The sequence below is a fragment of the Poromitra crassiceps genome (genome assembly GCF_964638095.1).
Source record: "Poromitra crassiceps genome assembly, chromosome: 19".
Taxonomy (NCBI): Eukaryota; Metazoa; Chordata; class Actinopteri; order Beryciformes; family Melamphaidae; genus Poromitra; species Poromitra crassiceps.
This window is the reverse complement of record NC_139646.1, coordinates 9165943-9237615: the sequence shown is the minus strand read 5'-3', so window position 1 is coordinate 9237615 and position 71673 is coordinate 9165943. Positions and strand designations below refer to the sequence as shown.

The window sequence follows — 71673 nt, the reverse complement described above, 5'->3', positions numbered from 1 at the left end:
AATGTCCGCTCTCAATGTCCGCTCTCAAAATCGCTGTCCGTTCTCAAGAGCTATTCAGTTGGTTCATGAAATCGCTGGGCTGCGTGCCCTCCAGTGTTGCTCCTGGCCAATCCCGGCGCCACAGGGCGTGGTTATTGCTTATCCTATGTGGGGTTAGAAATCACGCCTCTTCACCCCCTCCCCATCCTCCCCATGCTTGCACCCCTCCCCCTCGCCTGATCACTGTTTCTGTGTCTCTGTGTGTTTAGTCAAAGTTTATTAATATTGAGTGTGTCTCGTCTCCAAATTACACCAAATTCGACACTGCACTTCCTCAGGTCCCCAGCAACATGCCCGCCGAGTGTGAAGTCAATCGGACGAGCAGTTCTCGAGATGTGTGAAGGACAGATGATGATGATGATTCAGTGGCAACAGTTGTATTTGAACTATGTAGAAATAAAATAATTAAACAAATGATGACTGCATGAAGTCTAATCACTTCCATTAAACAAAATACAAAAGCAAACTGAAACAACAACAACAGCAACCAAACAAATCTTGTTCATCAAATGAAAAGGGTGCGGAAAGATGCAGAAGTAGCATACTCACTTTATGTTCCTTTCGAAAAATAGATAATATCTACTCCATCTCATAATCAGTGCAGGAAAAAGATATTTATTTCCCAATTCAAAAGATCAGTACAGAACTTAAAAAGTTTGCTCTCATCTCCCCAACACAAACAGATATTTAAAGGTATACTACGGTATGCAACTATTTCATTAAAAACACTTTATATCCTTATAGAAAAGTTTCCCCTCAAAAACATAAATTCTGACTCTACAATACTGTGTGTTTATGCTAAGCGCTAATTTAAGGCCGTTGCAAACGATAGAGCCCAGTGTCTGTCCACATAAACACACAGTATTGTATGGGTCAGAATTGATGTTTTGGAGGTGAAACTTTTCTATAAGGATGTAAACGTTTTTTTTTTAATGAAATAGTTGCATTATACCTTTAATGTCTGCTATAATAGAAGGATGTGAATCACAGATGTGCTCCTTCTTGAGCTTCATTTATTAACTTTCCTTTAACAAAAAAGAATGTCCCAGTAGCGACTCCCAGAAGTCCCAGACTCAGGCCAAGTCCACAGAAGACATCTGAACCAGAAATGGTCTCATCTACATCATGTACGTCAAGCTCTGGGGAGGACAGGAGAAAATAATCGGGGTTTTTTTACACACCAGTTTTAATTTCTTGTATCAGAGGCTTTCACAGTCAACCTCCACCTCCCACAAATCCAAAAGCTATTTTATCTGGAGTTAAACACTGAAATAATTGTTGAATCGGTTAATTCTGAACCTAAACATTATTAATAATATGTATTTGGTGCCAATAGTGACATTACTTTAATGGTGAAGTAAAGAAATGTCTGTTTTCACACAGCGTTTAGCCCTTGGCTAAGAAATGATTACGGGCAAATTCCCAGCTAGAGCCGGCAGGACGGGTGGGCATTTGGTGGCAATGCCAGTCCAAATGGACTTTTATGACACCCCCCCCCCCCCCCCTCCGTGCCAAAACAACTGAGTCCTTGTTTAACTGTTTATTGTACTGAGATGTAGATCAGTAATATCTTAACACATTCCCCGCCATTGACGTGATATCATGTCAATCCGTGTTTTCACCGTAATGTGATTGATGGCGCTCTTGGCCACTTTATGAAATGCGACTGCACTTCCAGAGTTGTACAGAAGCAACGGTTATTGTCCCACAAAACCAGCAAGCGGAGAAAAGCAAAAAATCTCCCTTCAGGACGAAGCTCCATAAAACACCCCCAGCTAGTGCCTCAAAGCACTGCACAGAGCAACTTTCCCTCAAGCTCGATGCACTGTCACAGGACTATTGACAGTCACTCAAAGCCGAAAGATTTTTTTCACCAGACACTGGTAAACATAGCCTACTCAAATCACTTCTAGATTAGTAATCCGGTTAGGGCATCCATGTTTGTGAAAAAGGTCTATGAGCATATTAATCTGTTAAAATTCAACATCTCATTGTGAATGTGGTGGCTCATCAATGCATAAAGATAGTTATTTTATTTTTACAACATTATGTTTCTGTGTTCTCACCCCAAAACCTGGTTTTAGGATATTCCAGGGCCTCATGTTCCACAGTACAGGTGTAACGGAGTTAATGATTCCACTTGCCATTACCAGCCATATTTGGTTATATTGAATGTGTACTGAATTTAATTTATTATTTGTCAATTGCTTGCTTTGTACTGTTTTATTTTGTTGTTTTAATTGTTACCATGGAGTCCTATTTTCATGAGAATAATTGAACTGATCTCAGGGAGTCTTATTTTATTCGGGGTACCTGAACATCGCATTGATGGCTCCCTGTAAACTTGACGGGTAACCCCGTGTTAAGTCTTCAGTCTGCGTTACCCGTCTCAATGGTAGGTCGATTTGTACTGAGCTTCTGGTAATAACTTTAATTTATTTTCATTTTCGTTGCCTTATATGTGGAGATACGTTTCTTATAATCACAACATGTGGTTTGTAAAGCTGAGAGAGATTGTACTGTGTGTGGCGCAAGCTATTTCAAGTAGTTGGCGATCTTAGAATGTTGTGATTCATCCTTGTGCTTTAGCTACTAGTTAGCTAACTCTAATGTTGTTACGTTTCAGTACACATGACATTGCTGTGTTGATGAGAGCTGACTGTGCAGAACTGACAGACAACTGTCTGTGTGTCTTACCAGGTACATGTTCTATGCTTTTATTTCTTTATATTGTTTAAGTGTTCAATTCCTTCAGTCTGCGTTACCCGTCTCAATGTACACATGACATTGCTGTGTTGATGAGAGCTGACTGTGCAGAACTGACAGACAACTGTCTGTGTGTCTTACCAGAATACACGGAAGTTATCTCCAAAGAGGATCCTTGTCTGAGTGTCATCTGACTTAAACACAACGCAGTATACAGCCGCTACACAGGCATAGACGTCCCCTTCTGTGGGGGTGAAGCGCAGGGTGGATAAAACATGGAAGGTCCCATCATGATTAGGCAAGCTTTGGATAAAAGATTCTTCTGGTTTTATTTCTTCATTATTCTTGGTCCACATGACTTTGATGGAGGGGGGGAAGAAATGGTTGATAAAGCAGATGATAGTATTCTCTACCTCCTTTATTACTTCATCTCTGGGGTAGATCATGCTTTCAGGTGCATCTGGGGGTTAAATTAACATAAATTAACACTGAATGTCGTGCATACAGTTCTAAAATGATGCAGTAGCAATGATTCTTGTGTCAGCAGATAACCTGACGACCTGTTGATTCAGTCATTTCACTTGCCTCTGAACTCTGTTACAGGTGCCTTGTCTCGTTTACAATCTTCCAATTGCAGTATGCAGTTGATTAGGGAACGCTCTGCATAATAATCTGCATATTTTTTGGTTAAGGAATCGAAGGAAGGAAGCCGGCAATCCCAAACAATTCCTCTTTTGTTGAAGCCTGCATAGTAGACTTCATCTTCATTCAACATCATAACTAGTTTAGTATCACCTGAGTCAAAGCATCCATAGACGTGACGAAGTTCGTAATGCCCTAACAAGGAATTATAATATACAAAAATGAATAAAGAATATCATTAAAAGATTATTACAATGACAAAATCCATGGCAAGGATGGAAAGGATGGTAAACTTTCCATGGTCTTTTTTTTATGTCGGGACTTGAAAAAGTTTGAAAATCACACAAAAAATGGAGTAGCAGTAATAGGGGGAAAAATGTATACTTACGTTCTGCCGAGATGCAAACAGCACTGGTGAAAAGGAGAATAATTATGAAGTACATCATAGTTAAAGTGCGCTGTAGTAATAACTGGTTTGAGAAGGAGGAAGTCACATGCACCCAATTTGATTGTTATCAGCCCACTGAATGGGCGTTATCAGCACACATCAGTCCCATAATATGGGACATACTATGTGCTAGACTTACAGAGGAAGCTGTTATCACCCATTTATTTTGGTGGAGCCCAGTCAACATGTGACATAAAACAAAGCTTTTTGTTTGCTTGTTTGTTTTTCATTTTTGGTGACTCATTTTGGTCACTATTTCCCCCAAACAAGCAAGCAAACAAACAAACAAACAAACAAACAAACAAACAAAAGCTTCATTTTGTAATGGGTCTTCAAAGTCCTTTGTGAAACTACAGTAGGCCTAGAAGAGGTATGTAATGTTAATAGTCATCCAAAGCTGACAGAAATAGTAAATTTCACAGAACCGAATGCGAAATAATTAAAACGGATGGCACATTACGCTATCTATCGAATTGTATGAAGGGCGCTTTTGTGTTTTTGTGTTAAATAAATAACAATAAAATAAAGTTTTCTAAACTAGAAAAATGAACATCCGCCCAATAACAGCCTCTGGTCAAATGCACTGCTGTGAAGCGAACCAAGTTGTTTTCACTCCATTTTCATACAAAGTTAGATCTTCCTTCCTCATGCCTAGCCGCCTACACTTTAACAGTTTTATTTCAGGCTCAAGTCATACAAAGTAAAAATCTAAACATGAAGAAATGAGCTATCATGTCAAAAGAACATACAAACAATACATACGTCTTGTAAGAGAATACATATACAACCTGAATGTTGTCAAGGTATATAAAGAGAAAGAAAGATACATGCAAATAAAATAAAACAAAATATAGGGGGTTAACCATAAAAGCATCAGACTGTGTATGTGTGTGTGTGTGTGTGTGTGTGTGTGTGTGTGTGTGTGTGTGTGTGTGTGTGTGTGTGTGTGTGTGTGTGTGTGTGTGTGTACACGGCGTGGTTTGGTTTGTTTGTGTGTGCAAAAATGTGTCAAGTTGTTTGTAGTTCCTCATGCCTTTGTTTTTGTAGGTAAAGCGCATTAACTTCCTCATGCCTCTATATCAAATCATATATCATATATCAAGGACCTCCTACAAGTTCCATGGCCGTACAATACTTTCCTCCAATTTGCGCCAGGAGACAGGTGTATTGGCATCACCCCACGCAAAAAGTGGCCTAAGGCCAAATGAATAAAAATATAACTTAAAATTAGGATACAAGTAAGATACAAGATGTTTATTGTCAATCGATGTACAAGTACACACGTGTGAAATGCTTGAGCTGTGTTGTGTTCCATTACATATCGTTACCGTCATCATCAACATCATCATCATCATCATCATCATCATCAACATCTATGTCATCAGTAAACGTCAGTCATTCTTGTTATGCATATTATTGGTAAATCAACATCAGAACATCCTCATTAACATTACAAATATATTGTCATACATAGTATTGCTGTTGCCCATATATAGTATATCGCATATTGCCCAGGGGTTTGAGTCATTACTGGGTGTGTTTTATTTTGTATTTAGGAATAGTGGCCTGGGGGATGAAACTGTTCCTCAGCCTGCTAGTCTGCTGAGTTTTTGGGGTTCTGTATCTCCTCCCTGATGTTAGCAAGGAGAACAGGTTGTTGAGTAGGTGGGTTTGGTCTTTGATCATTTTCCACCAGACCTAGGAACTGCCTAGGAACTGCCAGACCTCCGTCTCCCCTTCCTCTCTACAAGGTGGCTATTTTTAAGCGTGGGTGCTTTTTATTCCATATGAAGTGGGAAATACTAGAGTGAATCATAGAGGGGATCATAGAGCGGACAAAATTAATTCTAGGTCAAATATTCATCGACTTGGAGAGAATTGGGAAGGCTGGTCATCTGTCTAAGGGTGGTTTCACACTGGGGACCTGGGAGCGGAACCGTCCACACTTGTCCCCAAATTGATCCCAGGTGCGGTTTGTTTCATGCGTGTAAACGTTGCATTCCATGCCTGGGCGTGGAACGGGGAACCACAGGGTCCACTTGAAAAGGTGGTCTGGGGAACGCTTTGGCATGCTCGGGCACGGAACACTTGCGAATGTGAACACCAACCGTATCGATATTATATAATGCACCATGTTATACAATGTGAGTATACTGCCCTCTTTGAAGAAGAGATTTGTCAGACGCACTTTTAAATGATAATTTGCAGTCCAAGACAACATGACTGATCAACATAGCAAATCTACAATCAGTGCTTCATAGGCTAGGTGCTGGCTTTCTGACTGTGTGGGGTCTCTCACTTACATAAACAAACTGTTGTAACTATCAAACTGCTTGATCTGCTGTTTTCGTTGGTATTCTTTTCATTGGCTGCATCTATTTCTGGGAGGGCTAAAAGAGAGTTTGCAACCTACACCAAAATTGTCAACAAAATAATTATAAGATAGTTTTACCACCCAAAGATTATGACAGTAACAATCACGCTTTATGCTATATATGTGAGCTGTCATAACCACACAATCATGAACAGTAGACCTATGCACCAGTTACTCTAATGGTTGTTCAGTTTGCCCTGTCCTTCCAGCTGCAGGGAAGTCTTCCACAGGAAGCAACACCGTCCTGTTGAAATCAGGGTAAGATGGCTATTATTGATCTATAACACTGCCGAAGGTCCCTAGGTCTATACTATATTCTTATTATATTATATTTTCTGTAATGTCGTTACCTTGACAGAGTGAGTTGTGCAGCAGATTTTTTCCTGTAGTAGATCAATCCAGTGCTCACAAAGACAAAACCAAGTAGCAGAGCAGATGCTCCCACAATTATTTTATTTCTCTCTGACGCAGGAAGGCAAGGGTCTAAAATAGTGAGAAAAATATGTTTTCAGAAACACCATACTGACCATTTGCTGACCTTACACAGTGTACACATCAACACACTGGCACACCCACCCCAGACTTGAAGCAGTGGTTCAGAGAGGCTTAGGTGTTCTACTATGCAGGTGATTTTCTCTCCTGGAGTAGCAGTGTACTCTAGGTAGGAGTGAATCTGGTAGTAGAAATCCCCATCAGCCATCACTTCAGAGAAAGTAACATCTGAGGTAATTTCCTGTTTATCGCTCCACCATGTCACGTCGATTTGGCGTGGGTAAAAGTCATACGCACTACACACAAGCATGGATGGGTGTCTACCATTAGACAACTTCACTGAATTCAGCTTGACATTGGGCGTAGCTGTTAAATAATCTGAAAGAAACAAGTTAAGGTTTTCCATTATTATAATAATACGATAGCATTTGATATGTTCATACCTGTAACTAGATTCAAAGTGTCCAAATACACACAAGCAAAACATGCAGACACACATAATACACTTCAGCCCTATTTTAGCCTCCCTACATTGGCTTCCAATAGAATTAGGATTGGATAGGAGTGATTTCAAGATTTTATTCATCACCTACAATGCAATCAATGGAGGTTAGTCTCCGGGTCGGAGATCCACCCCCGCCCCTTACCCTAACCCAAACCCTAAACCTTACCCTAACCTCCCGCTAACCCAAACCCAAAACCTAACCTCTCCCACCCCCCATGCATCCCCCCCTCCAGGAGCGGACTGGGATCATAATTCAGGGTTGCCGGCAAAAAATGTGGGCCGTTTGAAGCCCAATTTGGGCCTTTTGAAGCCCAATTTGGGCCGTTTGAAGCCAGATTTGGGCCGTTTGAAGCCCAAATTTTACAATGAGACTTTACAATGAATTTACAATGAAACTTTAACCCTGAAGTGTAATTATTACTTCAGACTAACTAATAAAGTAATAAAACCACTAGTAAACCAGTAGGTGGCGCCTGGCCTGCTTTTTTCTGTTTGCAGGCCAGGCCAGGCCACTGGGCATTTGCCCGACGTGCCCGATTATGCAGTCCGCGCCTGCCCCCCTCCATTATAACCTCATCGCATCGTCGCTCTCTGATGAGAGCGGGCTACTGTTCTCTTCTCAAAGTGATGACAAGGGCTCTTGACTAAATATCTGTAATTGACGAGTTGTGAGTGAGAATGTGTTCTTAATAACCACTGTTCTTTTGTTTATTGTTGTTACAGTGTCATTAACATTGTTTTCTAGCTGTATCACCTCTTTTGATTTTATGCTGCATCATTTATAAAGCACTTTATAGAATGTTTTTAGAAAAGTGCTCTATATAAATAAAGTTATTATTATTATTATTATTATTATTATTATTATTGTTGTTGTTGTTGTTGTTGTTGTTGTTGTTATTACGGTACCGATCAAAATTCATTTTTTGCTCTGTACATTTTATTTTGCATAAATTCAAGAAAAAATACTTGTACATTTTACCTGCCCATGCTTCCGTTCTGGATATGTTGCACATCATCACCTTCTCAAATGCTAACTGATTTTTATGAGAAGCTCTTTTGTTCCATTTGTTTGCCCTTTGTACTGCAAAGGCTGTGAATCCTGTCCAGTTGCCACTTGTGCTGTTGTATTGTATAATTAATTTCTTGTTAAAATGTCCCATTATGGTATACTCTGTATCTTTTAAACCTGGACCTTTGAAACTACAACCTCTAATGACCTGCATAAAATCTCCATCTGAGAAACCTGGACACAAAAAGGACAAAAAAGTATTGATGACAAATCAATAATCATAAATAACTGACAGCAAACAATAAATAGCACAACTTAGAAATTAATATTATTATTTCACTGCACATTCAAGTAAAAAGTGAACTCACCCAAACTGAAAAGAGAGAAAACAACCCAACTAAGAAAATTCCAAATATGCATGTTTTCACATAAACAACAATCTACAGGAACAAAGCTTCTCTGTCATGAGGCATATGAGTCTACAGGTTCAAGACATCAGCAAAGAAACAGACAAGGAAATAAATGCTAGCTAGCACACTGATATGTCGTGTGCAATGATACATAACAATATGGCACAGAATGGCACCACCCTTTCCCCACAGGAAACTCCCACTGTGTGAAAATGATGATGATGAATGATGATGCTGATAGCTATGAGGTTATGTTTTCACTCCATACTTTCAGTCTGTTATTGCAAAAGGTCATGAATGGATTTACACAAAACCTTATAGAAAGGTTGCTTGCAGGGAAAGGACACTGATTGGCCAAAGAAACAGAGTCACATAACACCAGCAAACTGTATGTGCTAATCAGCAGAATTAATATTATGATGATTATTAATATTAGTATTGTTCAAAAAACTAATGTATGTACAACATTGAACATGCACTCATTTGTTTACTGTTTAAGATACTTTGATGACATTTCTGCATTCACACATTTCTGCATTCACACCCCGATTTCTTATCCCATTTTTATCCCCAATTAGTGCTAATTTAAATTAATTTATCCTGGTTGCTGCTCCACCCTCTGCCGATCTGGGGAGAGCCGAAAACTGGCTCCATGCTTCCTCCGAGACATGGGCAGTTAGCCAGCCGCTTCTTTTCACCTGACAGGGGAAGCTTCACCGGTAGGACATAGCATGTGGGAGGATCACGCTATTCCAACGAGTTCCCCTCCCTCCGAACAGGTGCCCTTAACGAACAGAGGAGGCACCACATCAGCAACCAGGATATTGCATGTTTTGGTGAACCCCCGGGAGGCACGGGGAGAACATGCAAACTCCACACAGAAAGGCCCTTTTGATGACCCCACCCGGGCGGTGGGCACTAGAGGACATGCGGACGGGCACGCATTCCTTCAGCGTTCACAGCTCGCAGGTGGGAATCGAACCTAGGACCTTCGAGCTGTGAGGCTGACAGCGCTTACCACTCTCCTTACAGGAGAGAGTACAGTGGAGAGGAGGATAACATACAACAGGGGCTTTCAAAGTCTGAGACAGTGCCCCCCCCCCCCCCAGACAAAGCTTGGAAAGAAATTCCCCCCTCGCTCAATTTCTGGATGCCTATGGGATCATGATTATGTTATTTGATCCCATAGACACTCAACAATTGAGCCAAAATAGCCTGATATTGCTGTTTGACATAATTTCAGACTACACCAAATACATAGAAAAGTGTGTATAAAGCTTATTTGTTTCTCACTCTGAATGTGGGGAAAAACAGTCAAATTACCCCAAACTACTCTGAACTAACTCTTTAACCAAATCACACACTTCCTCCCACTTTGAAAACCTCTGCCATACAACAAAGCTCCCAGGCTGCATTTGAATGAAGAACATTGCAGTTACATGGTATGTACCTTCGCCAATTGTGTGACCACGCTGAAACAGCTCCATTAAAACAAAGCCCTCCAGCATTTGTTGCTCACACATTTTTTATTGGCCAATAATTCTCATTTATTGACTTTTGGATAAATAAAACATCAACCTACGTGTCCTTGAACTGCATATTTCCATACTACATGTGAATGTGAAGAATGATCTTGGTGGATATTGGCCTGCAGCTCCTCGCCTCTCCTAAGAGTGCAGATAGTGTGGCAGAGCCCCTGATGATTTATAATAAGGATGACTTGTTCAGGTGTCGCTTCACTGACCCCTCTTACCTCCCAACAGATCACAATCACACACCACCACAGTGAGAATGTCACCCGCCTCTAATAGAATGTGGCTCATTTCCACATAGTCTTTGATTTTGTAAATGAAACCACTGAAATACAGCTAAATAATATAGATTCAAATCTTAATGGGAAATGCAAAGCGTGCAGTTGACAGTATATGAGACAGAGAGGTATTTAAATTGTATTATTATAGAATTCCGAGGCCTTGAGATAAGGGCTTATACATGGCTTCATATGAAAATAAGGAAACCTCAAATAAAGGTGGACTGTAATGGATACCCGAACTAAGATGGCTGCCCCCACAGATGTGCATCCAAGTGGTTTTCCGTTTTCCATTTTCTCATTCCCACCTTATTTACCATCCCACCAGTCTCATTTGCATTGTAATGATTAGACTGTATGCATGCAAAGCAGCTTTTTTTTTATAAATGGTTTAATAGTCCTAAATATATTCATGAGATTCCCAGGAGAGTCATGTGGACCTGTCAGAGCGGGAAACCACCGCCAGCAGAAATAAAAAGGACTGAAATCGACTGCTCTCATTCAGTTTGTATAACTGAACACAACTTTCAATCAGTGTTAAAAAAAATGCATATCTGTAGTTAATCTTTCTACACTTTTATGCCATTTTATGCAGAGCCAACATTTGATAGACAAGGACAAAGGGAACATCTATTCTGCACTCTACTAAACTACAAAAACTTAAACACATATCAGACAAGTTTTTCAAGTTTAGTGAAAACTCATTATCTCAGTTTCCATTGTGTGAAGGGTATACTTGAGATTTGAATCATTCAAAATAATCTGCAGGGGGTTAGTACAGTGTAAAATATTTTTTATTCCAATCACCTGGAGGCATGGCAAAACAAAATCTGGATTCTAAAAAGCCATTAAGTCATTTTATTTGCCTTAAAGTTTATTAAGTTATTTGACGTTTCAAAACAAGATATTTATCATTTTTAAAAACTGTTTTTTCAGTGTGTGCTACGTCAGGAACGTTCCTGACGTAAAATAATTGTTGACATATAAGTAAATCTATTAAGACTCTTGGGAGAATAACTGAAAACTGAGCAAAGAATAGATGGTACCAAATTGCTCTCAAAATAGGAAGTTTGCAGTCACTCTGTTGGTCCACAAAAACATTTTGGTCCACACAATAAATGGCAATGGAGTGGATGATGTCACACTCTGACTAGTCTCGCTGGCCAGCCTCCTCTCCCTTCCGTCCGAGGAGTCTGGCGCCGCAGATCTCCATAGTGGGATTGCGATGGGCGCCGCTTAGCGGCACTGCCCTTGGCAAATAGTTTCAAACAATCCAACTTGCCGTTTTCAGCGTGTAGCAACGAGCTAGCGTGTAGGTTTCTGCCGTTAGCTTGCTGGCTAGTTAGCGCCGTTGTTTTCACTGCGGCTGCAGGGCACTATTTACAACGACACACAGGGAGGAGGGAGCGGAAGACGCTCTGATTGACATGGTCGGAGCCAATGACAGAGCTTCTAATAATCCGGGAGCGGACATCCGGCTGCCACCGAAACAGTCGCTCCAATGGGGGAGCAGAGTAGAGCAGAGGAGGGTTTATCCCAGTTATGGAGACCTGTGGCACCAGACTCCTCGGATGGAAGGGAGAGGAGGCTGCCAGCGAGACTACACTCTGACTGGCCGCAGCTATTGCAAATTCACGCTTGTTTTGTGTGTGTGTGTGCGAACAAACTCATGCCAGACCCCTGAATAGTGTTTTGGCAAATTTTAGGGGCGATTGGAGCAACAGTGCACCTTGCAACTTCAGACAGACAGACAGGCCGCCAATTATAGTAGGATGATGAGATGATGGCTGCAGGTGTTTTATTATATGGTGTATGTTTGTGCTGGATCCATGAGGCAGATTCTGCACTCAGAATGCGACTGGCTGATTTTAGAGTTCAGCCAGGATCTTCTCCAGGCTCTCCGTGTCTGCGTGCCCCTTTTCACCCTTGCTGCCACATGCACTGCACTCCAGGAACTCCACCTTCATGCTGCCACGTGCACTGCACTCCAGGAACTCCACCTTCATGGGCAGCTGGCTAAAGTCAAAGTCCTTTCCTTTCTTCCCCAGATGCACGGTGCCACGCACTGAGCCATCCTGAGAGCTTAGGGCTGCTGAGCATGTCACTCTCAATGTGTTCAGTTCCTTCTATCTCCAGCTGCTGCTGAATCAGTTTGGCTGATTTTGCCATGGTGATATCTTGTTTGTTGCATGCCACCAAGAGAGTTGAAACGTTCCTATAGATCGCAGTATCCGTTAACAAAAAGTACAGGAACTCAGCCACATCTCTCAGTTCCTTGTGGAAGTTGGCGCTGTCAACCACAAGCACAATGCCTCTGGCTGCAGACGTGAACTTCTCCATGTACTGAAAACGAATACTGTCATGACCTGGGAGGTCTATCAGAGTCCAGGTGCAGCTCCTGTCATTTTTGGTTTTGTATGGTGCACTGCTGTCAGTGATGGAGGTCTGTGTTCTCTTGAACTTTCCTGACAGAAGCCGACAGCTAGCTGCCTGGCCATATTTTTGGCATATAGCCTGGCATATAGAGAATTCACACTTATTTTTGGTAAAAGTATTTCAGCAAATTTTTGAGGCGATCGGAACAATCAATCATTCAAAATAATCTGCAGTTTTTAGGGGGTTAGTACAGTGTAAAATATATTTTTTATTGCTATCACCTTATTTACTGGAGGTATGGCAAAACAAGATCCGGATTCTAAAAAGCCATTACCGGTAAGTAATTTGCTTTGTCATATTGTGTTTTGGTTTATTAAGTTATTTGACATTTCAAAACAAGATATTTATAATTCTTTTAAACACAGCTTTTCAGTGGTTCCTGACGTAAAATAAATGTTGACATATAAGTAAATCCATTAAGACTTGGGAGAATAACTGAAAAACTGAGCAAATAATAGATGGTACCAAATTGCTCTCAAAATATGAAGAGTTTGGAGTGAAAGCCTTAATTGGTAGGCTAAAACATCCTTAAGCAGCTGTTTGACATTCTCTAAGTGCATTTTTATTAACCTGATCTTCAATCCCTTTGAGATGGGCTGGGAGAGGCAGCTGTTTATGGTGAAATAAAGCTTTAATAATGTCATTGTCCTCCATTATGAAGGCTGTAAAGCTTTCAGAGCCCAGGGAGGAACAGGGTAGTAACCAGATGCCAAGGTCAGACATAGGAGAGCACCGATAGGCTTCTGCAGCCTTAACTCACACCTACATGACATCTTCTATATAAAGCAGAATGGCCTGTAGCTGTAGTACTACTCACATGCACTTTCACTGGTTTGCGCTCCTCTCTCTCTGTCTCTCTCTCCTTTTTTTAAAAAAACAAAAGCTCGATCAAGGGCTGACTTTCAATAGGTGGGGCGCCTGGCTGGTCTATCTCAACGGTTTATTCCCTTGCCTACACCAACACAAGGGCCGTAGGTTCTGCCCCCCGCCCCCCCCCCCCCCCCTCCCTCTTACCACCGGTTTAGCCGGGCGTCCCTACTCCCTACAGACACAATTGGCTGTCTGTGGCTGCAGGAAGCTGGTTAAGGGTACAATTTCCCACCAAATACACAAACATCCCTGTTAAATATACACGTCTTATTACCAAATCTCTATGAGGCCATATACACTTGGCACTAACATTGTAAAATGGTAAATTAACTGCATTTACTGTATATAGCAATTTTATCCAAAGCGCTTTACAATGTGCCTACATTCACCCATCACACACCACTGGCAGGAAGCTACCATGCAGGGTGCCGGCACAGCCATCGGGAGCAATTTGGAGTTCAGTATCTTGCCCATAGGACACTTCGACATGCGGAGCGGAGAAGCTGGGGATCGAACCACCGACCTATTTTATCCAGATTAGTGGTCAACCCACTACCTGAGCCACAGCCGTTAAAGGAGAATTTCGTTTTTTTTTTAACCTGGAGCCCTCTCCTCACATTAATTATTATCTGACGACTCACCCAGTGTTATCCGGTGCGATTTGGAGCATCCTAGGCGTTGTGATCTAAATAGTGTCCAAGCCAGTCCTTGAATGCGCTCCGTCGGGGCCACATGGCAGCGTGCTGTTACTAGATGTAAATAGACAGTTTTCTTCCTGTGTTCTACCCATATCGTCATTATGATCCCTAAAGAAACATCAGACTGCTAATCACCCCTGGGCTATTTCCAGTAGTCTTTGGACGCATTGTGACCACATTGAACACAAATGTAAATGCAATGCATCCTCTTAATGTTAATGGGAGGGGTAAATGGCCTCTATGATAACAGAACGAGTAACTTCATTTCTTGTACCTTTTGCTGTAGATGTTTGCATTTTGCATGCAGGTTCAAATCTGCCACTCGAATTCCAAAGTCCTTCCGAAGTCAGACTCACTAAATATCAACTGCCACAAGTTTAGCATTGTGCTGAACAACTTGAACTAAGATGTAAACGGAGGAATTCAACACAGTGAGCAACTTTAAAAACAGGGCTGAAGAGGTAAGAAGTAGGGAGAGAGGGGTCCAAAAAAATGGTCGTATTTAATTCACCCAACAGTTCTTAATTGGATTTCGCTTTGATGTCTAATACCAAACACCATGGGATGGGGGGGAAATTAAGTGCTCTTCTACTTAAGGGAGATTTATTTCATGGGTGCTTAAATGTTCCATATTTCATTATTAACTAGAGGTTGGAGTTGCAATTCCTCCTTCTAAGAATGTCTTTGATTTTATATAGTAGCCTTGCTCTATATTTTAAGACCATATTCATCTTACAATTACAATTTACAATTCCGGCATTTAGCAGACACTCTTATCCAGAGAGACTTACAATTAGTGTCACAGTGAAATGAGTGAACATTCCTCAAGCGGCAGCAGGGTGAGGAGCCAGATAAGTCATGAAGCGCCATGAAGACCAAAAAAAGGTGCTTTGCTATTAATTAAGAAAAGTAAAGTAAGACCATCACTCCACCAGCAGTTATGTGAGATCGATAAGCATGGTGTATGTACTGTATAATAGCCTAACTGGTGGGAATAGTGTGATCAGCTCCCACGTGCTACGTCCTGCCGGTGAAGCTCTCCGCTGTCAGGTGAAAAGAAGCGGCTGGCAACCGTGCATGTGTCGGAGGAAGCATGGTGCTACGGCTCTCCCCAGATCGGCAGAGGGGGTGGAGCAGCGATTGGGTCAGCAGGGGGAAATTGGCCAAGTACAATTGGGGAGAAAATGGGGGGAAGGGATCAGGGGAAAAAGGCATATATATAATAGCCTAATTATAACAAGAGCCTTTGTGTATATGTAAGAGTGTGTGTGTGTGTGTGTGTGTGTGTGTGTGTGTGTGTGTGTGTGTGTGTGTGTGTGTGTGTGTGTGTGTGTGTGTGTGTGTGTGTGTTAGGAGACACGCAGGATGCGAACCCTGGTTTGGTTAAGGGGTCATGGTTGGGAGAGAGATAATTTAAAGTTGAGCGATACTTCAAAGCCGCGGAGAGTGGAAGTAATGAAATCTGTCAACAGAGAGGACCTCACTGGTGCTTCAGCACATTACAAAAACAGTTTGACTGCTCATTCTCAAATCCCGCTAAGCTGTTCTGGAAGGTTTGGCAGAGAGAAATTCACAAGGCATTCATCGACCTGAATAAGTCGGTATTTCAGTGCTACTTCAATTTAGTCGTCACTGTGTCCTTGCTGATGAAATGATACATTACTAAATTCATCATGGTGTTTATAAAACTCTTTTTTAGTTGTATAAATGACATTGACCTTGCACAAGCATGTTGTAATTAACATATTGACCCCTATCTTCCCACTGGCCTTAGGTGCTAAAACTGGCGTTAAACACAAAAAAAACTGCGCCTTGCGCCTGCCTCGGGAAGATAGCATCATGGTTTTAGGCCCCGAAATGCGCTTTAAGCCGAAGAGGCGTGGCGCAGTGCCAGAATAGGCCAGAATAGGCGTTTTGGCCTTAAATACCGGCCTAACGCTATCTTCCCCCCTGGCGTTAATTTAGCGCTTTAGCGATAGAGCCCATTGGGCTCTATCGTCCCCTGTGTGTGTGTGTGTGTGTGTGTGTGTGTGTGTGTGTGTGTGTGTGTGTGTGTGTGTGCGCATGTGTGTGTGTATGTGTGTGCGTGCGTGTGTGAGACAGTGGCATTGTTAATGTTTTAGTGGGTTTGAACTGGCCGTGTCAACTTTGCTACAAGGGTCAGTAAATCGCCGTGTGCACTTGTCCCTGATGCGTGGCATTTGGCTGGCATATACCAAAATGTCAGGCAATGTCTAAGACAAGCAGTCAGATACTGTATAGAAGACCGAACACTGGAGAGATGATGATGATGTTCTTGCTTGTCTAAAAGCCTTCGTGTGCTCATTAAGGTTGTGATAATTCTGCAGTATGTTTCGTCCCTTCTCTTTTCCTCTGGGGTTGCAGCTCAGCGGTGTGGTTCTGTTAATGCAGTTGGGTTAACTTCTTGTGCAGAACGGTGTGCCTGCAGGGGCCGGTGACATTTCCACTTCCTCCGAATGACACTGCGTGGCAGAAAGCATCGCCATGGTGACGGTTCATGACTTCCAATCAGGATTTCACAGGCTGTTAAGGGCCCAGTGTGGGTCACAGCATGGAGCTGTGAGGGGGCTTCTGATTGGCCACTACTGATGCCTCTAATGGATTCCACATTTATCAGTTCTTGTTCCTTGGTACTTGTGCCTTTCACTATCAAAGTATTACTGCTATGCAAATTGTAGGATGGCTCAGCCTTCTCAAAAGGTGAACCTGCTCTTTTAATACATCCATGGAACACACACATGGAAGGTGGGCACACCTCTCTGACTCATAGTGATGACGCAAGCACGCGTCCACACACACCTAGCGCTTTAGCGCCTAACAGTGGCTCATTTCAATACTGCACCCAGAGTGAACTTATGTACAGGACAGTACAGCATGACACAAGTGTATAGCAACTGAGGGCACACATGTAAACATTGACTCCTAACAATTTGTACATTTTAAGTATTTTTTTGTAATGCTATAATTTTACTCTTGAGTAATTTTAATAATAGATATTCTACTTGCGCACTTTTAAATGTACACTGAATAAATGCGTTAATTTAGATTTTTCTTTTGCACACCGCACTATGAAAACAGCATTGCATAGCCTAGCATTGGGATTGCTCACAGAATCACTTCTGCATTTATTTCCATATGTGCCAAGCATGTGTGGGTCAGGGGAGGCAGGGTAGGCATTGCCTCACCTAGGCTAATAAGGATTTTTTTTTATTAATTATTAATTATTAATTACTAATTATTAATTATTAATTATTAATTATTAATTATTAATTATTAATTATTAATTATTAATTATTAATTATTATTATTGTTTATTGTTTAACTTTAATTTGTTGAGATTGTTGTTCTCCCAGAGTCCCACTGTCTGTCAGTGTCAAGCATGAAGCACTGCGCTTTTCTCAACAGGTACGGCGATTTCTTGCATTAATTTTGACCCCGTGACACCCGTCTTGCTCGCCGTCCTCTGACCTCTGCACTTGTGGCGGGCTGTGAGTGAGTTTCCGCGAGTCGTTTTCGCTAGCTATTTCTGCATTTATTTCGTCTACCAACATGGATATATGGTTGCCTACTTAAAACAATTTACAACATTTACTTTTGAGGGGGAAAAGACCGTGGTCGCAAATGGAAAGCCAACACCTGACCTGACAGAAGTTACTCAAAGAAAGGAACCGAAGACAATGGACTTTTCACGTGCGGCCAGACTAGCAAGCCGTTCTGCTTCCCTCGGCCTCTACTGTTCTCCACCAGCGACAGTGTGTGGGTGAAAGGGGGTTATAAAGGTAAAAAGTGACATACACGCTGCATCGTGTATTGCAATCGAATTGGATGAAATTCAATATAATTAATTATCACAAACAAAGCCCAAATATCTGTGGTTTTGCGATATGTCACGCGACATATCCATAACAAGGCAATGTACATCATGGGCCTATGCTGTGCGCGTGTCATATACTGCCTTGAACAAAGAATTAGCGTGGCGTTCTGTTCTGTGGGATTACGGTTCACAAATGATGTCACCTATACAGTTGCTTAGGTTTCTGAGAGACACGACCTACAGGAGACTGTCTGTACCCGAGGCCACAACGCTAAAGCTGGCCTTAAAGATACCTGTTACAACCGCATCTGTGGAGAGGACCTTTCAGCATTAAAACGTAAGACTTTTACAGCCGTATAGGATGGGACATGACAGACTTTACTCATCTGATTTCCATAGAAAAGGAGAGACTGGTGAAATTGAGGAATACACCTGACAAGGAAGACTTCTACAATAAAGTTTTCTGCATCTTTGTTCAGAGGGATATGCGCATGGACTTCATCAACAAATAAAGTAAGTGCCTTGTGGCCACTCTTACATTATTTCTAATTTTCTTTCCCTTTAACGCTTTCAGCATCGGGGACAGCGCCGTCTGCTCCCTCTTTATCTCCCTATCTTTCGCGTTCTCTCGCTCTTTCAAAGTCACCAGGGACAGCGCCGTCTGCCCTCTCTCCCTCCCCCCTCCCTCTAATCTCTCCCACCCTCAGTGCTGGGACAGCGCCGTCTGATCCCAATCCTATATGGTTGATCTTTGGTCATTCAAACGATTGGATACGTTACATAAGGTTAAGATAGATGTATTTGCGTATTGTCATTTGATGAATGTTTGGTTGTTAGGGTGTGTGTTGCTGATATTAGTGTGTGTACATTGATGTACTTCCGGCTTCTTGTTGTATCTACTGAGTGCACTTTTCTAGTTTGCACTGGGTATGGGTAACTGCACCTTTTTGTCTCTGTGTTATCTATTTTTCTTCATATTCTATTATTTTGTCTTGTCTGCAGAGACCCACTTTCCCCCCATACATCTTTCAAAGTCACCAGGGACAGCGCCGTCTGCCCCCCACCCTCTCTCTCCCTCCCCCCTCCCTCTACTCTCTCTCCCCCTCTCCCTCTCTCAGTGCTGGGACAGCGCCGTCTGATCCGACCTAATCCTATATGGTTGATCTTTGGTCATTCAAACGATTGGATACGTTACATAAGGTTAAGATACATGTATTTGCATATTGTTATTCGATGAATGTTTGGTTGTTAGCAGTGGCCAACAGAATGGGGAAATTTCTGAAGCCCATCCTGGAATTCCATTAACCCGAAAGGCCGTAGGGGGGCGCACGTCAGGTCCAGAAGTGACGACACGTACATTGGCTTCAATTGAAAAATGAGCCGACTTCTCTCTCGGTCTGTATCTTAAAAAAACATTTTCCGAATGAGTTTATGGTCCGAATAAACAATTTCAAGTCTTTTTCATGCTCTCATGGGCTCCGTTTTCTAAATGATGTTCCAATTTCGAGTAAGAGATGATAAAAAAAGACTAACTTTTGGGGCGGGATTTGTCAATCCTTGATTGACACCAGCCACAGGAAACCAGATGATCCCAACTACAGCACAACCAGTTCCCAAGGCAGGCTAGCTAGCTAGCAACGTAGCCATAGATTAAAAGTAAACTACCAGAAACAGCATTACCTTTATGATCTTTTAATGATGTTAGTAGACACACGTATAGGTGCTCTTATACTCGAGCAAAGCTCCGTGGGGGTGGAGCACCGCAAGTCTCCGGGAGTCACCGTGCAGACCTCGCGCTGAGGCAGATGCTATTATACTATCAGAAGTGATCAGCCAAGTGATCAGCATGTATTGTACAATGGTAATAGTGAGAACAGCCCGTGAAAAGTCGCAATGAAACGCTATTATGTGCAGTACTGAGTGCGCTTTCACTCTCAAACGCCCCCGCACATCAGCACATGAAGGAATCACCAAACTTGTTTTTACTGAAAGCCGTTTTACTTCTCAGCCCTGATTGCCTACTCTGTGCTGCTTTTAATCTCTCTCAATAATGCTCTCAACACAACACATTTACTTGGTGAAATGACTAAAAACGAACAGTTGCAAATCAAAGTTTATAGCCTACCACATGGGTCAAGAAATGTGGCGAAAACACAGCTCAGTGTTCAGGGCTCAGTGGCTTGAAAGCGGCAATGTTTGGAGAGAAGCCGTGCGTTGCTCGCGCTGTGAGAAAAAAAATCCGTCACACGGAGAGCGCCCGACGGAGGTAGCGAATAACCACGCCCAACAAATTTACATCATTTGACGCGCCCGGCCCTCGCTCCACCCCGCGCCCTTCACGGCAGGGTGAGCATAATTCAGCCTTAACAGTATAGATCCCCGTTATGAGGTCTGTTGATCAAAATAACACCTAACGCTATATCAAAATCGGGTTTTAGCGGACGGGCAGCGACCATACAAGCTGGGGCTTCAGAGCTGATCACCTGGACACATTTTACAGCAAGATTATCTGATAAACTGGTCTGTGCAGCTCTGTGGTGATCAGCTAATGTCTTTATAGCATTGTGATTATGATTTAATGCATTATGGAAGATAAATGCTGGTTTAACATAATGAAAATAATTCCCTACCAAACATGTAAAGTGACACTTCTGGGCAGTAGACCATTTGGGCATAACGTTATGTAATGTGACATGATCACCACATTTCAATAAATATAACGTTTTTGCACATTTGAATGCTGCTGGTTGTTTGTTTAATGCTGTATATATTGGACATTTAAAGCTGATACACAATTGTGTTGAGGTAATTCCGCAAAGCTCAGTTAAAAATATAACGTGTAACACTTGACACAATCAAATGTAACTTTTTCACAGCAATACTATACAGTCCAGCCCACCATGGCATGGTGAGCTAATTGTTTGAATCGAAATATATTTGCATGGTGTAGCATAATGCAGTCTGTTAAGATACTGTAGCTAGATACTCTGACATGGAAAGGCAGACAAGCTAGCAGCAGGGATCTTGTCACACTGATTCCAGATAAACTATACAATTTTACTGTACCATAATACCACAAGCTAAAGGCAGCATATGCCAATGGTAGGCTGGGTAGCATTAGCTAACGTCATCCAGGCTATACAGTAACGTTAGGCTATTATAAAGTTATGAAACGCTGATTCAGACGTTACAATAATATGACACAATATAAGCCAGTTACCCTAGCTAGAGAGAGTAATTTCAGACCACCAGATATCACCATATTTAATTTCAATAAATATAAAGCATTCATTGATTGAAGCAGACTGCTGGTCGGTTAAGTTTCTCCGTCGTCATGTCCAATCTTCGGTTCGTAGTTTGTGTTCACTCGACATCAACAATCTTATACATCATAATATACAACAAGGCTATCTTTGTTGACAATGTTTATTGACAAAAGCATTAAAACAAGCAAATATAACAATATTCTCCGGTCACTGGCAGATATAGCTACAACTTGTTCAAAGCAAATCTCTCATGTCAGCATTTGGCTTGTGTGTTATTGCAATATCCTATGTTGAATCAACTGATCAGCAGTAACATGTAGTTTAGCGTTAATCTCAGGAGAACAGAATATCCTGAATATCATGATCCTCTGTTGTGTGTCCCATTACTGGTACTGGACGGCGGCTACCCCTGGAAGAAATGAATGACACTGTTAATCACTGTATAACGTTAATGTTTGCTTACCCAACACTACGTGCGATTGGTAAATACTGTAAATGCAGAGGTGGATAAACTATCCAGAGGAGTTTAACCCTCTTGTTCCCCCTCATTGATAGTTGATCTAACGTTAGCTAGATATATAACGCTATAGCTGGTAGATGAGTATGCTCTGAGTCTATGGGGCGCTGCCCCATATGAGTCTGCCTCATCTCAAAGAGGTAACCTAGGTAAACAGAACTGCGTTTGTTTTCTGTCTACGTCCGAATCTGTGCAGCATGCAATACTGTTTAACGTTGTATAACGTTAACTTCTGCTACTCTAGTCTAACCTTAGTCCTCCTGTAATGACAAATGGACATGTAGCTAGCGTTAATGTCATGCTATGCAATTAGCGTTACGTTAGAAAATAAGATTACCTCGATTTTGTGGAAGATAGGAAGATGCAAGCGGCAGGCTGGTGACGCTGCGCGAGGTCTGGAGGAAATAATACTCTGGTTTTTCTTCGGGCTACTGTATTCACTGTGAGAGCAATGGAGCAAGGCTAGCGATAGCAACTAACGTTAGCAACATTTGTTAGCCAAGCTAACGGCTAGCGGGGAAAACAACTTGGACAAGATGGATGTCGTGGCTAGGAGGAAATTTTTCAGAGAGCAATTCGGACCCTCCCCCGAGTCCCGTCCATGCTCACGCCCCTTCCTGTTTTCCCGGCTCCAGGTTTGAACAGATTTCCCACAATGCACCAGGAAAATCCATTCATCCAATCAAACGAAATCAAACAATATCGGGAAGTGAGCTTCATTTTGCCATGTCAAAAACATAGCTCAGGTAGTCCAGATATTACATACAGTCCATGGTTGTTAGGGTGTGTGATGCTGATATTAGTGTGTGTACACTGATGTACTTCCGGCTTCTTGTTGTATCTACTGAGTGCACTTTTCTAGTTTGCACTGGGTATGGGTAACTGCACCTTTTTGTCTCTTTGCTATCTATTTTTCTTCACATGTGGGCTGTGGGCTGCTTCAGACGGAGTGGGCGAGGGGCCTACATGTGGGCGGCTCCAGACAGAGTGGTCGAGGGGCCTACATGTGGGCGGCTTCAGACGGAGTAGGCGAGGGGCCTACATGTGGGCGGCTCCAAACGGAATGGGTGAGGTGCCTAGATGTGGGCGGCTCCAGACGGAATGGGTGAGGGGCCTAGATGTGGGCGGCTCCAGACGGAATGGGTGAGGGGCCTACATGTCGGCTGCCTCAGACAGAATGGGCAAGGGGCCTACATGTAGGCGGCTCCAGACAGAGTGGGTGAGGGGCCTACATGTGGGCGGCTCCAGACAGAGTGGGCGAGGGGCCTACATGTGGGCAGCTCCAGACGGAATGGGTGAGGGGCCTACATGTGGGCGGCTCCAGGCTGAGTGGGCGAGGGGCCTACATGTGAGCGGCCTCAGACGGAATGGGCGAGGGCCCTACATGTGGGCGGCTCCAGACGGAATGGGGGAAGGGCCTAGATGTGGGCGGCTCCAGACGGAATGGGTGAGGGGCCTAGATGTGGGCGGCTCTGGAGTTGGCGAGGGGCCTACATGTGGGCGGCTCCAGACGGAATGGGTGAGGGGCCTACATGTGAGCGGCCTCAGACGGAATGGGCGAGGGCCCTACATGTGGGCGGCTCCAGACGGAATGGGTGAAGGGCCTAGAAGTGGGCGGCTCCAGACGGAATGGGTGAGGGGCCTAGATGTGGGCGGCTCCGGAGTTGGCGAGGGTCTACATGTGGGCGGCTCCAGACAGAGTGGGCGAGGGGCCTACATGTGAGCGGCCTCAGACGGAATGGGCGAGGGCCCTACATGTGGGCGGCTCCAGACGGAATGGGTGAAGGGCCTAGATGTGGGCGGCTCCAGACGGAATGGGTGAGGGGCCTAGATGTGGGCGGCTCCGGAGTTGGCGAGGGTCTACATGTGGGCGGCTCCAGACAGAGTGGGCGAGGGGCCTACATGTGAGCGGCCTCAGACGGAATGGGCGAGGGCCCTACATGTGGGCGGCTCCAGACGGAATGGGTGAAGGGCCTAGATGTGGGCGGCTCCAGACGGAATGGGTGAGGGGCCTAGATGTGGGCGGCTCCAGACGGAATGGGTGAGGGGCCTACATGTCGGCTGCCTCAGACAGAATGGGCAAGGGGCCTACATGTAGGCGGCTCCAGACAGAGTGGGTGAGGGGCCTACATGTGGGCGGCTCCAGACAGAGTGGGCGAGGGGCCTACATGTGGGCAGCTCCAGACGGAATGGGTGAGGGGCCTACATGTGGGCGGCTCCAGGCTGAGTGGGCGAGGGGCCTACATGTGGGCAGCCCTAGACGGAATGGGCGAGGGTCTACATGTGGGCGGCTCCAGACGGAGTGGGCGAGGGGCCTACATGTGAGCGGCCTCAGACGGAATGGGCGAGGGCCCTACATGTGGGCGGCTCCAGACAGAATGGGGGAAGGGCCTAGATGTGGGCGGCTCCAGACGGAATGGGTGAGGGGCCTAGATGTGGGCGGCTCTGGAGTTGGCGAGGGGCCTACATGTGGGCGGCTCCAGACGGAATGGGTGAGGGGCCTACATGTGAGCGGCCTCAGACGGAATGGGCGAGGGCCCTACATGTGGGCGGCTCCAGACGGAATGGGTGAAGGGCCTAGAAGTGGGCGGCTCCGGAGTTGGCGAGGGTCTACATGTGGGCGGCTCCAGACAGAGTAGGCGAGGGGCCTACATGTGAGCGGCCTCAGACGGAATGGGCGAGGGCCCTACATGTGGGCGGCTCCAGACAGAATGGGTGAAGGGCCTAGATGTGGGCGGCTCCAGACGGAATGGGTGAGGGGCCTAGATGTGGGCGGCTCTGGAGTTGGCGAGGGGCCTACATGTGGGCGGCTCCAGACGGAATGGGTGAGGGGCCTACATGTGAGTGGCCTCAGACGGAATGGGCGAGGGCCCTACATGTGGGCGGCTCCAGACGGAATGGGTGAAGGGCCTAGAAGTGGGCGGCTCCAGACGGAATGGGTGAGGGGCCTAGATGTGGGCGGCTCCGGAGTTGGCGAGGGTCTACATGTGGGCGGCTCCAGACAGAGTGGGCGAGGGGCCTACATGTGAGCGGCCTCAGACGGAATGGGCGAGGGCCCTACATGTGGGCGGCTCCAGACGGAATGGGTGAAGGGCCTAGATGTGGGCGGCTCCAGACGGAATGGGTGAGGGGCCTAGATGTGGGCGGCTCCAGAGTTGGCGAGGGGCCTACATGTGGGCGGCTCCAGACGGAATGGGTGAAGGGCCTAGATGTGGGCGGCTCCAGACGGAATGGGTGAGGGGCCTAGATGTGGGCGGCTCCAGAGTTGGCGAGGGGCCTACATGTGGGCGGCTCCAGACAGAATGGGTGAGGGGCCTACATGTCGGCTGCCTCAGACGGAATGGGCGAGGGGCATACATGTGGGCGGCTCCGGAAAGAATGGGCGAGGGGCCTACATGTGGGCGGCTCCAGACGGAATGGGCAAGGGGCCTACATGTAGGCGGCTCCAGACAGAGTGGGCGAGGGGCCTACATGTGGGCGGCTCCAGACAGAGTGGGCGAGGGGCCTACATGTGGGCAGCTCCAGATGGAATGGGCGAGGGGCCTACATGTGGGCAGCCCTAGACGGAATGGGCGAGGGTCTACATGTGGGCGGCTCCAGACGGAGTGGGCGAGGGGCCTACATGTGGGCGGCTTCAGACTGAGTGGGCGAGGGGCCTACATGTGGGCGGCTTCAGACTGAGTGGGCGAGGGGCGTACATGTGGGCGGCTCCAGAGTGGGTGAGGGGTCTACATGTGGAGGGCTCCAGACAGAGTGGGCGAGGGGCCTACATGTGGGCAGCTCCAGACAGAATGGGCAAGGGGCCTACATGTACGCGGCTCCAGACGGAATGGGCGAGGGGCCTACATGTGGGCGGCTCCAGACGGAATGGGCGAGGGGCCTACATGTGGGCGGCTCCAGACGGAATGGGCGAGGGGCCTACATGTGGGCGGCTCCAGACGGAATGGGCGAGTGGCCTACATGTCGGCTGCCTCAGACAGAGTGGGCGAGGGGCCGACATGTGGGCGGCTCCAGACAGAGTGGGCGAGGGGCCTACATGTGGGCAGCTCCAGACGGAATGCGCGCGGGGCCTACATGTGGGCGGCTCCAGACGGAATGGGCGAGGGGCCTACATGTGGACAGCCCTAGACGGAATGGGCGAGGGTCTACATGTGGGCGGCTCCAGACGGAATGGGCGAGGGCCCTACATGTGGGCGGCTCCAGACAGAGTGGGTGAGGGGCCTACATGTGGGCGGCTCCAGACGGAATGGGCGAGGAGCCTACATGTGGGCGGCTCCAGACGGAATGGGCGAGGGGCCCACATGTGGGCTGCTCCAGACGGAATGGGCGAGGGGCCTACATGTGAGCGGCCTCAGACGGAATGGGTGAGGGACCTAGATGTGGGCGGCTCCAGAGTGGGCGAGGGGCCTACATGTGGGCTGCTCCAGACGGAATGGGTGAGGGGCCTAGATGTGGGCGGCTCCAGAGTGGGCGAGGGGCCTACATGTCGGCGGCCTCAGACGGAATGGGCGAGGGGCCTACATGTGGGCGGCTCCGGAGTTGGCGAGGGTCTACATGTGGGCGGCTCCAGACGGAATGGGCGAGGGGCCTACATGTCGGCTGCCTCAGACGGAATGGGCAAGGGGCCTACATGTGGGCGGCTCCAGACGGAATGGGCGAGGGGCCTACATGTGGGTGGCTCCAGACGGAATGGGCGAGGGGCCTACATGTGGGCGGCTCCAGACAGAGTGGGCGAGGGCCGACATGTGGGGGGCTCCAGACAGAGTGAGCGAGGGGCCTACATGTGGGCGGCTCCAGAGTGGGTGACGGGTCTACATGTGGACGGCTCCAGACAGAGTGGGCGAGGGGCCTACATGTGGGCAGCTCCAGACAGAATGGGCAAGGGGCCTACATGTACGCGGCTCCAGACGGAATGGGCGAGGGGCCTACATGTGGGCGGATCCAGACGGAATAGGCGAGGGGCCTACATGTGGGCGGCTCCAGACGGAATGGGCGAGGGGCCTACATGTGGGCGGCTCCAGACGGAATGGGCGAGTGGCCTACATGTCGGCTGCCTCAGACAGAGTGGGCGAGGGGCCGACATGTGGGCGGCTCCAGACAGAGTGGGCGAGGGGCCTACATGTGGGCAGCTCCAGACGGAATGCGCGCGGGCCTACATGTGGGCGGCTCCAGACGGAATGGGCGAGGGGCCTACATGTGGACAGCCCTAGACGGAATGGGCGAGGGTCTACATGTGGGCGGCTCCAGACGGAATGGGCGAGGGGCCGACATGTGGGCGGCTCCAGACAGAGTGAGCGAGGGGCCTACATGTGGGCGGCCCTATCAGCGCACCCCCCGAGTTTGAAGTCGATCCGACCAACGGTTCTGGAGATACGCGAAGGACAGACAGAGAGAGAGACAGACGCTATCGTCATTATAGTATAGATGTGGTAGTAATAGGTAATGAGGTTGCAAAAATCTTTTAATTTTGTGGAGTTTCATTTCATATTGGGGGGGGGGGGGTTAATATGACTCTGAAGTAACACTCTGCAGTCTGAGCTGTGAAGTGATTGAACAAACGTGGGAAGGAAGTAGCTACAGTAATGCTTGCCTTTTTCTGAAAAGCTCTAGTCTACACAGAGAGAGTTGGCTGCCACAGGATTTAAGAAGTTTTAAACTAATACCCTGTCATATATTCCCCACTTCCCACCAGCTTCTTATATACTGTATCCTTGTGTAACACTCCACACAGCATTTAACAGTGAACTGTCTCTTTTCTAAGTATTAGCTTTTGTTTCCTCCTGAATCCCCTCTCTCCTTGCTGACTGTAGGTCACCTCGACCTTCACCTCATTCTGTCAATTTTATAAAGGCCAGAGACTCCCTGTGTAGGGGGTTTTGAGCATTGCCTAGAAACACCTTTATTTGCCTGGTAGCATGCCTTGCCTTGTGTGCATCAAAAAGGGTGACGTGCTTCTGCTGACATTTCATTGGTACTGTGTCCTGTCCACTACATTTATCTCACTTGGTTTCAAAATCAAACCTGTGTCTACAAAGAAAGATAAAGTTTATTGGCATTAACCCTAAAGCTAGAGAAGGGAGAAATATCGAGAACAGAAACTTATTGAAATATGTTTACATACAGTACAAGGCTTTTTAGCTCATTTCTGTCCACACAAAAACATCTCTTTTTAATCTATTTTGTAATTATCAGGCTTGCGTTAAAATCCCCGTCTACGCGCGCAGTGAGCTAAACTCAATAACGAAAAGCCGCTGATAGCATTGAATGGAATGATTAATTTGACTTTCAAAATATCACATAATTAGAAAATAAATGAATGCCACAAACAAATAGGGAGAGAGGCATATTATTTGTGAGACTTTGTTGGAGCGTGAAGCATCCTATTATCAGAACTCTTCTCATCGTACTTGAGTCATTCAGTAACCATAAGCGACTTGGGCTAATCCACTGTTTCAGAGTGACTCTTGTATTAGATGCTCCTTCTCATGGTAAAAGTGCATTCGCCACAGCCGCTTCTTTTCACCTGACAGCGGGGAGCTTCACCAGCAGGACGTATTCCCACCACTTCCCCTCCGCCCTGAACAGACACCCTGACCGACCAGAGGAGGCGCTAGTGCAGCGACCAGGACACATACCCCTAATCCCGGCTTCGCACCCACAGACAATCATGTCTTTATGGATGCCTGACCAAGTCAGAGGTAACACGGGGGTGCGAACCTGTGCCCCACGTACGACCCCTCACAGTACATTGTTGAAATGGTTTTCTTTTGTTGCCCAGTCTAAAATCCCCCTACTCCAGCAGATACTGTATATCTGGGGCCACGCGCGAATTATACTATATTTCTCATACATAAACATGCATTTCACTCTATGTCAGCATCCAATCTCCTTTGAAAGGTTGTGAACAGCAACACGGCCATAATTCTTGAATTTCAGGATCATAGTAGGATGGATCTAATCTTGCGCCTTGTGTTGTAGATTGCGCTGCCTCCCACTCTTCTTTTAACAGATAAAAATGGCCATCACTGTCTACTTCAGCAAGTGGCTCTCCCACCACTTTACCTTGCCTGGAGCCAATTTCCAGAAATACATATAAAAGTGAAATACTCTGTCTAGGGGAGCGCCAGCGGAGACAGGAGCGGTTTGATTGGAGTTTCCAAACAATACAGGCAAATTAATTTTGTGCATTGAGAGTTGATAATTCTCAAGGATTATTAAATCGGTTAAATCGGTTCATGGTATCTTTTGTAGTGATGAAGCATCAGTCATCAACCATGTGATGACATCGTGTTACGAGAGGAATTCTTGTGATGTGTATGTAAGGTGTCAGCAGGCAGACCGTAACCCTAGAAAATGGGGCGAGATGATTCCATTGTGGCTAAACTTTATAGGTTCACTGCCGAGACTTTTTTGTTCTTTTTTTTTCTACTGTTGCTTCTCTTCTCATTATTTATTGTTTGTTATTTCTTTTCTCTTGTTTTTGTTTATATTCTATTCTTTGTCCCGATTATTATGAATGTTGGTTTTCATTTTTGAGGTAGAGACTCAGAATAAGCCCATTTAAGGTTTCCTGTTTTCCTGTCCGGTTTTCCTATTGTACGTTTCTGTGTTTAAATATGTGCAAATAAATAAAATTAAAATTAAACAAAAACTTCTTAACTTCTCCGTGAGTGTTCCATCCCTATGAGTAGGGATCGACATAAATAAAGATGGACGTCACGCCACTTGAGGTCCCGTTTAGTGAAGGCGCTGCATGTCAGATCGCCGCCCTGACGGCTGAATCCAGTATAGGTCACAAGGCCCGCCTCACCGTCCTCATCGTCGTAAAGTCGCCTTCAAAGCATGACGTTAGATTATAACGAACTAGTTGTGTGGCTTAGCCTTCCCAAATGTTGAGGGTCGTTTTTTAGAATTTAATACATAGAATTGGGAACGTTACATTCGTTTCCATTCAGACTGCCTGTCACCTCCGCGGCGGCAGCCATGTTGACGAGTGAAAAGAACTACAAAGACCATGTACCCACTACTTGCCCAGACGAGCCTAAGCCCGCCTAAGGCTGCCACTGATTCGTCGAGCTGGCATGGTTCGGCCAATCATCTTAACTGCCTGTGCATGACAAGATGGATTACGTCGGGAGAATCTCTTTTGATCTCGCGAGGTTATCCATCTTGCAAGCAAGGTTATAAATATCCCCCCTTGCTCTGGACAACTGAGAGATGATGCTCTGTTGATTTATTTCAGACTGGGTTTTTGATTATTAACACACCCAAACAGCTGGATAATGTTTACTACTCTCGTCTTAATCATCCATGTTTAGTCCTACCTGATGAGGTGGGTCCGTTTATCATGGGTAACCACAACCGGGTCATTATTGACAGATGATGAAGTCGTGTGAGCTAGCTTGTCGAAAACTGTGCATTTCTCCGTTTGTACCTATTTGATGCACTTTAGTGTTTAGACAAATTGCTCGTGTTTCCACCGTTGCTAGTGAATGATTTATCGCACTTATGACAACGTGAATTGTCAGCATCAACTCGAGTGAAGTACAACCAGACTTTTGATCTCTCCGTGTTGCGGTCTCTGTTCTCCTCGGCTCAGCTGCCTTCCCTTCAGTGTGTGCATGTGTGTGCGCTGCCAGCCCCGCCCCCTCCTCAGTCAGGGTGTCGGCTACTCGCTGGCAACTACCTGTCTCTCGTTTGATGAGAGACAGAGAAAGCAACGTGGAAAAGAGGATCTGGATGTGCAAAACAACGTTTATGTAGCAAATAAATAGGAAATCTATTTTCTTAATTTCTCCAGTACCGATAAGAGAACCGTTAACGTGAAAGCTTATTGATCCTCCGGTATCTCGAAATCCGGCCCCTGGGCCCGTTTGGTACCGGGTCTCGGTACCCATCCCTACCTATGAGAGCTTTCACAGTGATTGAATTAAGTCATATAAGTCTTGTGCGAGTGTGATCCACGTGCTGTTCTTTTTTTAATGTTCCTGGAAAGGCTGTGGGAAGCTGCTGGCTTAACTCTGCTGACAGTTCAGACGTCTGATGGATGGCTGTAGTGAGGATGAATATATTGCTGTGATCATTCATCTTGCCAAATGTGACACACCGGCCCAATAAGGCATAACTCGAGGTACATCAACTCGCATTGACAGAGCGATTGACATTATTCAAGGGCAAAGTCGGACTAACATTGGCTCTTAGAACTTCAACGTCCACCACTTAAAACATGATGGGCAAAAACAATCAGGAGAGAGTGTATTTAACTATCTTCCCTCTGAAGATCAATATAGAGTTTTAAAATGTCATTCAAATAATCTCTCTACAGTATAGGAGGGACAGTTAAGGACAAACATAGATTTGTGTCAGCCTTGCTGTCAAGCGGCTCAGAGAATGAAGCACTGATTTAGCCTTTAGCAGGTTAGAAAAAGACTTCAGAAACCTGAGTCCTCCAAAAAACTGAAAACACAGTAGCTGCATTGTGTATTCTATCTCTTTAAATGTTTTCTTGTATTCTATCTTCTTATCTAAGCTATTTCGGGGCTGATTCTATTGCAATCCCAGCATGTCAGCCTAATCAATGTCACCACGGCGACGATAATCACCTCATCATTTTGGGTAGAACGCTGCTCTTCTACAGTTTCCGGAACTTGGAAAAGTTCTTTCGAATAAGCTGGTAGCAAATTCTGATTCATATCACACTCTCTATTGCAGAAGATAGTTCCTTGTGTCAGCCTCCAGCATGTAAACACAATATTACTGCATTTCCTTCCTTATCATGCATAACTTATTTCGCAATCAGTGTAATTCAGGTTATATGCAGACTTCTCTCGTAGCTCTGTGTGTGTGTGTGTGTGTGTGTGTGTGTGTGTGTTTGCTGTGTGGTTAGATAACGTTAGACTACTGGGAGTATAAATCTGTGGTGGCTCACTGCTTGTGTGCGCGGCAGCACAGCACAGAGATTAAACTTGTATTATCTGTGTAGAAACCGCCTGCTGCCGCCTCCTCCTCAATCTTAGGGGTTCATCTCTCGGCTGTTATTGCTGCTCTACTGAAGGAACTGCTGCAGTCCCAAAATGTCTCTGAGAACACCTGGCACCTACGAACCACCTGTCACTCACCACCAGGGGTCCACCCGCTATGCCGACCACCCGCAAGCCGCAATGCCGACCTTAGGTTAATGCCGACCTTAGGTTTAGGTGTGGGGGGTGGCAGAGGTTAGGTTTAGGGTTAGGGTCTGGGGGAGGTTAGGTTTAGGCGTGGGAGAGGTTAGGTTTAGGGTTAGGGTCTGGGGGAGGTTAGGTTTAGGCGTGGGGGCTGGGAGAGCTTAGCTCCAGCCGGTCCACCGACACGCTGTGCGCCGCCTCGCTCAGCTGGTTCTGCTTGTGGGCTATCGGCATTGCGGCCTGTCGGCACTGCGGCCTGTCGGCACATAGACGCGGCACCATCAATGCATAGTACACGTTTGGCCTGGTGGGATTATGGACACAAAATACAGTAACTGCTGTAACCTTGCAGCTCCTCCAATGTGCAAAGTCAAAAATAATGAAACAATCAGCTGCTATTTGACAGGCTTTAATATTAACTCACTTGTTTTGGTTGTAACAGTCATCACCATATAAACTTCGGACTTGAACTACTGTGTTGCCATTGCTTACTCATTCCATTATAGTCTGGGCCTGGCTGTGTCCATATCTTTAGCAATCTGAGCAACAACCATGAGTAGCCTAGAGAGAATGGGACAAGCCACACTTGCTATGAGATGAACATTTAGCTGCCCTGGCCTGCACTGCGTGCATAGCCTACCTGCTCTTTCAAGAATCTATTATTATCTATCTAATGCAAGAATCTATTATTTAAAAATCAGAAATGACAAAGATGGATGCCACCCAGTGTCCTTGTTGTACAGATTTGAATAATTATGAGGCTAGCCATGTAATTATGATCATTCTCACTGCTAAAGCCTTTTTTTTAAAGATTCCGTAGGTTGCCACTCCATCCCAAAGACATGAATAAAACTGGTGTTTTTCCTCAACTGTGCATGATTATAAAATGATCGTTCCTTCCTTGGCTGTGACATGCCATCCTGGTGTGTAATTAATTTGCTGCTGGCTACACCCTTGTTCTTATTGTCTCAGCCAGCCTCTGTTCTTACTCTCAAGATTTGTGACGCTTGGATTCATTTTCAGAGGTTATTTAAGTTACTAAACCTACTTTGGTGGTACTGCATGTTGCATAAACTACGGTATACCAAAAAGGAATAAGTCCGTCATAATGCCTGATTAGTCTTCAGCTACATGGCATATTCATTTGATAGATTTATGATGTGATTATGTGTCCACATATTAGGAGAAATTTAAAGTCATTGTGGCAATTGTTGAATTGAATTTGTTTACACGGACAACAAACGTACACAACATACTGCACTACTATAGTATAGCCAGTAGGGGTGTCAAAAATAATCGATTATAAGATGCATCGCGATGCGGACGTGCACGATTCTGCATCGATTCACAAATGTCAAAAATCGATTATTAAAAATGTGTTTTTTTTTTTTAAATAATCAAATAAAATATAATGGAAGTACATGCAGTTGTTTATTTATGGATCATAATACAATGCAATTCCAAATGCACTTTTATTTTAAAAGTAGCCACACAGTGAGAAAAAAGAAAGTGAGAAAAAATAAATCATGTATTGCGGAAAAAAATGATGCATTGATTTAAGATGCATCGAGATGCATCGAGATGCATCGGTAATCGTATCTATCATTTTCAACAACAGCTATTTTGATTAGACATGTCGACGTATCCATGCTCTTGATGAGTATTGAGTCGGTGTGGAGGTGATCTGCCCTCCACTGGTGAAACACACACTGTTGACTAATTCTCCCAGAAGACCAAGACCATGAGACAGAGAGCAGGCAGCCAATGATTGATTAAACCAGCCCCTCGCTGTGGCCATGATGAACTAGAATGAATTAGTTTTACAAAAGGTCCTACATTGACAACAGCCATTTTGTGTCTAAAAGGCAGGGTAAGGTGCAGCCAAAACATTAATGAGGGTTTCCACCAACTTCCAATCCATTTAGGTGTTATAGTGCTGGGGCCCTCGTTAATGTTTTGGTTGCACCTGTGTTTATGTTGCCTTTTAGACACAAAATGGCTGCTGTGAAAAAGGCTCATTGTGATGGAGAAAAGTCACAAGTGAATAAACTAGAGACTAACAATATAGACGGCCCCTCCTTTGACAATTTCTCCATGTGAATGCAATTTCCCAAATAGATTCTCTATTATCCTATCAATTTCTTATCCCTTTGTACCTTGGAATGATCAAAACTCCTGGCACTCCTGGCGCACTTGTGTATGGTAAATTATTCCAAAAGTTGGATGGATACAAAATATGTTTTTCCAAAGAGAAGTCGAATGCAATTCCCTTTAATTCATTTGAAACACCTTCCTGGAAGTCATCCCCTGCACCTTGTATGTTTCAGTGTATAAAGATAGTAATAGCATGCTGTAGAATCCCAGTGGAAAATCAAATTTCAATACAGACAGTCGGGTTCTCTTCATCTGCATTCAAACACCTAACTCTGAAAGGAATATTTTACCATCTAACGACAGGTGTATGAATCTTCAGATTGAGGAACGATTTCCACTGCAGTCGTAATAAAACTGAAATCGAAGAAAACGACTTAAGGCCAGTTTCCCAGTTGCTAATTAAACTTCCCTTACTTCAAAAATGCCTTTGTAGTTAGAATGTGTCATTGGTACAATTTGAAGATGTCCATATAGCATACATAGGATATGGAAGGCAACTTCTGAGAAATACATAATATATTCAGAATATCAAGAGCAATTGCAACAGCAATATTCTCTTCTCTCTTTCTTAATTGCTCCCTCTTGGCCACATCATGCAGCAGCATGTCTCCGTATGGCCTTACTTCTATATCTGCCCATAAAACCCATGTGATCTGAACAGTCACTCAAAAAATGTCTTCTGAAGTGCTTACTGTAAACCTAGTGACAGTACTGCCAGTAAACGGCCCAGAATTACCTCTGAAAATGAGAGAGCCTGAGAAGTGGATCCTAACTTCATATTGTTTTGGTTGGCAAGGCCAAAACACAAGATTACAGTCCCAACTGGTGACGGTGAGGCTACACAAGCCAAGAGTAGGATGTAACTGTGAATAAGCAATATGGGGAAGTGGGGCGGTGGGAGGGTGGTGTTGGGTTTGGAGAACAAACTTACAGAATTCATTCAAAATAGCTAATTTAAGATATAATATGCATATGAATTCACTCAAAAAGTAAAAAATAATAATATGCCAATTACTTTGCACTGCGTGACCTTAATTTGGATCTTAATGTTTACCTTGTGACACTCTGTGCTCCTTTCGTTTTATCCATTTTATGTAAAGCCTCTGTGTATGAAATGAAAATAAACTTGCCTTGCCTCAAAAACAGTTTTGAAATGACCTTGTTCCACTCTCCAAAATCGAACCGTTGGTAGTCTTTAAAATGTTTTATCTGTTTTTAGCTGAGAAACCTTTCTCAGATGAAGCTGTTTGAATTCACTCAGTCTGCTCACACCTCCAGTTTGTACAACATGAGGTGGCATTTAACTAGCGCTAAAAGACACTGCTAAAAGTGATTTAAAGAGCCAGAGAGACTTTTTAAATATGTGAAGAAATCTACACTTCTCTTATTCCTGAAGCAGAAGAAGCCAAGGCTTAATGTTTTATACTGTACTTATTTGAATGATAAACAGATCGACGTGTTCCTTCATTGGTATTTCAGTATGATTTCAATTTTTCATTACAGACAAAGAAGAAGAAAGATACAAAAAACGTATTTCCATATAGTCTACAATTTGTTCTTTAGCTAATTCTCTAATCAGTGTTTCAGACACATTTGAAACTTCAATTAATGAAATTAGGCGGATTCCATCTGTGTTCATTATTCTACAAAATATAATTACAGAGAATCCTGAAATAGCCTAGATGAAATTTGATTAAATGCAAGATAATTAATGATTAGACTACAAGAGAATTAATCAAAACTTCTGCATGTAGGGCGTCCGGGTAGTGCAGCCGTAGATGCCTCCCAATACACAGGTTCGAGCACCCGTTTTAATACCCCCGGCTTCCATACAGGCACAATTTGCCGTGTCTGCGGGTGGGAAGCCGGATTAAGGGTATGTCTCCTGGTCGCTCCACTAGTGCCTCCTCTGGTCCGTCAGGGTGCCTGTTTGGGTGGGAGGGGAATTGGGGGGAATAGCGTGAGCCTCCCACGCGCTACCTGCCAGTGAGTATTGGAAGCATGAGCTAGCAACTTTCCCCAGATTGGCAGAAGGGTTGGAGCAAGGACCGGGACAGCAGGGGTGTTGCTTAGTTATGATACATCTTGCGGCAGGAGGTCACAGTCTGACAAGACTTCCTTAATCTGTAGAATCAAATCTTTCCCCACTTATTTTCAGTATTTATTAGGGTTTTGCTGTATATTGATAAATGCCTGCAGTCAGATCTAATAGGATATACATGTAGATCTAGGTGTAGGGAGTAGGGTGAGACTGACATTTGACATCCGGGGTGAAGAGTTGGCGCTTTTCCATATACACAGCTTCCAGGTCACACCGGCTGTTGAGACACCGCGGCATGTCACATGTGAGCAGCTGTTTGCGAAGCACAGCTGGTCGTGTGTCGACACGGAGACACACGCACCTGAAAAGAGAGGTGGAGCTGATGACACGGCTGTGCTATCAGAGAAAGAGCCAGTCCTAACTAACGGATGGTAATGCGTGGTGTGGCAAGCCACAGGGGAGAGATTCGAGACTTTGATAATAATGGATACAATAACAAGCGACCGGTACTTCAACACACATCGTGATGTCTTAGACTAATTTCAATAATGAATACTACCTCCCAGCCAACGGCCAGCTCAACATTGCTATGCATGCCCCCCTTTCATTCATGCCTCTGCCCTGTCCATTCACAGTCACCCACGCTTTCCCTCTCTGCAATAGCCAATCACCTAAGTGTTTAACTTAGGTGACCATTAGGTTACCATTAGCAAACTTACAGCTAGTCTCTTAATAAATATAGAGCATTAGAGAGCCTGCATCGCTGATTAATATTACCCAAATTACATGCGTAGTCAAGGTTACAGTCTCTGATTCAGGTGCTTTGGTCGTGTGTGAGCAGATAAAACTAGACCTACAGTATGTATCATGTATCCTGTGTTTAGGTACATTGAGAAGAAGCTGTATCAAACAGAGGAACACACCAAAGGACTTCTATAAAGGGATGGACATGATATGGAAATTGATGTAAAGGAAAATGATTCTACTGTTTATAACCTGCACTGTCATATCTATATGTAGGCCAGATTTATTGAATTCTTGATCAACAGTAAGGCCTCCATCACTGGACTGAAAAAAGATCAGTCTTCACTCTCTCAGAGTCTCCAGAGTCTCTGTTGAAATATGAGCATAACTAGAAATATTGTGCCCTTCGTGCGCTCATTTCTAGCATGCCTTGCACATGTCGCATGCTCGCACTGCTCGCAAGTTGAACAATTAGTCTTTCTCTGTTTCTCTGGGCTTTAGTGTAAGTGTTCGGCATGTCATTTCTATAGTGTTTCAAAGTAAAATTTTGAGGGGGGAAAAGGAAGACAACTGATCATAACATAGCCTAACATTTAGTGCAAACAGTGAGCTCAGCTATTAATAATCACAGATAAATAGTACAGTATGCATAGCTGCTTCTTCTCAAACGCCATAGGGACAAAACTGAAAGTAGACCATACTGTATTATTATACAACTTTATCATCAGGTGGTATGGGGCTATTCTATTGTATGTGTATACGACACGTGCATGAACAGATTGCATTGACATTTATATTGATAAGGCCGAGGCATAGTCTATTTATGTGAAATGAATCCATGTATTATATTTAATATAATTATATTTTCATTTACTGAGCGATGCCTACTATAAGGCCCTGTGAGATGATAACTGCCACATAAAATCACTATATTGTCACTTTCACATGGACCAATATTTCATTCATGAATTCATGAATTATTCATGCAGTTTTTAATAGAGACATGAATTGTCTTTTTACTGACAGACAAACATGGACAGATCCATTTCTCAAGCCATACAATAGCTATAACATAACTCATTTACTCTATCTCTTCATTTGTGAGCAGGTTTCCCCTCAATTACATATTCATAAATTCATAGGGGTAGAATGGGCACCTCTGAGAGAGTTTGGTATTGGTTTTTAAATAGATTAATTTAGTATCAAATGAGTGAAATGTGGATTCTGGTGACAGGTGGGCATGCATTCTAATTTTGCCTTTTCTACCGGGCCTGGGGTGCTATTCTATCTCTACAGCCACCCTATTCAAAAGCCATTTAGAGGTATAATTTTGTACCGACTGCAGTCATAAAATCTGCGCTGATGGCTCCTCAGAACATGAGTACCTTTTTGTGCCACTTGACATCCAGAGTGACAGTCAGGTACAGTGGTGACAGGGTGTTCAGCCTGTTGGTTGTCTGAGCCTCTCTTCTCTGACACCTCCATCTTGTATGGTAGTACTGCATGAGCTTCTGTTTATACGGCGCTACACAATTTGGATCTATTTGCACGAGCCAGCTTTCCTCTGTAACAGATTGAGCACTGTAAACAACATCAAAGCCAAGCCGTGGAATCAGGCAGTGCCTTCATCAGTCCTGTTTACGCTTTGATGACACACTAATTGAACACAACATTCAAACAACAATCAGCTGTAAACCTGCCCCCATTAATCATATAAGCTACATCTGTTGTCATTCAGGAAATTGTAGGAAATCATGCGTGAGGCAGCGAGGCTCGATCCGCGGCTCAGATTAGAGCAGCAGAATTTTAAAGTTCATATACTGTAGAGACTCAGAGTTGGAATTGAGTGCAAGCTTCTCTTGGGGTGGTTCAGTGTTTTGCCATCCGTGGAATGAGGTGCAACATCAGCACTAAGCTACCTTACTGTACTGTACACTCACAGATGATTTAACAGGCAGCTCTTAAGCACAGCCATGGATTAACAGAGCTTGACACAAAGCCTTTTTCACTGGCTTTATCTATTTCTCCAAAGCTGGGGGGAATTGAGCACTGGTGCTTTGCCCAGCGTGGCACCGATATCATTTGCACTTCTTCACAGTGTTGTTTTTTTCTTTTACTTTGGAGTTTATGCTGTGTTGGCAACCTCTGCCACCGACTATACTGGCAATCTCTCTCTGCAGAGATTTAGATCAAAGATCTGGTGGCAAGTCTGCACAAAGATTATTCTAAATCAAGTATAACCCCCGATTCCATGCAAAGCTGGTTCACCTAAATTTGTATCCTCTCACACAAGACCAGATAGAAAGATCAGATACAAATCTTAGTGGTGGTTGTTGCTGCATAGGATTATGTGAGGTTATCAAGGCTGACCTCATGATCTACATGTTCAGGATGACTGCACCTGATGCAGGCCATTGCCGAGTGATTCATACCCAACAACAACTGATCATAACATCTTTGATTGCACTTATGAGTCAATGAATTGTACTTGACCTTAATGAAAAGGTTGAATTAAAACACAGATTCGGTGGTGTTGTGTTACGCCTGTTGTTTAATAAAATGCCCCCATGTTGTAACTCCCTTAGGGGTTTTTACCATGGGTTTGAAGCGCTGTACTGACGGATGTAAGTCAACGAGGGTTTACTTCAATAAACAGTGTTGGTCTCAACCTGCCCATGACCTCCTGAAGTCCCTTATCTGGGAAAGAGTACAAAGTCAGTCAAAAACCTCGATCCATACTATGGTTTTGACTAGAAAGCCGGCCAGCAAACGGCTCCACACTGCTCAGAATGTGAATTAAGCAATAGTAAAAGAGAGGACGAGAAATTAAGAAGACAAGAATGAGATTAACTGGATATTCGTCTGAGATGAAACGGAGGATTGTGTTCCTGCTAATGGTCTCCCTCAGGGAAAGAGTCGGCTTTTACTGTGTTAAATTGCAGCATTCATGTGACTTGTTCTGCTCTGAAGTGTGTTCATATTTGGAAGTGAGTGCTTTCACAATGATAGCGTATTGCATTTGCTACATACCAAACAGGAAAGCTTTGCTGCTGCTCCAAGTATAGTTTGACCTGCAGGGGTCAGTCAAAGCACCCGGTTCAACATGAGTAATAATACAATTGGTGTTCATCATTCCACTGCAATTATGTCTAAAGATTACTAGTCCCACATTTTCCCTTTAAGCCATGACCCCATATCCTTTATGTATGTCTATCCTCATAAGACTGCTGCCATCTGGTGTACACACACACCAACGCACACACTCATGCATGCACACGTGCGTACGCGTGCACACTCACACACACACACACACACGCACACGCACACGCACACGCACACACACACACACACACACACACACACACACCTCCCAATTGGATCAGACTGTCACTAATAATTGGTGTTAATGTAAGTAAAATGCGGGTTTAATTGTTGGGAGGTTGTCCATGCAGCATGTAGAAAATGACAACAAATCCACCACTGTAATCCAGATGCCCTGCTAACGTTTAGATGAAAGGATGAAGTGGCAGCCATGTTTGATGTAGTTAGATTTGTCTGGCTGAAGTGGCAGCCATGTTTGATGTACCGTAGTTGGATTTGTCTCGCTGCTGCTGTCTCAGACTACCTGTTCTGGTGATGTTACGCTGCTCTGTCTCCTGCGCTCTCTGGACTGCTGAGGCTTGTATATTCACCAGAAAAATACTGTAGGTGCACTATACTGACTCCGGGAGAGTTGACCCGAACAGAATTCTCCGCCAAACTTGTGTCTATAGAAGACTCGTATGGATTATAAACGCCTGCAGCAAAAGGAGTCAGCCTCAGGGATCATTGACAAGCTGTCACTAAAATACACTGGGACATGAAGGATTTTACACCAATTACTGACTGTGCCATGCTACAACACTGAGTGGACTGTATAGTATAGAATTTGAGATAGAAACGAAGATGAAAGATAAGATCCACAGGCACTTCCACTAATTTATAAACAAACCGTTTCCATTTCTGGAGGGACATCTTTGAATTTTCAAGCTGAGTAGTTTGTCAGCATTGCTTCATCTGTGCTTTTACAACAGGTTACAGAGAGTGTTAACACGTTAACTGCCAGCGACGTATGCATACGTCAAAAAAAATCCAGCGCTTCACTGCCAAGGACGTATGGATACGTCAAAAAAATCGTTTTTTTTTTTTTGACGGTGGGGCGTTGATCAATCCCTTTTACGTCTCCTGTACAATTATTGGAGGTATTGAATGTGTATAATCTATTTTACCGACCCACTAAGTGTTGACAGTGCTCCCCCAGACGAGCGAAATCAAAGAAAAAGGGAGCAAGCCATTCCAAGGAAATGGCGAGGCGATTTTACAGTATTACATTCTCATGAAAATGGTTGGGGGAAAACGCTCTCGTTTTCACGCTGATTGCTGGCGATGCGGGATTGCAAATTTACATAATACATTACAGGTGGAACACACTTTGAAACACGCAGCATAAATATGACCAGAATCGCAAAAGCTTCTCTCAACCAAAACTCCCAAGAAGCGAGCGAGTCCATGCCGACTTCCTCAAACAGCAGCCTGCAGACAGGCACAGGAGAGCAGCAAAAGCACTGAGACTGTGACGGCCGCTGCACCCAAGAAGAGGGAGGAGTTGAACTCTGCCTCTCGCTCTCTCCCTCTCTCTCTCTCTCTCTCTCTCGCTCTCTCTCTCTCCCTCCCTCCCTCTCTCTCTCTCTCTCTCTCTCTCCCTCTCCCCCTCTCACTAGGATTAAACCTAGTGCGTCTCCCTCCCGAGAGGGAGGGAGAGAGAGAGAGAGGGAGGGAGAGCGAGAGGGAGGGAGAGAGAGAGAGAGAGAGAGAGAGAGGGAGGGAGAGCGAGGGGAAGGGAGAGAGAGAGAGAGAGAGAGAGCGAGAGGGGGAGGGAGAGAGAGAGAGAGAGAGAGCCAAAAATGAATGGTTAAAGTGACAGCTCTATCGAATTTCACAAAAAGCCGTTTATCTCTGAATATTTGTTCTGATGCTAAAACCATGCTGTATTCAACTGATAATGCTTACATAACTACTAACTCTACAAACTAACTCTTTTAGACAGAGAAAGTACACATTCTATTAGTACTTTTGAGATATTGTATGTTCACAAACTCCAAGCAGAAAATAATCCTCGGCGCTTGTAAAATGAGCCACAATCCTCAAAAAAACGGCTTGGCAGAAGCTACCTACAGCAAGAAAAAAACGGCTGGCAGTCAATGTGTTAATTGCATTGATTCTTCTTAACCACATTGTCTTGACCAGGAAAACAGGAGCGTGTCTATGTTCCCACAGCCCTATGTTCCCACAGCCCTATATTCCCACAACCCATTGTTCCCACAACCCTATGTTCCTACAACCCATTGTTCCCACAGCCCTATATTCCTACAACCCATTGTTCCCACAGCCCTATATTCCTACAACCCTATGTTCCCACTAGGGATGCAGCGGTATACCGTTTGAAGGTATACCGCGGTTTGAAAACGTCACGGTATCAAAACCACTAAAATTTGCCGTCATACCTTCCCCACAGTATCAGCAAGGACCCCCCTGAACTTTCCCCCATCTAAAAAGACGACGTCGGCTGTATGGGAATATTTCGGCTATTGTAAAAACACAAATGGTCCGCGATACCGTGAAACCGTGGTATTTTTGTCCAAGGTTATCATACCGTCAAAAACTCATACCGTTGCATCCCTAGTTCCCACAGCCCTATATTCCTACAACCCTATGTTCCCACAGCCCTATATTCCTACAACCCGATGTTCGCACAGCCCTATATTCCCCCAGCCCTCTGTTTAATAATAAAATAAAGATTTTCACCTGTTTTTCAAGCATTTTCAGAGATGAGGAAAAAAAGGTTAGAAACATTATCCTACTCCGCCAGCGATAGCCGTGGCCGGAGGAGGGCGGAGGCATTATGTTTTGGGATTGTCCGTACGGTATGTACTGTACAGTATGTCTGTCCTGCCCAGTCTCGTTACATCTCATTAGAATGCACTGTCCCTCAAAAAAGTGTCTAAATTGCACAAAATCACACACTGGACTTCTTCGGGTCTCATGCAAGAAACCCGCCAAGTGTGAAGTCAACTGAACAAGCTGTCCCCAGGATATGAGGACACACAGACGGGCATAGGGCCTAATCTTGCCGGGAGGAACATTTCTTAGAAATGGGGGAACATAGGGCAGTGGGAACATAGGGCTGTGGGAACATAGGGATGACCGCATGCAGGAAAACGACTATTAAATGGTCCACAGTATAGTGACAACCTCATCCATAACTCCAAAAATGTACAAAACCTGGCAATCACAATCTGTCTCTCACAATATATTTTAGTTTGTCAATATGTCCATTTTTGACTTTGCGGTTGATCGTGTAATGGAGGACGGCAAGACTAAAGTGGCACAGTTCTCACAAGATTGCCAATTAGAAAGTCTGCTGACCACATGAGCACACATACAAGTTACAACTATACTACAGAGATGGTGAGAGGGAATGTGTGAGTGTGTGTGTGTGAGAGAGAGAGAGAGAGAGAGAGGAGGGGGAAGAGAGAGAAAGAGGGAGAGAGAGGGGGAGAGAGAGAGCATCAATCTTGCCCAACATGATTTGCTGACTGGATGAAAGCACTCCATCTGTCTTTCTTCTGCTGTTTATTGAGGAAGAATTGGTTGAATTCAGCACAGTTGGTCCACAAACAGAGTCAAAAGATTAGCCGGTGTCCTTGTCCACATTTGTGGGGGATCAAGATATTACATACGTACCTATAAAATTGTGATTACCTGAAATCATAAACGTCATACCACCTCACTCACTGTATTGCACCCTTGTATGTGAAACCAACAACAATAAAACCTAATTTTTGGAAGAATACTATTGAATGATAGGAAGTTAAAATAGCAGTGCCAACATTATCAATCTCCTGCATTATAATTACATATTATAATATTCTCTGTATGCAATTTGATAAGTCAGTGTTTGAGTAAGGTCATAGGCAGCGAGTGTCTAAATCACTCTCTCTGGACTCATTGGACTATGCTGTGTCAGCGTTCTTGGCCAGATTAACAAGACAAAGGTTGTGACCCTCCCTGCCCTCTGCTCTGTGGGCCAGTCCAGGACTACTAAACAGCTCGCTGATACGTGCGTTCACCTAATGGGGATTAGGGAAGCTTCTTCCAACTTTTCCTCCTAAGAAGTCTACAGCCGAAGATGCTGGTGCCGCTGATAATGATGGTTTTGAAGCTGATGTTACATTTTGACAATGTTTGAAATGCACGCCATACTCATCTGCCATCTGTCAGTGCGTCAGTGGGACCAGTGGTGGATGAAGTACCTGAAAGCCACACTTGAGTGAAAGTGCAGATATCTTGCCAGAAAAATATCTTTGGCACAATTTAAAGGGGAACTAAGCCCCCAGATTTCTGGCAGACCTGCCTCTACTTGAGATTAAAGAAAGAAAGCAAAACAACGTCTCAATTTGGGCGTCAGCTGGGGAGTGGGGATTAGAATCACTCTGGGTGGGAAAGGGCTTTTCTTGTTGGTGATTTTGTCTCACTTCGTGACACAAAACGTGACTAACACCGCCCGCCCACCGCCTCGCGACCGGCCACGCTCGATTTCTAGGGTGGAGACTGGAGAAGATGCGCCATGGGCACAACATTGTTGCACACTGATGATGTCACTGATAATGTCTCGATATGCATCACAAATCACTGATGATGTCACCCAGATTATACTATATAGTATAATTATTAGTATGATTATAATCTGCTCTGAGAGCTGCATTGTTTCTGGACCCTCTGGGAGCAGGAAAAGTGCCCTGGGAACAGCAAATTACTGTTGTTGCATGTAGTAATCTGCTCTGAGAGCAGCATTGTTTCTCGACCCTCTGGGTGGTTGGAAAAGTGCCCTGGGAACAGCAAATTACTGTTGTTGCATGCAGTAATCTGCTCTGAGAGCAACATTGTTTCTCGACCCTCTGGGTGGTTGGAAAAGTGCCCTGGGAACAGCAAATTACTGTTGTTGCATGTATATAGTATAATCTGCTCTGAGAGCAACATTGTTTCTGGACCCTCTGGGAGCAGGAAAAGTGCCCTGGGAACAGCAAATTACTGTTGTTGCATGTATATAGTATAATCTGCTCTGAGAGCAACATTGTTTCTGGACCCTCTGGGAGCAGGAAAAGTGCCCTGGGAACAGCAAATTACTGTTGTTGCATGCAGTAATCTGCTCTGAGAGCAGCATTGTTTCTCGACCCTCTGGGTGGTTGGAAAAGTGCCCTGGGAACAGCAAATTACTGTTGTTGCATGCAGTAATCTGCTCTGAGAGCAGCATTGTTTCTCGACCCTCTGGGTGGTTGGAAAAGTGCCCTGGGAACAGCAAATTACTGTTGTTGCATGTATATAGTATAATCTGCTCTGAGAGCAACATTGTTTCTGGACCCTCTGGGAGCAGGAAAAGTGCCCTGGGAACAGCAAATTACTGTTGTTGCATGCAGTAATCTGCTCTGAGAGCAGCATTGTTTCTCGACCCTCTGGGTGGTTGGAAAAGTGCCCTGGGAACAGCAAATTACTGTTGTTGCATGCAGTAATCTGCTCTGAGAGCAGCATTGTTTCTCGACCCTCTGGGTGGTTGGAAAAGTGCCCTGGGAACAGCAAATTACTGTTGTTGCATGTATATAGTATAATCTGCTCTGAGAGCAACATTGTTTCTGGACCCTCTGGGTGCAGGAAAACTGCCCTGGGAACAGCAACGTTCTGTTGTTGCATGTATATAGTATAATCTGCTTGTATTTGTATTTGGAGTTGTGGAGCCTTGCTAGCTTGAAAAACTGCAATTCAAGGCAGAGAAGTTGCACATTTAAGCTGAAAAGCTAGTTTCAACATAGCAGACGATCTAGCTAGCTATGCTAGTAGCTAACATTACCTAAATTAAGTTAGCTAGCGTTATAGCTTAGAGACATTTTGAACTGTTTACCATCTTATTCTGATTAAACAAACAGTTTGAAAAGTTTTACCTGACAGGTATCTGCTGCTCAGCCCTTCTCAATGGGAACGGACTTGATGCAATATGGCTGTGTTCATGAATGCATAATTCCAATGAACCCGCCTCTCGCTTTTACTGATTAGACGTGCGCGAGAACCAATGATATTGAATGTTGCCCTCAGAAGGCATTCCAATGACTATAACTCACATCTGCGTTCCATAGATTAAGCGCCCCCTAGCTGCCGCGCCCCCTAGCTGCTGCGCCTGTTACCTTCAACGCACGTTGACATGAGCGTGACAAAGCGGCCATATAGGATGAATTGGGAGTGAGAACGTGTTGATTGTTATTGCTTACACTACACCACTGAGCCAGCGAGTCAGAGATAACTGTGATACCTATAAACCACTTGGCTTGCTGAGCCCGTCCAAGATTAGCGCTGTAATCACAGGCTAATAAAGCCAAAATCTGCATAGTTACCATCCAATCACTTTGGAGCGTGTAATGCGCCGCCCATGTTGAGCTTGGCTCGAGAATGAAAGTAAAGTCCAGCTCCCCAAAATTGGTAATTTTGCAGCAGCTGTTTTGACAAAAAAGAGGAGCGGATTCTGCAAGGACTTATTCCAAGCGATCACAGACACAGCAAAGGTTTGGCATGAGGATCCCTCTGTCTGCAGCACACTGGGACCCTGGCCTGGCATGGCTTTTACACTCATTTGAACCAGATTCTGTCTGTTGCCTGCTGCTGCTGCTGCTGCTGCTGCTGCTGCTGTATACTTGTTTACACAGTGCCAGACACGCTAATGACTAGATGAAGACAGGCTTGGATTATAATCCCTCTTGGTCTATTTGACTGCAATACACTGCTGCACACAACATGACAAAAAAAGACAGTTGCCACTGGATCAGGCAGCTGGAGTGGAAGTTGTGTTTTTTCCTGTCTTTATGGTTATGTCGAATATGTGACAGCAATCATCTTTGGCTGTTAGTTAAAATGAGGAAGGAATGTCATAAACTTCACACTAGATGGCAGCCATCCAAAATCCCAGCAGAGAGAGTGACAGTGCTTTGTACTTCCCTTGGGTGAAAGAAAAAAATATGAAAAAAAAGTTAACAGTAAATCGAGTTGAACTTGTGTCAAAGAGAGACAAGATTTCACTCAACAATTCTTAATTAGTGGAGTGAATTAGCTACGGTATACGTCTCCACAGTTAACTTATCCTCAATATCTTTTCTTTTCTTTTTTTTACAGTATGTAGGCCTATGTGGCAGTCTGCGTAGGCTCATGCACTTTACTGCTGTATACCTCAAGGCTTTCCCTCTTCCTCACACACACACACACACACACACACACACACACACACACACACACACACACACACACACACACACACACACACACACACACACACACACACACACACACACACACACCAGCAATAAGGCACTCTCTCTTCTCTGATATGGCGGGGAGATTTCTAATCTGCACCAAACAAGAGAACAGTAAAGATCTCAGCATTTAGGTGTGTTCTGATCTCCATCCCATAATAATCCATAATCCTAGCCGGACCACACCAAATGACCCCACTTTGCAAAAATGCCCACTCCAGCTGCGCTCTCAAAAAGATGGAAGTACAGCAATATACACATGCACACGCCCGCGCGCACACACGCACACACACGCACACGCACGCACGCACGCACGCACGCACGCACGCACGCACGCACGCACGCACGCACGCACGCACGCACACACACACACACACACACACACACACCTACACACACACACAGACACACACACACCCACACCCTTCCTCTGACCCACTTCTATTGCCCTACAGCTCGAGTGACTACCGTAATAAGTCAATCATATGAAAATAATTTATAAAAATATGAGCTCAATGTCCTCATCTCAGCTAACATTGTGGTAGGGAGATATGGGAGGCTGTGCCCTGGGGCTTCAGAGTTTGCCTTATTTCTCTGATGCTTGAGGCTCGGAAATTTATTTTAAAAAGCATACAGCAGAGCAATAGTAGTCTCACTCAAAAATGTCCTCCCGACATGATGATTCATTTGCTCAATTCAAATCAAATTCCAATGTAGAAATCCTACATACCGCAGTGTTAATTATTTCCACTGTATTTCAGGATGAATTCCATATAAAATAAAAAACTTGAGAGAGATTCTTACCTCCTTCGTTATTGATGGCTTGAGAGGAGATGTGTTTTCAAAGTCTTTTTCATCTTGGAGGAGGTTAAGTGGCATACAGTCTTCATTCATGTCTAACAGTGTGAAGGGCATGGCATTGCTCAGATTTTACTAATACAGTTGATTCCGGATAACAAAAACATGTTTTTATGTGTTTGCGCGCGCCCGCGCGTGTGTGCGTGTGTGTGTGTGTGTGCACGTTTGTGTGTGTGTGTGTGTGTGTGCATGCGCGCTTGTACAGTGACCTGAGGGTGTCTTGTTCTTGCTCCAGCACACACTCCAGTGGCACACTGGGCTGCTGGCAGAGGCCAGGACATATTGGGGAGAAGCCATCACTCCCAGTCCTCATAGGGATGATACAGCCCTTCTCTACGCTCATTATCAAGGCTACTTTATTTAGTTTGGAGATGGAAATAATGTCATACAGCACATTTATTAAATGACTATCTATCTTTAATAACCCACGTCCATCCTCACCTTACATCATATTCAAAAATAGATGGTTTGACCCAGGATCTTGTGATTTTTGTGCTGCATTGGCAGGAATACAAATAAACAACCAGGCCTAAGTATCAGTTATAGACAGTGGGCATTTATCTGAACAACAAAGATAACAGAAAGTGTGTCAATAGGAGTGATGATTCTTCCGTCTTAATTACAGAGCTCCATTAGGAAGTAAATGCCACATTGATCTGCAGCAAAGTGCAAAACAACAGAATGCAAATGAGTGTGGAGACGGGGGGGGGGGGGGGGGGACATAGGTTTGATTACAGAGAGTAATGATGAATCAGATCATAAGAGCATCAGTGGTGCGAGCCACTGATGTCTGTTTGTTGAAAAAAGGGCTCTCTCCTGATCTAGCTCCATGTCCATGCATTCATTTCCATAGATATCTAGCATACTTCACAGAGAGGAGGGCAAAGCTTTTCCACCACCCACACTCAGTAGCTTCATGCTCATGCATAATTCGCTGTCATGTGCAATAACCCGCAGAGCACCTGGCATGAAACAGAGCTTATAATGGTTAGGAGGCTAGTAGCTAGAGGGTCATTGGGTCACTAATGACTGAGAGGGGAAGAGAATGGACGAGGGGGGCCAGAAACCAACATTGTGCCGTACCTAGTCTCGCTAGCCAGCCTCCTCCCCCCTTCCGTCCGAGGAGTCTGGCGCCGCAGGTCTCCATAACTGGGATAAACCCTCCTCTGCTCTACTCTGCTCTCCCATTTGAGCGACTGTTTCGGTGGCAGCCGGATGTCCGCTCCCGGCTTATTACAAACTCTGTCATTGGCTCCGAAGATGTCAATCAGGGCGGCTTCCGCTCCCTCCTCCCTGTGTGTCGCTGTAAATAGTGCCCTGCTGCCTCAGTGAAAACAACAATGCTAACTAGCTAGCAAGTTAACGGCAGAAACCTACACGCTAGCTCATTGGGTGCCATGGCACGAGTCCGATACCTCACGAGTCCGACACCTCACGAGTCCGAAAAAAGAGGCATTATCGCTCATTGCTACACACTGAAAACGGCAAGTTGGATTGTTTGAAACTGTTTTCCAAGGGCACTGCTGCTAAGTGCCGCCCATCGCAATCCCACTATGGAGACCTGCGGCGCCAGACTCATCGGACGGAAGGGAGAGGAGGCTGGCCAGCGAGACTATGCAGTACCTAAATTTTCATGTCAATCTGCATGATTCATTGAAGTACAGAATACAGATACAGTTAAACCCATACCGATACAGTTCAAACACTGCATTTCTGACAGTCACAATGCTGCTGATTGCATCTGTTACAGAAAATAACATACAGTCCACACTTGAGGTGAAGACTTTCTGCATTGTACTGGAGAGAAGAGAAGAGAATTAGGAGAGGAGAGGAGATGAGAGGAGAGGAGAGGAGAGGAGAGGAGTGTTGTAATCCATCTGGACATGGACAGCTACAGTTGTGATGCACGCAGTTAGCATCCCTTTGGAATATAAATTTAAATATTTGAATTAAAAGAAGAGGACAGCAACAAAAATAAAATCTTTACTCTTAAGAGGTTAAATGACCACACTGATAGTACACTTGAGGTGATGAAATACACTTGTCATGCTAATGTGATACTAGAACTTATAGAATAAAGTCTTTACTGTAGTTTCTGAATTTAATTTTGATTTTCTTTGATTAATGGACCTACAGTACTGTACATGCATATTGACTGGAATACCCGTGCAGTGTATCGGGCTGCGCAGCCATTGCACAGCATCACACATTCGGCCATTAATCAGCCCTAATTACCTAATTAAAAATTCTGGCTCCCTTAGGTCACTCGCAAGGGTGGTCTTTACACTTCCTGACAGATTCAGCGTGATCGCATGTAAAATGGCATAGCTGTGGCCAAACACCATTTCTGCTCACTCACTCACAGACAGACTTCACATTTGTATTAGAGCGGCGATCCTCAAAGTCCGGACTCCGGTCCGCATCCGGACCGAGACACCTTCCTATCCGGACCGAGCCCTATAACCTACAAATCATTGATAACTTACATTTTCACGGAGCGTTTCTATTTTAACCAGCACATGCTTTTATAGTATTTACGGTACTACTGGTTTATCTGCCAGGAAGCTCACAGACCAATGCACGCGCTGTAAATCATCACACGTGATGCTACTCGGCCAATCAAATAAGCGAATCGTTTCTCTCTTTTGCTTCGAGTGGTGCTGCGAGACACACGGACGGAGGGGAGGCGACGCAAGGCGAGAGATACTGAGATAGTAATTTCACATGGTGTGCTCAAAAGAAACCACTCTTACATGTCCATTCATTGTTCTTACGGGCAGATTAAAAACCAGTATGTCTCGTGTGAAGTGCGGTGCGATCCTGACCGGTCTATGGAAGCGCCACACATGAGCAAACACACATACACACACCAGGGCACACTCACTGCCCAACGCAACAGCATGCGAGGTTGATCGACAGACAGACAGACAGACAGACAGACAGACAGACAGACAGACAGATAGATAGATAGATAGATTGTTTGTTGGCTGAGAGTGTTAAATGTGAAATGGAGTGAAGAAAAGGGGAAACTTATTTCTCTTAAATTTAAGCACTTCATTTTAAGATGCACATTTTTCCAAAGCACTCTGTTGTATGTTATTTTTAAATGCATTATTTTACTTGAAATGAGAAAAGAGAATTTATTTATTATAGTAGGCTAGTTATGTATAATTAATCCAGTTAAATATGAAAACTGTAAATAAGCATTGTTGATGTTTATTTTGATTTAACAGTCAGTTGTTGACTACATACAGACATTGTACCATTAGGCTACTTCAATCATTGAGTTCAATGGCACTGAATCATAGCGTAAGCCACGTTACAATGTTCCGGACCTTTGCCTGAGGAAATTTTCTCTAACTGGACCTCTTTGAATTTTAATTGAGTGCCCCTGTATTAGAGGATGCCTTGCACAGCTGGATGCATGGGACACACAAATAGTGGAATGGCCTGCTTGAGAACCTGATAGAGACAGTCCGCATGTCTAGGAACGCCCATACAGGCTCTAGGAACGCCCACAATAGACGCTGGGTTAGCCTGGCGGCGGGGTCAGGGTGGGGTAAATTCCCCCGTTCTATCCATTGAGCAAAGTTAGAATTTAGCTGATAGCCCAGCCCAGGCAGACACGATCGGGGATTTAACCACCGCAGTAAACGCACATCTGAGCAGACGTCTTGTGTTCTGCTCTAGAACCGCCAAACATGTAGTTTAGAGCCGCAGCACCGTCTTTTGGTGAGTCAGCCCATGAGATATATCGGCGGTTTTACCCCACTCGCGCGCCAGCCGTTTAACATTTTGTGGGTGTTCCCAGACATGCGGACTGTCTCTATGTATGCCCCAACGCCAATTTATTTTAAACAGACTGAAAATATTCAAGTCTGTGTCCAATTGTGTTTTGTATATATTTTTGTAAATATGTTGATCTTTGTATTTATGTTTTATTTTTTAAATGGAACTCATATTGGGAGGTTTTATTGGTGGATTATCCATATTGGGCCATTGGGCGAGTGTGCAGGGCTAATTGTTGAAGCCATTGCAGTTTCCTTGATTTGTTTAAGTATGATTAGGATATCTCACAGCCAAGTATTTTTACGTTGTGCACAGCGCAGTTATATCTTTAGTCCACTAGGGCATGTTTGTAAAAACCCATGGATTTGGACAAAATGAGCATTATGTACCCTATACAATAATCAAATATTGTCAAAGGTCATATAGTCGGTCATTTAGTAATGTTCAGGCCATGAAGTCTACAGTAAGCATATAGCTGTAATGAGCACCACCGTGCCTCCAATGCGCTTGTTGTCTTGATATGTTCCCTCCAGACCGACTCACGGGAACACTGACCCCCAGCAAAACAATTGCAGATCTGTACATAGGCCTACAGTATGTGTGTGTGTGTGTGTGTGTGTGTACTATGACAGTGCGGATGCCAGACTTCAAAGAAGGAGAAAATCCCTTTCCAATGACTCAGTGGCAGATTGGTCGTGTGTGGATGTGTGGGAGGCGAGAGTTGAGAGTAACCCTGCTCTCCTCTTTCTCTTATCGTGTCTCCTTCTTTCTTCTCCTCTGTGTGAGTCTGTCACTTCCTCTGCCTGACTCCTCCAGGAGTCTGACTGTCTGCTCCTGAAATAGAGTTGACCTCAGTACAGACTCTGGGGCTGCTACTGTCTTTAACTCAGCACATGGTTCTCAGTTTACGTGTGTGTGTGTGTGTGTGTGTGTGTGTGTGTGTGTGTGTGTGTGTGTGTGTGTGTGTGTGTGTGTGTGTGTGTGTGTGTGTGTGTGTGTGTGTGTGTGTGTGTGTGTGTGTGTGTGGTGTACAATATGTGTGCATGCGTGTGTACATGCTTTTAAGGGACCGGGTGTATTTCATACAGGCACACTGCCCGTACCCACACATACAGTAGCTCTGGTTTCCACAGATGTTTGAAATCCTTTTCTCTCCATAAGCTATTGTCCGCTACTTCCCAAGTGCCCACGTTGCGTTCACTCAGACATGAGTTCAGAGACAAATCTATTTCATAATAGAGCTTTTGCATAACAGGAAGAATGAAATACAATAATGCATAATGGACACCGTGGGTACAGAAGAATAAGAAGCAAACACATAAATAATAATAAATATGGTAATAGCATGAAAATGAACCTAAACCTCTGCAAGGGACTCCTCCTCGACTGCAAGTGGAGCTTTTCCATTACAACCAGCAGTGCCCTAAGGTATGCGGCACAAGTATGCTCAGAATGTAAAGATACATCCGTTAGAAATGCTTGTGGTTGGTTAGAGGATTGTTTGGATGTTGGGTTTACACCGTAGGTCAGACTATAAATACTTCCTGCTGGATGGGAACTTTGCCACGGTGTCGTTACAAATAATCAAATAACTAATGACTTTAATTTGAAGCTGTTGCTCGTCACATTTTGACAACCTAACTCAAGTGTATTTTTTTATTCAACCTTTAAAAGCTTAAATATGGTTGGGGAAAAACATCTACATGTATTGATGAAATAAGCTTCGCCAAGGTAAAATAATATTTAGTGAAAATATACTATAATCTATGAGGAATTTTGTTGTTGTGCCACAAGGTCCTCCGTTTCGTCCTCACTCTCCAGTGAGCTTCACAGCGAAAGTGGAACCAAAGTTGGTGGGAGAACATCTATGGTTCGTTCCACAACCTTTCACGAATTTAACGATGATATTAAAAGGTTCACCCTCCAATTGCAAACGAGACTATACAATCAAGGGCAGATATAATAATAATAATAATAATAATAATAATAATAATAATAATAATAATAATAATAATAATAATAAAATAAGGGCAGATAAACAAAAACACAATGCAGGTGTCGAAGCAAAGGAGTACAGAAATGGCTCTTAAGAACCAATTGGTCTGAAATGATCTTTGTGCAACCAGAAATTGTTGCTCTAGTGTGTTCTCTCTTTACATCTACTGCAATGACAAATGTGCCAAGTGTCTGCTGGCAGCACAGCTCTTTCAGTGAAGAGGAAGCCTCCATCAAGCCTGCAGTGGTCTGGTCCTCAGCATTCAGAGAGTGTAGAGAGGAAGAAGGGAAACAAGAAGAAAAACACTATGAAACAAATTAACTGACCTTTATTCCAACCCTAATAAAGCAAGGATTGCTATGTTTTTGTGTTGCAACATACAGTATGTTCCCATCAGCTGGTCTCATAACGGAAGAGTTGTGGAATGGTCAAGTGTCCCAGTCTAATTGACCTCTGAAGGAGTACGGAAATCGATACACTGTTTCAACTAGAACAAACAGCTTCCAATTTGAGATTTTGAGCAATTCCAGCAACAATTCTTTTGGGTCATGAACTTCACTCTTGGATGCAGAGGAGAGAGTCCTTCCTAAATACTCTTAAATACCATAACACGGGATGTCGGAGTGAATCAAAAGTGTTGTAAGGCAAAACATAAAAATAGAAGGTTTTAGCGTTCGGACCATAGCAGTTGAAGTGGGTTTTGACCCATGAAAAATAATGGATGCTCGCTTTTGCTCCCTACCCACAATGTTAAACATTATAATCAAAATCACCACTGTTACATTTTCAGCAAGAGAGAAAGTATATTTTCCTGAGCTCTACATTGAAATAGTTGTTGGTGGGAGAACTGCTATCCTTTGTTTGCTCTGCATGAGAAAACATGAGGAGCATGATAGAGCATGGGCTGCGGCTTCTTATTAGTGTAGTGTTGTTGTTTCTGTTGAAAGATGGAACATTGTGATGGGCCTATATGAGTGCTGCAAAGTCCTGTGTCAAATTGGACTTTTAGTCCAATTTCATTGTCAGTTAAATTGCCTCGGTACATTTATGTGTCCATTTATGTTTTGTGTTCATTTGAGACTGCAATCAAAATGGAATAGATGGCCATCCCAAGGAGTAATGAATACAAATCTGCGAAAGCCAAACAAACAAAAATATTTTCCCGCATTTAGATGGCTAATCCAATCTATCAATATGGCACACATGCTCCTGGAATGCCATTATAGCACTGTCAGCTGTGCAGAGTGGTTTCTAACAGCATGTTCTCTGAAGTATGTACTGAGTGAAAACATGCCTCATCCTGATAGCTTATTTTCTGGTTTCGTATTTCGCTTTAGCTCAAGCTAAGCCAAGAAAGAGCCTGCGTCTGAGAGTCTCATCACCCACTTACACCTGCGCTGATGGCCTCACCAGTTGGGAGCCATTAAATCATAATGAAAACCTCTTTTTTCATTCTTTTTTCTTTTCTCTCAGCCTGCCATCGCGTTCACGGTACATTAGTGTTATTATGGTACCCAACATTGCAGAGCTATTGAGGTTGCACCTGTTCAAGAATCTGTCAGTACTACCGTTAAACTGTGATTATTTGCAATGCAAACTGGGATGATGTTCGGCTTTGACCCAGTCCAAAATGCTGGAGCATTTGTAAAAAAAAAGAAAAGTGCTTAGTTCATGAATTCTGAATGCTTTGATTGGACATAAGCTTGGCTAAGGCTTCCTCTCATTAGGTAAATCTGAAAGTTTCCTCTCGTTAGGTAAATCTGAAAGCTAGCTCATGAGCTACATCTGCTCTCTAAGCTTATCCCTGCTAGTGAGGAGTGCCACATAATCATACTGTATGTGAGACACAACGTTGACTTCAGCTGCTTCCATTGATAAGGAAGGAGTATACGTAGAAACAGTGGAGTAAAGGTCTTTGCACACACAGTCAGTTTTTTCAAAAGCGTTTTCGAATCTCTCATCTCTCAGCGGTTTATTATTATGTCCGTCGTTCTATTTGCAATACGAGACAAATATTCGTCCTCTCCTGGATATCCACATACAACATGACAGGTGACAGGCAGCAGGGGCTGATCTGCAGCAGCGGTGATGTGGACTGGAGAAGGCAGATGGCAGCAGGTCGGGGAATGGCAGCCGTATCTCACCAGACAGGGGCTCCGTACTCACCTCCACCTCCACCTCGTCAGAGTCACCAAGGAGGCTGTGGTGCGGCGTGGCCGGGTGCTGCAGCACCGGCGTCTGTCTGGCTGCCTCTCTGCTCAAACACAGAAAATCTAACTTGTTCCGAATGACGGACGGAAGCTTCGGAGTCGGTGTGTGTAAACGTCAGTGTGTGTAAACGTCAGTGTGTGTAAACGTCAGTGTGTGTAAACGTGAGTGACACAACAAGAGGTCATATTTATTTTACATTTTGGACGAAAAATACTTTGTGTGCAAAAGCCTAAACCCCCCCCCCCCCCCCCCAAAAAAAAAAGAAAGAAAGAAAGAAAGAAAGAAAGAAAGAAAGAAAGAAAGAAAGAAAGAAAGAAAAGAAAAAAACTGTCTGACTTTTGATTTCAATTGGATATGAAAAAGATCTAAAAGCTGGGTGGTCATGTTGCTACACTGTATACTTACCTATTTGTCTGTATATGATACTGTACTGTAAAATGGGTTTGTGCCAGACCTTCAGGATCTGCAATCGTATCCATTTATACGATGGAGCTGACTGCAGAGGACTCACGCGCAGTGTAACATTCCCTCTCGATGGTTAATTACATTTCAGAGGTGTTACGTTTAAAGCCCGACCGATACTGGATTTTTGAGGCCGATGCCGATACCGATATTAGGGAGTAAAAAAATTCCGATATCGACATATCGGCCGATATTCTTATATTATATATGCACATTATATTACACAATTTTTTGCAATGATCCCTCAAATATCAAACACTTGACAAAGATATGAGTTGACATGAATTGAGATATTGTATTAGCCTCACACTGCAACAGGAAGTTAGCTAGGGGCAATTTAGAATGTTTATGTTGTCAAGTTGAAACCATTTATAGAGATGTATTGGCATGCTGATATTCAGTTGGGTCGATAGCAGCCAGTCAGTGTGGTCCACCCTTTGACATGATGGATGTCATTCAGTTTCATCAATTACATTTACTGTAGAATTGATCGATACTACACCGGTTTATTGGAAGCCATTAATCTGAACTGATTCTAATGTGATATTTGCAAGGAGGAATTGAAATATGTAATGTAGGCAGGATATTTTACAGCTTATCAATAAACTTTATTGTCCAAAATGACATCAATGCAATGAAACAGTAAACTTAACTGGGAATTTAATAATTATAAATAACTAGAAATACAAAAACACAAGAAATAGAACAAATAGTTAAGAAAAAATATCAAATATACACACCATGCTGTCTATAACTTAAAAAATACGAAATAAAAAAATATCGGCAATATCGGCCAACATATTGGCCGATACCGATATATCGGTTATCGGCCAATATCGGCCGATAATATCGGCGAACCGATATATCGGTCGGGCTCTAGTTACGTTCTACCTGGGGAGACGCCTGTTCAGCAAAACAGAGAAGAGGAGGTGACAGTACCTCCCAGGAGCGCAGACGGCGCTCTGAAATGGAACATGGGTCCTAAAAGGTGGCATTAGCAACCTCCCTGAAATGAAATGGTGTCAGCCGTTGTCTTACCACATGAATGCATTTAATTTGCGTGATCCCCATGTCCTTAAACCAGTGAAGCAGTCAAAGGTACTGCTGATGAAACTCAAGGGCATCCAAAGGGGCTTTTATGAGCAGGGAGCAGTTATTGTGAAAATAAAGGTTTATTGTTTTATGCATAAACAGTGCATTTTACGTCTTCATAATAACCAAGCAAAACTATAGCTTATAGAAAACAATGCAAAAATAGCGGGGTTGGGAGGTTTTGAGTCTTAAGCCGTCACTGAGATGATTGCAAATGACCGAGGAAGCTGAAATCCATAGCTGCTCCCAATGGAACTAGAACGATCGCACCACTATAGCTTTTTTGTCTTTGCTGTACTGCACTCAGTAATTGACCAATGCAGAGGTGCGTGCATCTGCATTATTGGAGCTCTTAATTTCTAATCCTTCGGCAAACAGAGATTCATGCTCTGCCCACAATAGCTGCACCAACACGAGCACACCAAAAGACAACGGCGGATCATGTGTGAGGGGGAGGAAGGAAGAACAAGATTCTGTAGTCTTGCAGCCAGATGTATCTGTACGTTTTTGGCTGCACAGGAAAACCAGCATTAATATTACCCTAATTTAATATTCACTGTACTGTTTCAACATGTCTTTGACTACTGGATGCGGACCTTCTGCACTAGTTTGTTTTATCTAGTAAAGCATGATATTGATATTAGTTTCATTGGCACAGTGTACCTGTGGGTACATACGTGCAAGTCCATTGTGTATTAGCTGGATATAATGACATACTAACACAGCAGTCACGTGTCATTTCAAAGCGTTTCCAATACTAGAACAATAGGGTTAGGCAAGTGACCAAATGTAAGATTTAATTACAAAATGTAACATTTCTGTAATCCCTTTGTAGAATTCTTTGATTGTAAACATACCTTTTTGTTTGAGTTTTCTCTTAACAAATAAAACCTTGGATTTGTCAGCTCTGCATTGAAAACAGCAAAATTTAAGTTTTAGTGCTGTTTTGGTGTGTGTTTCTTGGTGTTCAGTGACTATGTAAACATGCACGGGGAATTCTATTATCCCCCCCCCCCCCCCCCCCCCCAATATATATATTTTTTTAATTTTTAGAACAGACAAAGGAACGGGTCCCAAATAGTTGAGAACTTTGTAAGTGAGTTAGTTCTCAGAACCCGGAGTCTCTCCGTACGCACGGGGAATTCTATTCTTGTCCTGATTCTTGGTCAATGCATGCATTATAACATCATAAATGGGTTCTAACCGTTAGAATAACCCGGTTAAACGCATAGCCTACTGATTATGAATAACACAGGTAAGATGCATTGCTAACTCTGAAAAAAAAATGGGTTACTGTGCCACAAACATCTTACTGTTGATAAATATGCTGTGCTGTGCAAACTTTGTATTACGATATTACTATTTGGATCATAGTTCCTTTACCCTGTATTAGAAGTAACCTACTGCTAAGTCAAACTGCTAAGTTTTTCACGTTTTTATTTTTTATTTTACCCTGGCAGACTGTTTTATGGACAGGAATATTTTGGTTACTCATCACAACATAGGGATACACCGCTGGCAAGGTTCATGTAAACAGCTAAACACGAATAAGACCTTAACTGTAATGGCCAATAGTCGGATTACTTGGGAACGCAAACTTAACCAGCATAGCAAACACCACCACACATGAAAGGTACCCTTAATTCCACAGCAAAATCAGCTTGGTTGCTTTTCTCAGCTTCTAACATAGCTCCATTAAGCCGTCCACTTCTAACAGCACAGTGAGTCATGCTGCACAGTGCACACCACTGAAAAAAACACAGCACAATGTGTGAAGTGCGATACATCCAGCATAGAGGTGTAGCAAGAGCAACACTGCCTGTCTAATGAGTGAGGGGGGGAACTCAATTTACGCTGTACAGGACAAATTGGCAGTTACAGTAGGTCCCAGGTAGAAATGGCTCATGGCAGTTACTGCCACACCTGTGACACCTGCCGGAGGGCCCGGCAGGTGTCACAGCGAGGCCACAGATGGAGATCAACCAGACAAGGCCTCAGGAGGTCATAATTAATGCATCTACTACACGTATCCTCACCCACACACAATCAGGCTGTAAGGCTTAGAAAATGCCAGAGATTTTTTGTTATGATTAAAACTGTGAAAAGGCCCCCACAGACTAGAGGACTCATTTCAATTACATTTTAATGTTCTCCAATTACAAGAGGCTGGGATTGAAAATATAATCTGAATGAGTTTTTAACAAATAATAGTAATTATGAAATCCTGCATGTGGGGATTTTAAATTTCTTCTCAAATAAGCCATAAATAGCCATGTTCAACAGATGATAACAACAACTACAGTAGAAGGGCACCCGGAGAGTGCAGACCTCCGCCAAGGTTCGTGCTATTGCTACACGAAGTCTCGGGTCAGTCGTTTTTCCGTAATCCTGCTGACAAACACAGACAGACAGAAAGACAACACTGAAAACATAACCTCCCTTGGCAGAGGTAACAACAGAAACTTAACTACCGGGACTAATACTGATTGATTTTAATTGATTTAATTCTCTGTGTCGATCAGAAATGTGGAGAACACTGCATCTTTGAGACTTTGGCTGCCACATTTCCCATAATACATTGGTGGGCTAAATCATTGTTATTGTTGTTGATGTTTGATTCAAAGCTCAAATGCTTCAGAGTAACAGCTTTTTCAAACACTTGCATGATCTTGTAGGACCACATTTTCAGGGTAAATCATCATCATCATCATTCATCAACTGCAGACACTATTTAGAGATTATTTTCAGAAGGATTATGAGGTTTTAAATGAGAAGAGCCTTTTCAGTTGAACCCTAGTTAACAGTGATGTATGCATATATTTGTATACACTCTGGTATAATAAATAAATAAATAAATACTGTACATACATAAATACATAAATACATAAATACATAAATAAAAATCAGATAAAAGCTGTAATAGTTTATGTTGACATGATCCTCTGGCTGCAGAAAAGCTGTGCAGAGGAAGAAGGTTATGTCTGTCTCTGTAGTATTCCTCTCTTCCCACTGAGCTGAGCCTCTCGTGGGAAGAACAAGTCTCTTCGAGAGATGTGTCAGTATGGGGCCTGCGAGCGAGAAATGGATTTCCTTCAAGTGCTCAGTGACTATTTGCATCAAAGGAAGCTTTGGGGCGGCAATAGGGGAGGGCAGCGATGTCTCTTAGTGCGGCCGCTAAGGCAATCACCCGTGACAAATTCCCCACAGACACAGGATGTCACAGCTATGCTGAGAAACTTTGGGGACTTGTCAACCCCGAGCGTCATCAGAGCTGACACGAGGTGCAAGCCACACAGAGACACTGTCACATTCACCATCTGGTACCAAACGGTACCAGTGCCAAGCTGGAGTCCGCCTGTCATTTCAGCACATCATATTTTCTCTAGTTCAGATGTTTTCTGCAGTCTCATCATCATTGCGTTTGATGGCGTGCATGGAGAGGAGGGAAATCTGCATGGTATTTTGTATTTATAGGCTATGTATACTTTACCCAACATTCACTTCCCAGCTACTGTATGGAGAAATGCTGCATGCCTAATCTAAATGATAGCCACAGATGAATGACAGTCATCAGGATTAACTGATTAGTAACACCGTAAGAAAGCAACTTGCACATGCTATTTACACTGGCTCCTCTCTCGCTCTCCCTGAGTACGTGCTTCCCGTGTGCAGATGCTATTTACACTGTGTCCTCTCTCGCTCTCCCTGAGTACGTGCTTCCCGTGTGCGCGCACGGAGAGGGAGAGAAGCTGCCTAGATCTGATTAATGAGCTGGAGAAATAGTGAAGCCTTATCTCTGAGTTCTCAGAGAAGTCGTGGTGAGAAATGTTGATAAGCACACTCGTGACTCGTGAGAGGAATCCCAAGTGCGACTGGCCTCACAAACTGATAACCAAACAAACAGCACAAACTTCAACCAAATGTTTCCTAAGATTTACAAGTTTACTTAAGGACAGCAATGCTGCAGCAAGCACTGTTTTTTTTTAAACACCTTTATTTAGGTTTCCACTGAGAGCAATGCTCACTTTTTCAGGAGTGCCCTGTTCACTCTCGCACGCACGCACGCACGCACGCACGCACGCACGCACGCACGCACGCACGCACGCACGCACACACACACACACACACACACACACACACACACACACACACACACACACACACACACACAAGCTGACCAGCCAAGCTGTTGGCCAGATCAGACTGTGTCATGATCAGCTCCAGCAGTTGGGGTAAAAGGAGAATTTGGGTATTTTCCAACCTACTTTCATATCTGTTTGTATGACTATGACTCATGTTTGCAGACATTTTTGAAATCAGTGCAGTATTCAGCAAGATCGCTTCAGTCGCTTTGCCCACCTACTGTATACAGTATGCCCCTTGTGCCTCGCAGCCTGCACGTACAGTACGTCCACTAAACAAGCTTGTTTTTGCACCGGACACAGGCTCAGATTGTTATTGTAAAAGAGAGAGAAAATGAACGCTGTATTGACCTTGCAGCAGCGTGTTCACCTCTATCTGCCTGCTGTCTGTCACATTGGTAGAGATAGAAGCTCCCGTTACCCCTGCTCTTCAGTTTGTTAGTCCAGCTCAAATAAATACCTGTAGGGGCGGCCACCCAATTCAAATGCATCTTCCTCGAAATCAGGTAAATATCCAGCCATGCTGTTACTCTTGTCTGTTGTGAGACTCTCGTGATACTCAGGTCCCACACACAGTCCTAATCTGGGATCAGCAGGGAGATGGAAGTCAAGAGGCGCTCTTTATCATATAATAAGGATATGAGCCACTGCGTGGCAGAAAATACGATTTTTACAGGACGTACATGCCCGGTTCCCACATGCCCTATATAGAATCAGCCTCTGTTCCAGGCCGTTGCGCGGCGCGTTCTAGCTCAATACTGCATCGATTTCAGACATTTCTGTTCTGGGTGACTTGTTTAACATACAATGAGATGAGAATAAGGTCCTGGTTGTAAAAATAAATACATTCTCCTTTAAGGGCCTTGCTCAAGGGCACCTGCAGTGGTGGTAACGAGGGAGGGTAAGCATTGCTTTTTTCACTTTCCCCACCCAGAGGGAAATCAGACTCAAATGCGTAGTTTTCTACCGATGGACTCACTGACTAGAGTGCACTAAGCCTGTCCTCACAATGCACATTATGGTTTCTGGAGAAACAGTCAACACATACCAACTAGGGATGGGCATCGAATTTCGAATTTTCGAATAATCGTTGTTATTATCAAGGTCGACTTTTATTATTGAAATTCGAAATTCGAATTTTTTTTTTTTTTTTTTTTTTTTGAGTGAAATGTTGCATTGTCTCCCCTGATTCTAAGTATAGTCAAATCGCTTGGTTTGAGCAAGTAAAACAATTTTTATAAGCATTTTAAGCAAGGTTTATGGAAAAATTAATGGCAGATGAAATCCCATGAAGAGGGAGAGGGGGTGACTTTGGCACCCCTTTGGCACTCAGACCTGAGCCTACTAAATATTTAATGAACCACTCATGATTGTCAAAACTGTTTTTTATTTTCGAAAATGTCAATGTCATGTAACATGTTCTTTACTTCAGTGGTGCAATGCTTGTTTGAGCTAAAAATCCACAGCAGAAGCTTTTTATATTAATTAATAAAGCCGTAGACTTAGAATCAGGGGAGACAATGCAACATTTCACTCACAAAAAAAAAAAAAAAAAAAAAAATTTTTTTTTTTTTTTACATTTTTTTATTTATTTTCGAAATTCGAATTAAATTCGAATTTGGCCAGCGAATTTCGAATAGTGTTTTTGCTAGAAATGCCCATCCCTAATACCAACAATGGCTGGTTTGCAGTAGCCTATCTCTCCCTTTCACAATCCCTCACTGAAGGAGCGAGCCATACAGCATGACATGAGATATAATAGGAAACTGCTCCAGCTTGGGCCAGTTTATTTTGTTATCTTTTAAACATCGGCAAGTAATCAGTCTGAAGTCTGTGAAAATGCAAGAGACAAGACTATGGACCAATAGTTTGCCAGCAGGCTCCGTAATAAACTACTTGTATAGTATTTTTGAAAGGGGAAGGTGCAAGGTGCAAAACAATAATAATGAAATGTAATGAAATGCCAGTAAATGTACAATAATAATGGTTTACAGGAAGAGAAAACTGGCAAATACAGAAAAAGTAAAATAAGTAAAACAAGTAAGTAGAAAAAAATATTAAAGCATTTAAAGCAAAAACTAAATTAAAAAAATTATCCATCCCACTCTGATGAAGTGATTTTATAGCCTAGGCAACATGATGATTTTGCCAGTTTATGTTCAGAAATGTAAAAAAAATAGATTTAAATTAAAACGAATGAGATATCACAAATGTAGCCTACATGTGGATAGGTACAACAAACACAACACATCTCAGAAGCATGTTAGCTAATCAGCTTGTTTTCTTAATTTGACAATGGAGGTGAGTCACTGTCTTTGGTGCTCTCTTTAATACTATGTAGCCATTGCAGTGAGGCTTTCTAATTTCCCCAGTTTCAACTATTGATTGGTAAAATATCTGATAACTCCTTCCTGTTAGAGGAAATTATGACTTATTTTCAAATATTACAAATGAGAGGATGAAAGACAGGAAAATGGCAGCTGAAAGTGTGTGTGTGTGTGTGTGTGTGTGTGTGTGTGTGTGTGTGTGTGTGTGTTTTAACAAATACAGGTAGAAATCCATCCATCCATGAAGAGAAAATGACAATTTCTTAACCATTCATGTCTTCCTCCTTTTCAATTTGTGATTACTGGAGAAGAGGAAGAACAATTTACCACTGGTTCAAATATTTGAGAAAATGTATCCACGGATTTTCTGACACCCAATATGGAGCCAACTCCGGTCACGTACAGCCAACAGGTGAAGGCAACGAGTTCACAGCCATTCTCTAGGTGCTGTTGAAAGTGATTCAGAGAAATGCAGGACCTCGCTAACTGAAGTAGGCAGACGAGGCAGGTTGAGGGAAAGTGGGTACAACAAAAAGGTAAACTATACAGCACTTCATCACAAAATAACTCCCAGAACCCACTGAACATCACATACTGAGGATATAAACAGTGCAAAACTATCCAAGAGTGTATTTTCCCTACAAATCATTCGCAAGTTTACAGAGTGTATTTAACGGCAAAAATACTGCTGTGGCCAAGAATTTGCCGTGTCTTGCCCATGTCCGCCATCTGCAGAATCGCTGCCAAGGCTGTTTCTGTATTCATGATATTTCTGTTTCTTCTCAAGACAAACACCATTCATCCACGTCTGTCAGGAATAAATAAGCTGTCAGCACGGTCCAGACAGGTTCAGAAAATAGTGTACGCATCTTGAATGAGAGAGAGCAGAGAGGTCAGTTCATGAACAAACAATAAAGTGATCACCTTGAAGGATTGCTACTGTATCTAGTGAACATCTAGTGGAGACACTGTGTCCATGACCATGCAAGAGGTGTTTGGAGAAGTAACTGCTTGGTTGTCTCCCAGTTGATGCGGCTGATTGATAATGGTTAAAATCACACCTCCAGCCACCTCCTCTTGGCACGTGATGATATGGTTGTCAGGGGTGACCGTGTGCGACGACGACGACAGAGGTCATTCTGAATACTGGAGACGTCTGTGACACTACTGATTGTTGGGTTGATGGAAACGGGTTGACTGACTGGATTACATGGCCATCACATGTCACCAGATCTGCTCACAGAAGCTGCAGTCTGTCATGCGTCAGTCTCTCTGGTCAACAGGGGGACAGATAACCATTAGCTAACAGATGAGGTGGATGTGAGCTGCAAACACGCGTGACTGCAACACTAAGTGCTTGTTCTTTCAGTCGACGCTGTTGCAGCCGCCTCCGCAGTCCGCAGCATCTTTCTGGAAATTAACTTTCACATTGACCTTGCCTGAGTTGTCTGAAGAAGACAACTCGTCAAAATACCACAGTGATTTAACATCTCTGTCTAATAGTCTATGTAAGAAATTCACAGGTGAGCCCCCTCAAATGTAAACCTTTCCAGCGCTGACATAAATCTCCAAACGCTCTGTTCACTTTTTTTTGCATCAACCAAAAGTCTCTTGTGTTATCATTCCAATTGCATATCTTCACTGATCAGCTGTTTTAAGGACGTATCAGACCAAAGATGGAACGAAAGCCTAACCTAACCCTAATGACAATGCAGATGCAGTATCCCTTCACGAATTTCACACCAAGAGCGAGAAGTGATTTTAAGAAAGTAGTGATCCCTTTTAAAGCACAGTTAAGTCTGGCCCCAAGCTATAGCCTACATCACCAACCGCTGAACTGTCATGAGCCAGAGTCATACTTTCAGACTAAAGGCTTTTGTCATCAGAGCCTCTGGGCTTTGGATCGGCTTGCCTAAAGTGCTTAGCCTAACAGAATCTTAGATCACATATTCATTTTTTTTTATAGACTTGCTTTTATGTGATTTCTTGTGGGAGGCGGGCCTCCCCAGGGGCTCCAAACAGTTTCAGGGGAGGCTCAGTGAATGGAAGTGAATGAAGCTAACATTTATAACGTATCCATAATAATAATTGTATTAATAATCAGGCTCCTTGTGCTCACGGTGATATGGTGAAACCTCTGGGGGCTTTTGGCACAACCACTAGGGGTGCTGTTGCAGGGAATTGCAAAAGTGCCTTATCGCAAAACCTCCCATGGACAAACAGCCTTCTCTGTACAGGGGGTTACAATATGGAATTCATTACCCACACATCTCACACAGGCTTCTGCATATACTATCAGACTGGAGTATTGGCCTTGGTGGAGGTTTGCACTCTCTGAGTGCACTTCCAGTAATTATTTTATAGGGAAAGTATAAATTAAGGAATAACTTGCCAGACATATTACCTAATACCTATTAATAAAAAATGAAATTATGAAGGATAAAAATTGTAAATTTAAATTTGACAGGGTGAGTATAAACAAGGCAGGACAGACTTCAAGGGAATCTTCTCCAATTCTCAAAAGATTCAGTTGCCCCAGTCATCTGTCATATTATAAACTTAAGCTTCACTAATTCCCTACGTCCAAAAGAGCCAAAATACCACTAACCAAAAACAGGAAATTATTATTTTCTGGAGCAAATAGTCGACCTATAATTATATTGCCCATGTTAAAGGAACACTCTGCCCATTTTCACCCAGCTTTGTATCATTAGAACATCAGTAGTATATCAGAAAACTGTAAACTGTTTTGAAGTCTGTCATTTAATTTGACAGTTATTGAGTGTTAAAGTGTGGACCAGTGACATCACTGGTCCACACTAACTCAAATGAATAACTCATTAACTCAAATCAACTCTCAATAACTGTCAAACTAGATGAATGACTTCAAAACCGTTTACAGTTTGAGAGTTGACCTTTTGAAGTGGGCCCTGTCATGCACGGTACGCTGTTCCGCGCCTGGGCACGGAACGCAACATTCAGACTCATGAAACGAACCACACCTGAGGTCTATTTGGGGACAAGTGTGCTCGGTTCCACTCCCGGCTCCCCAGTGTGAAAGCACCCTGAGTCATTTGCAAGGGCCCTTTCTCTGCCCAATACGTTGTTGGAGAACCTGCTCTCTCCAAGGGCCCCTCTACCCCATGGGCCCCAGTGCAACCGCACTGCCTGCACTGCCTATATCTACGCCCCTGAATTTTATGTGTCGGACCCCAGTAAGAATAGCTGTAGCATTTTCTGCAGCTATGGTATCCTAAATGGTAAACTAAACTAAACCTCTACACCCCATTCTCTCTCCGGATCTCGCTCTCCATAACGCCCACTCTCTCTCTCTGGTTCAGCCCCAGCTTCCCTCTGCTTCCCCCGCATCTTCCGTTAGCTGCCAGCTACCTTCTGGATCCCCCCCTTCCCACCCGTTCAGCCCCCGCTCTCCCTCTGCTTCCTCTGCCAGTCGCCAGCCTGGCTCTCCATCCCAGCACCCCCTGTCCCTTGAATAAATCCTTGTTTATTCGTATCCTGTCTGCTCGCCTGTCTGTGTCCTGCGCTAGGGTCCAACCTTAATAGCGTAGCATAGCATAACATAGCATAGCATAGATGCCTCACAAAAAGACACGGTTAATGGTTTTCTTTTGTTGTCAGATCACAGCGAGTGCTCCTTCAGCACTATTACATCGTCAAAAGGGCTTTTCTGTGTGGAGTTTGCATGTTCTCCCCGTGCCCCATGGGGATTTCCTTCATATAGGAACCCCTCACCAAAAACATGCAATATCCTGGTCGCTGAAATGGTGCCTCCTCTGCCTGTTCGGAGGGAGGGGAACTTGTTGGAATACTGTGATCCTCCCACGTGCTATGTCCTACCGGTGAAGCTTCCCCTGTCAGGGAGGAAATATATATAAAAAAGAGAGGATAGATATAAAGACATACATACATACATACTGTACATGCATACTGTACACACTAAAATTAAAGGCAGATCAATAACAAATTAAAAAAAATTAAATAGCAAATCTAGTGCCTTTAAACAGTGGAAATGGAAAAAACACATTTCCTGTATTCACACAGTGTTACTATTCTGTGGCTAGACTTTTTTTTCTTTCTTTGCTGTCTGCTTTACTTCATTCTGTGAATTCTGGTGTTGCCTCTTTGCATTACGAGGAATACAGTTTTCCCCATTTCTCCTGATGGCGCAACATCTCAGACAGGCACCTTCAAGATTGCGTATGTAAGACATCCACAATACTCCCATGTTACAAGACAAGCAAAGCCACTGTCAACGACAGTATCAGACACACACAAACAAACACACACACGTACACGCCTTATTAGTTCCATCTGTCCTGCGGGGCTCCGGGCAGCCCGCTGTCATTCCCCCCTTCCCCCACCACCACCACCCCCACAAAGCAGCACTTCCCTGCACGGGCCTGCAGCTGCTTCTGAAGCGTTTCATTCATCCATCTTTGAAGCCTTATCTTTATACAGCGAATGCACTTTTTTTTGTAGGGCACTTCCGGAAGAGGACTCCACTCTAAAAATATCGTTTAAACGTACAATTTGGAGGTCCTTGCCTTTTCTGTCCTCTGCTCATACTGTTCAGTATTAAAGTATTTATGTTTTAATTTACACAGGGTTACTGTGGCTCAGGAGGTAGAGCCGGTCGTCCACTAATGAGAAGGTTGGTGGTTCGATCCCCGGCTCCTCTAGTCCGCATGTCGAAGTGTCCTTGGGCAAGACACTGAACCCCAAATTGCTCCCGATGGCTGTGCTAGCACCCTGCGTGGCAGCTGGCCGCCTTCGGTGTGTGAATGGGTGAATGTAGGCACATTGTAAAGCGCTTTGGATAAAAGCGCTATATAAATGCAGTCCATTTACCAGTCCAGTTACTGGGTTAGCCTACTTATTATTTTTTGTTGCTGAACAACCAAGGCAGTTCAAAGGAAACTTTGTGGAAGGAATTTTCCATCACCATCAAATGACATGCCCCTGTTACGTTGGTGTAGTTACTGTAGTGATTGCCCTTGAAGTGCAAGAGCTTTGCACAGTGAGCTATTCACCTTATGTTCAGATGCGGGGGTGGGCCAAATTTTTCCGGGTCGTGTTAACACTTCCGGCGGTCACGGTGCCAAATACTGAAGAATGTCAGAAGAAGAGAGTTGTTTTTGTAGTGGACAGTGCAGGGGGTAAAACAAAGTACGTAGCCTACTACTTTGAGCTCGGTACACAGCAAGTAAGCGAGTATCCACTCCAACAAAGAAAGCTTCAGATTGTTTTCTCTCCTCCGAGCGCTCGAGCCACTTACGTCTATAAGACCCGCAGACGTTAACGTAATTCCCTGGAATGCGAGAATTAACGAGCCAGTTACATGGCATTGCCTTCTTAGACATTGCCGTTTGCTTTTATTTGGTATGTTACATACAATTTGCTAAATTATTAGTTAATTCAGAGTTAGATGATATTGGAGCAGCCAGCCATGTTGTTTTTTTTGTTTTTTTTGCCGGAAGTCGTCACACGACCACACAACCGGGTCAAATGGGCGTGGCTACATAAGGTGAATAGCAACAGCAGAAACCAGGCTCCAGCTCTTTGCTCCCAATGGCTACTGAAGGACTTGTGAAGCAGTGGCTACACAATGCATCTGCCAGCCACTACACTGACCTTCCCATTTGAGCTACATGTAGTCCTGTGATCAAAGCATGTATGGAATAGCTATAAGGATAAAAGATACATAAGGCCCTGACTGGTTTTGATTAGAACCCATGAGGGCAAAGACATGTCTGACTGAGCCAATCTCTCTTTATCTAATGCATATTTAATCTTTCTGCTGCCACTGAGACTGAGCACATGGCTTTTGGTTTGATTTACAGATTTAGATTGCATCCCATTGCATCATGTATCCAAACTGTTTATGAAAAGTTGACTGACAGCGTATTGGGAATGGGGTACGGCTATTCATCCCACACCATTATCTTGAATGTGATTTGAAAAATTCCACATCCATACAGTACATGTATCTCATATCAGTACAATTATGTTTCAGTCATGATGAAAATACAAACAATCTACCACTTGGAGTTGTTCGTAGGTATAATTGCTTTCTGTGTACTCAGACAATAGACTAATTTGGAGCGGACTCACAGGGTTATGTCACTGCAGTTGCGCACGCATCGTGGTAGCAGAAAATCTGAGCAAACAAGTGAAACCGAAACTAGAGACATCCCTGGAAGAAGGGAAAAAGACATCTTGTGCCGAAAATGCAGTTTGTTATTGTTGCACTCGTTCTTCTTCGTCGATTGGAAGGGTCGCAAATGGTCGCAAGGTACCCACAGCGTGACAGCGCCCCCCAGTGGCATATCTGCTGTACTGCATTATTAACACTGCACTGTTGAAAGAGGGAAAACCAAGAATGATGACTAGTCGACTACTAAGCACAGTGTCGACTAGTGGTTTTACTAGTCGACTAGTCGGTGAATGCCCTAGTGGTGATACAAATCACCATCACCACACACCTCACACTCCTACTTTTTGTCATGCCGATTGTTTCTGATCAAATATTTCGTCGTCACCATAGAGCTCTGTACATGCTGTGCCTCAGTATCTACGGAGATATTGATATGTTTGCTTTTATTTGGCAAGAAGGATAATTTACCGGGTCTTTTGCTCAAATCTGACCAGAGTTAAAGTTCACCGACTTCAACTGTTTCCACCGACCTGACCTACCCTCCCGCCCCGCGCCGACAGCTATCCCATCATGCTCCACGCAAGCGGTTAGCTGCTCCTCATTTAAAATGTATAGAGGCGGTGCGGCCCGTATAGGGAAATTGCTTGCACTGTGGCTTCATTGTCAGTTACTCTCATGCTGCATTCATGTTATATCAGATTTACCGTGAATACAAACTGCTGACTGGGAAGAAAACATTTAAGTTTTTCCAATAGGACATGAATGCGGCAGAAGTAGCCAGTATAAACAAGGAAATGTGTGAGCAATGCCAAAAAGTATCAAATGGACAACTAGAATGGCACAGAGTCCATGCCTCTGCCAAGGCCAGTAGTCCAGTCTTCTATGATATGCAAATGTGCAAGTGCAACCTTGCACATTTGGGAGAAGAGGTGCAGAGGAAGAGGTGGACTACCTGGAGGAACAGCGGAGATGTTTGGGGATGATGAGGAGTTTGAGCTCTTTGCCAGTGGTGGGTCTGCTCCAAAATTCGTTGACCCATGCTACACCCTTCCACAAAGTTTCATGAAAATC

General features: G+C 44.0%; 1 pseudogene across 1 annotated transcript; it reads right to left on the bottom strand.

Moving 5' to 3' along the window:
• Positions 1-12303: 12303 nt before the first annotated feature.
• On the bottom strand, positions 12304-58647 carry LOC310793874 (signal recognition particle receptor subunit beta pseudogene; annotated as a pseudogene). The gene is made up of 3 exons: positions 58622-58647; positions 56360-56447; positions 12304-12949 (listed from the first exon to the last, which is right to left on the bottom strand). The product of its transcript is annotated as a signal recognition particle receptor subunit beta pseudogene (transcript).
• Between the last annotated feature and the right edge of the window lie 13026 nt (positions 58648-71673).